We start from the raw sequence: 72089 nt of genomic DNA, 5'->3' as shown, positions 1-72089 counted from the left end.
ACTTTGATCTGAAAGTTTAAAGCCCAGACCTTGTCACCTTTTTTCCTAGACTCTCCAGCACAGTCAGAAATCGCCATCACACCCACGCTCCATGTCACAGGTGTGGATTCTAGTGGTCGAGTACAGTGGCTACCTGGTCTGCTAAAGTCTTGCCTTCAACTGACGTCTCATCCCAGGCAAACGCGGTTGGTAATTTAGGTAAGTGTGATGTCCCTGCATACCATGGACCACCAGCGTCTCATTTCCCCCTGTCAGTGAGGTCATGGCTATGAATCAGCTATTTATCCCAGCCCTAATTCCACCTTTGAGGGTTTATCTCTCAGGAACAGCCCTGGTGCTCCATGCTGCACCCTTTGGGGTCCATTTAGGAAGCCAAACTACAACATGATCACATCCAGAGGAGGGCTAATGTAGACACTGGCCATGGAAGGGTAGAAAGGGCTGATGGAGCTGAAAGGGAAGGAATGGCAGCCCCGGAATGAGCAACTTGGGGATGGCTGCCACCCAGGGCTGTCAGTACACTGCTGTTGACTCTGGTGGAGAGGGGGGCTGCCACGGCTGTTGCTGAGATGGCAGAAATTCTTGCTGCTGCCTGAATCACAAGCCACAGGAGCCGCTACCACCAGGAGCAAAGAGAAAGGAGCCGCTACCACCAGGAGCAAAGAGAAAGGAGGAGAGCAGCTTCTCCCACCTCTGGCCTTGCAGTCCTCTGACAGCACCTCCCATCATCTGAAGCTTGGTGGAACTGGTGCTCAAGGGATAGTGAGATTGCAGTGGGCAGGGCTTCAGCCTGGCACAGAGGCATGCTCTCCGGTGGGGAGAGAGCAAAGAGATGGCCAGACGCATGAGCAGCACAGTGGGCCGGCCTTGGCCTCTGCACCAGACAACCACTTCCAAACCTGCGCTGTTGCTCCCTAGCTGTGTGACACTCTCAGAATCAGTGTCACTTTTCCCATGAATGAAATGGGACTCATCATTGCCCAAGGATTCAATTAAGCAGAGTTTGTAACAGCGCCCATCACAGTGCCTGGAGGTGGATCTGCCTTCCCTCCGTGCTTTGTGCTTCACCTCTAACTTACTCTCTGACCTTGAACAAGCACCTGGGCCTCTCAGGGCTCTGTTTCCTCATCAGTAAAATGAAGGGGTTTGGCCTGAGGCTCAGTAGTGACGTGCTGTGCAACATCCCTTAAAGGATGGCTGAGACTGGAAGTGGAGACCAGGGAGGCTCTGGCTGCCTCTGAGCGCTCCGAGCTGTGTGCCTCACCGGGGAACACGCTCACACGTCAGACAGCGCACACTTCAGCCGCCTGAACGCTTCCTGCACCTCCAGGCTGCTGTCGCCCCTGACAACACCTACCTGCCCTCTGCTCCCTTTGATGCACTCACACGCAGCACAGCTCAGTTGACAAGAAATTGCCACAGGCTGCGTGATCGGTTCACTGCGGTCTGAGAGAAAAAGAACTTTGAATTAAATCTATCATGATAATTCGGTTTGTAAGCTCTGGGGTCTTCCAGGGACCTGAGTGCCTGAGCTTTGAGAACTGTCCTGTTTGGGCTGCAATTATGAGCTTAAACCTATTGAATTGGAGACCTGGGCTGGCTGGAGGTACTTGCAGACGCCTGCGTCCCTGGGAAGTGCTGTAGCTTAGTGGTTACAGCGAAGGGCTGTGGAGTGTCTGGTCTGCCACACTCTTAACGTGCTAGGGTTGTTTAGATTCTCTGACACTTGGTTTCTTCCTTTGTAAAGTAGAATTAATAATATCTACTGTAATCAGCACAGGCTGTTTTTATTCTCTAGTCATTCATCTAGTCATCTATTCGCCCAGTCAGACCAATCACAGATCAGAGATCCATCGATCACAGATCCATAGAGCTCTGGAAACAGTGAGTGGGCCAAGAAATGGGCATGTGACCCAATCAGGCCAATTGGAATCCCTGTCTGGGGTTTGGTATCCAGCTATTGGGAGATAGCAACTCTTTCTCCTCTCTGGAGTCCCCAGTGGGATAATGCAAGCTTGCAACTCCTGCTTCCCCTCTTTCGCCTGTTCCATAAGGCAGTAAAAGGAGAGAAATAGCCACTCGCAACTCCTCCTCACCTATGCAGGGAAGCACAATAAGAGACGTTGAGAAAGAAGGAGATCTGATGATCTAATTTGAACCCCTGGATCTAGCCATGCCTGAAGCAGGTATATCTCTGCCCTTCCCAGTTTTTGGAAACACTGGACTAATTCCTTCTTTAGTTTGACCACTTTAATTTAGTTTCCAACAAAAGATTCCTAACACATCTACTTCTCTGGGGGGTTGGTGGGAGTAAAAGAGGTAATTGAAGTGAAGGGCTGGGAGGAGTGAGCTCAGTGGACACTGCCTTTTCTTACTGCTCCTGTCACAATCACTGTGTCTGTGTCTCGAACACAGGTTGGGTTCCACTCACCTTTGTGGTCCCAGTTCCTCACACCCATTGCCTAGGAAGACAGTAGAAGATGTTCCAGGAGAGAGGACCAGCCTGAGCAAACAGTGGCTGTGGGTAAGCAGAGACAGACTTCCAGGCACTTGAAGCCACTGTCCCTCTGCCTCCCCTTCCTGAGGGAGCTGTCAGATCCCCCACATGCTGAGCTTCTTCTGAAGGAGACTGGAGTAACTATTTCCTCTGGGGTGTGTGTGGGGGGGGTGAGTGTGAGAACTGTACTGACAATTTGTCAGCCTGTCCTCCCTGGGTGACCTGCTGCTCACGCTGGGCACCCTCACACCTGTTCCATTCTGGTGCAGGTGGATGTACCCCCTCAAATCCTGGATGTAGCCCAGGCTGATGGCTGCACCTGTGCGGGACCCAACAGCAGTGCCTCAGCCCTTCTTCCTGCCCAACATGGAAGAGCTTAGAATGGGTGAGTTGCCATGACCCTTCAGGATCACTTGTTTTACAGAGCGGGAAACTGAGGCCCAGAGAAGACAAGAGGCTTGTCCAACATCACACAGGGACACTAATATTTAAGGTGTTAGCTTTTCTGTGCTTCCTTCTCTTGTCTTGTTAGGATTTATCAATGCCACCATCCATTCATTTGTTAACTTACAAACAGGATGATGAAACCCCAGCTTTTACTGAGGTGATGGAAAAGAAAGGGCCCTGCTCTCCTGGGGCTCGTGGCTGGTCCTTGGGCCCCACTGCTTTCTATGCTTCTATGGCTGTCTCCTCACCTGGCTGGGAGCTCCTCCCGACCACACCCACATCATCTGTCATACGTTTATGTCTCCAAGGCTCAAGCCCAGGACTCAGCTGCCAATAAGCAATGGTGATCCAGAACTCAAATGGGGTCAGGCGCGGTGGCGCACGCCTGTAATCCTAGCACTTTGGGAGGCTGAGGCAGGTGGATCACTTGAGGTCAGGAGTTTGAGACCAGCCTGGGCAACATGGGGACACCCCATCTCTATAAATAAATAAAAACGAAATAAGTAAAATAAATAGAAGAACCCAAATGGGAGCCAGTTTTGGAGTGGAGTCATGGAGTTTGGCATCAGAAGGCATAAGCCTTGATTTCTCCACCTGTCAGAAAGAAACCGTACCTCTCTTCCATAAAATCATTCAATAAAATCAAATGTGCAAACCGCCTGGGACCCAGGGGGAGTCACTGCATGTCCTGCTGCGGAGCTTATCATCCCACTTCCAGGAGTCGGGGGGAGCTTTCTGGGGCAGGGGCAGGGGCAGGGCCTGATACACGGGGTTGCTCAGGAGGCATCTGAGGCACAGAGGAGAGCGAGTGAGAGAGCGAGGGTGTATCTGAGTCCCCTTCCACCATGTATGTCCACCTCAGTCCCCGTCCTCCCTGCTGCCTCCTGCATCCTGACCATGGCCACCCCGTGACCAAAGCTCAGTACGTGCTGCCCTTTCTCCCTGTCATGCCCCTCTGGTGCCCGGGAGATCCTTGTGTCCATTCATGTGTTATATTGCAGACATTTAATGTGTGTCTGCGATGTCCCAGGCTCTGGTCAAAGCACTGTGGATAATGAAGCAAGCAAAATTGCCCAGCCCCTGCCCTGCCTTCTGGCACTTACAGCCTAAAGGGGTAAGAGGATGAGAAACAAGGAAAGAGACTAGCTCGAGAGGCTGGCGCTGAGGAATGCAAAGAACATAGTCCCAGCAGGGGCAGGGCAGGGAGGGTGGCTCACTGCTTCCTTCGCCATGGATCCCTGCCCCTTGCACAAACTGCATTGGGAGGCCTGGCAGTGAAAAGGAGAGCTCCAGGGGAAGTGGAGGTGAGGGCAGAACAGCTGGGGAGACAGCAGCACCCCACTGTTAGAGCCAGGGCCCAGGCTGGCAGGGCCAGGGTTCAAGAGCAAGGACGCAGGAGCCAGTCCATGTTGCAAGCAGGGCCCAGGCAACATCCAGGGTTCAGGTGACATTCAGGTTGCCAGCCAAGTAGCCCAGGCTTCTGGGGAACTGACCTGGTCCCTACACCTGTCCCTAAACCTCGGTGTCCAGGAGGTTTCACCGTGGGAGCCCACAGCCTGCAGAAAGTCCAAAGGGAAAGTCTTGGAGAGTATATTCACACACTTTTTTTTTCAGCTATTCACTGCCAGCTCTGAGCCAGACACTGCCAGGCAGCTTGGGAGGAGGCAGCCATGATGTCCTGTAATGGGGTCCAAGGGGTCCAGCCAGAGGATGCTGAGCAGGGGCAGAAGCAGAGGGTGGAAGGGCTGACTTGGGGGGATAGGGGGGCTTTACCTGGCCCTTCCAGCCGAAAAAGCCCAATTCTTGTTTCCACCAGATCCTACCCTGCCCGAGTTCCCAGGTTGCTCCACATTCCCTGACTCCCCTATTCTCTGCCACAGATTTCAAGACCTTTAATCTGTGGCAGGTCTGTCAATAAGTGATGGTGAACCCAGATGGGAGCAGTCCCAGGATGGCGGGGCCCTTCCTGTCCTCTTAACCATGTCAGTAGAAGCTGGGTATATTAGTCTGTTTTCACACTGCTAATAAAGACATACCCGAGACTGGGTAGTTTGTAGAGAGACAGAGAGAGAGAGAGAGAGAGAGAGAGAGAGAGAGAGAGAGAGAGAGCGAGACAGAGAGAGAGATTGAGAGAGATTTAGCTGGCTCACAGTTCAGCATGGCTGGGAAGGCCTCACAATCATGGCAGAAGGTGAAGGAGGAGCGAAAGCACGTCTCACATGGCGGTAGGCAGGAGAGCCTCTGCAGGGGAGCTGCCCTTTATAAAGCCATCAGATCTCGTGAGACTTACTCACTGTCATGAGAACAGCCGTCTTTATGATTCCATTAGCTTCCACTGGGTCCCTCCCATGGCACGTGGGGATTACGAGAGCTACAATTCCAGATGAGATTTGGGTAGAGACACAGCCAAACCATATCACTGGGGTTTAATCATTCTGGTTATAATCAAACTATAATCCAGTGAACAAACAAACAAACAAATGAATGGTGGATTGTACATTCTGACTTGGAGAAGGGGAAGGGAGCACAGAAAAACACAGTCCCCGTGCCCAGGGAGCTGCCTGAAGGCCCAGGTTGTAGCCGGCTGGCCCACTGGTCCACTGCAGGAAAGTTAATTAACTAGTTGCCATGTGGGGCCTGTTGGCCTTGTACCCCACCAATCCAGCTCACCCTGAGGACACACATGGTCAGGTTGCAGACAGGCCTGAGTCTGTCACATGGAATCCACCAGGCCAGGGAGTCACCAGCCCCACTGGTGACAATAGCAGAGGAAAAATGGTGCAGGACACAGAGCAAGCACGAGCTCAGGCATCACTCAGATTGGGCTTCAGATCCTGGCCTGGCCACTTACTGGGTGACCCTGAGATTAGATGCTCCACCTGAGCCTCTGTTTGTGCATCTGTAACGTGTGGGTAATAATTTGACTTCCCTCATGGACTTGTCCTGAGGATGCTACTGAACCATTTACTCTGAGTTAATTCATGCTGAGGCTTTTTTGATCATTTCCTTCTTTTGACCACTTTCTTGTCCACCTAATGAACTCCTATACATCCTTCAGAACCCAACAGAGCTACCCCCTCCTTTAATGGCAACTATTGTTTCAGCTTGTAGCATCCATTCCTCTTCTTGGAGCAACAGGACCTTGGTTTCTCCTGGGAAATCACTCTTGCCCCACAGTCCATCATGTGTCTGGGGAGAGGCTGATGCTGCCCTTTAGTTCTATGCGAGGCCCATGTGGCTAACACTGATTGAGTCTTCCCATGAGCCAGGCTCTGTTCTAAGTACTTTTCGTGGGTTGCCATGTTTAAATGCCACGAATAGAGAGTGAAGGTGATATTTATTAGCCTGGAAAGAGGTTCAGTGCAATCCCATTTGGGTCAACTGCAGCAATGAATATTTATAAAAGGAGGGCTGAAGTATCAGCTGGAACCTTCGTAGGAAATAAAATTCATCCTGGATGGTTGAGACAGAGACTCTTACGCAGGGACTGCTTGTGGAGGTGACAGCAGGGCTCAGAGACCAGGAAGGGATGTGAGGGGGGATGTGAGGCACCCAGAGAGCAGCAATACCTGGAAGCCATTGCCACCCCTTTGGCTGGAGGGATGAGGAGAGGGAACAGCAGTTCTGGAGCCAGGTAAGGTCTGGAGCCATGTGGGAGGCGCCACCCTAGGAGCTGTGGTCCCAGCCAGGGAACAGCAGCTGCCTGAGACTTGTAGTTGAGGTGGGAAGGAGCAAGAAAGGAAGACCCTGGCCCTCCTCTCCTCCCACCCTTGCCCTTGGATCTCCTGCTGGAGCCTCCCCTGGGTCACACTGGTGAAAGCCAGACTGCAAGGAGCTCCCTGGTATAGTCCATGCAGACTGGCCTGGGGCCAGATCAGGGCAGAGCCGAGGAAGATGGGGCAGGCAGGGAGTGGTAGAGGGAAACCCCAGCCGTAAAATATTCCTAACAGTGTTAAAAATGCTGCCTCTGGTGTGTTTGGGGTTTTAGATTCTTTGTATTTTGGTGTCATTTTAATTTTTCACAACAAGCATAAGCCATTTTAAAACATTAAAGTTATTTATTTATTTTAAATAATGAGAATGAAGGACATGGAGGAGCCATACAGAAACACTGAGATGTCTCCACCCTCAAGGGCAGAATGTGGGTGAGAAACAGGTGAACCTCACTCATGACTCCATTGGGAAATGGTGTCATAGGCTACTTGAGGCTGGGCAGGTGCAGTAGTTGCTGTGGTGACATCGTGGGCCAGGAGCCCAGAGACCATTCAGGCTCTGCCTCAGCTGCTGACCTGCTGTGTGACTTTGAGCAGATCCTGCTGCTTTGGGCCTCAGTTTCCCCATTCTGTACAGGGGGTTGTACCCCGGGGACATCCTTGTTTCTGGAAACAATGGGTCAGGAGCCCCTGAGAAGTGAGCAGGCACTGGTGCTGTCAGGACGTGGCATTTCCTGGTTATCAGAGATACATGGCTCCAAACTCATTCATCTGAAGAAAAATAATAGAGAAAAATGTGTCCTGGAAAGTGTTCAGGGAACTTCCAGGATAATTAAAATCCAGTGATGAACACTCATAGTTAAAGTCTGCTTGGACAGGTGAGAAGCCAAAAGCTAGGTGCTGCTGCAGCAGCCTGGGAGGAAAGAGAAGAATCTGTGGCAGCCCGAGCAGGGCAGAGACCAGGACGGGGCTGGGGCAGGATCCTGAGTCTGCTCCCACTTGGAAGTGTGATGTTGGACATACCTCTGTGCCTCTCCAAGGCTATATCCCCAGCTCTAAAATGGAGGGGTTAAACAGATAATCCCTGTGGTCCTGCCCAGCTTTGTGTTCATATCAACTGGAGAATCTGACAGGAGGTAAGACTTTGAGGGCAGAGATTTCCATCATCATCATCATCATCATCATCATCATCAATCTCATTATTATCACTATCATCACGATCTTCACTTTCATTACCACTACAATCTTCACTGTTATCACCATTGTCATCACTACAAACATTACCATCTTCATTATTAACATCACTGTCTTCACTATTATCATCATCTTCACGAACAACATCACCATCATCATCACCACCATGTTCACCAAAATCATTACCATCATCACCACCATGCTCACCATTATTGTCACCATCATCACTACCATGCTCACCATCATCATCTTCACCACCATCACCATCATCATCACCATCTTCACTAACAACATTACCATCATCACCACCATGCTCACCATCATCATCACCACCATCACCATCATCATCACCACCGACATCACCATTATCATCTTCACTATCACCATCATCATCTTCATTATCAGCATCTCCATCATCACCACCATGTTCACCAACATCATCACCATCATCACCACCATGCTCACCATCATCATCACCATCTTCACCACCAACATCACCATTATCATCATCACCATCACCGTCACCATCTTCACTATCAGCATCTCCATCATCACCACCATGTTGACTGTCATCACCACCATCATCCTCACCATCATCATCATCCCCATCATTATCACTAGGTAGAGCCACCTACTGGGTACTTCCTGTCTATTAGACACAGCCTGAGGAGCTTTACTTGCTTTGCTCACTGAATCTCCACTGTCATCGTACTAACTTATAGCTAAGGTAAGAGGTTCAGATAAACCAGTGACTTGAAGGGGCCAAATAGACAGGAACGAGAACCAGTGCTGAATGAGCCTAGAGTTCATAGTTTAATATTACATGATACTTGCCTCTGTCTGTGTGAATTGAGTCAGATCTCAGGAAACTCTTGGACCCACCAACATCATTGACCATCTTCTTTAATCCTGTAATGGTCCATATGGGGAAACTGAGGCCAGGGAAGGGAAGGAACTTGCCAAAAGCTGTGTTTTGAACCAGAGGCAGAGCTGAGCACAGAAACCAGATCTGTCTTTTCTTTCTTCCCTTCTCTCACACGTTGCTAACAAGAGAATGATTCCATTCATTTCACAAAGTCTTATGGACACAGGATGCCTGTGCTGGGCTGGGCACCATGAGGAGGGTGTGATGAGGGACCCAACCCAGATTACCCCCAAGGTGTTTATTGTCCAGAGGTAACCACTCACAGGCTCATTGATCCAGGCTCCAGGCTTGCTATGGAATGAGCTGTCATAGAGAAACATCCAGCAAGCAGCGGTGTAGTCAGGGAGTCATGGCTTGGTCAGATTTGAGGGCCCTGGCCCAAGGTTCAGTGCCTCTCCAGAAGCAGATGGCAGAGTAGAGATACAGCCACCCCCTGAAGCCGAAAACAGACCCAGGATAGATAAACTCAGAGAATCCCAGACCTGGGAGGCGTTGGAGGTCAACCCACCATGTAGAATCCGGGAGGTCAGTTCATCCAGGTACATGGAGGTGCCAGGATTGGGCAGCCCTACCACAAAGTGTCCGGGGAGGTGGGAACAGCTCCAGGGCCAGCATCCAGGCCCCTGACATTCCTTGAGGTGCTATTGATGACCTGAGGAGGAGCTGCTCTCTGCCATGGTTTCAGCTTTCTCTGAGTGAACAGCTGAGCTCATATTACTGAAGCCAGGAGCTCCCAGCAGCTGACCCGAGGAGCCAGGTGCCACCCATAGATGCACTGGGCCATTCAGCTGGGCTTTGGGCTTCACATCCCCTGTTAAAGTCCCAGCATCTCATCTCACTACAAACTGCGCTCTGGGTTCTACTGTTTACCTCCCTGACAATCAGTTTCCCTATATGCCAGACTGGAGCTAAGGAGACCTGCCTCCCAGGCTGCCTTGAGGACCATACAAGAAGGTGTCATTTTTCCATTTCCAGATCCACCATTTCTTGACCATGGTGCTGATGATCCCTGTGCTCTTGCTCAGAATCCCCCAAATGAGCTGGACAGTGCCATTGTCCCCCTTTGCCAGTGGGGAAACGGAGACTCTGCCAGGTCAGTTCCATAGCCAGGTCTCCAGCTATGAGTGGCAAGGCCAAGACACACTGCCAAGCCCCAGCAGTCCTGTGCTTCTGTCCACTGCCTGTGTGCCTCCCCGCTTCCTCCTTCCACAGCCCAGCCCTGCAAAGACAAAACAATTTGCCCGCTGTGAAGGGAGCTGGGACTGGCATAGTGGAAGGCAGAGCTTTTGGACAAGCATTGAACCAGACCAGGGCCGGTTGCATGCAGCTTTTATGACCACCCTTGCTGGGAGCAGAGACCAGAGGGCCAGGCAATCTGGTTATATGTGTTGAAATATTGCTTCATGGTCCCTCTGTGAGGGGACAGATTGGCTTAACATATTGGACTGGGGGAAGGGAGAAAGAAGCAGAGAGAGGGAGAGAATGTGCACAGATTTGCATGTCAGGACATGGTGAGTGTTGAAGTCAGCTGCTTTTGTGGGGGTGGAGTGTCCAAGGGCATTTTGAAAAACAAGATCCTTTTCCAAGAAGACACAGAGGGCACTAGCAGGTGTGAGACTGGTATAACCCAGGGTCTCCTGCAGAGCGCATGGGCAGGGAGGCCCCATGGGGCCAGATCTACACTCAACAGCAGCCCAGATACATCAGCACTGACCTGTTATCCAGGTTAATCGGCACTGCCCTGTGGCCCAAGTAAACGGGCACTGCCCTGTGGCCCAGGTAAATCAGCACTGCCCTATGTCCCTGGGAAATAAACGTAAACCTATGTCCCAGGAAAATCAGCTCTGCTCCGTGACCAAGGTAAATCAGCAGCGCCCTGTGGCCAGGTAAGTCAGCTCATCCCTGTGGCCCAGGTAAATGAGCACTGATGGCCCTGTGGCCCAGGTAAATCAGCCCTGCCGTGTTGCAGGTAAATGAGCACTGCTCTGTGTCCCAGGTAAATCAGCACTGCTGTGTTCCAGGTAAATGAGCTCTGACCTGTGTCCCAGGTAAGTCATCACTGCCCTGTGTCCCAGGTAAATGAACACTGCCCTGTGGTCCTGGTAAACAAGCTGTGTGCAGAGGCAGGCACTGAACTGAGGATGAGATGGTGGTGACTTTCTCCTCTTCCATGTGAGGAGCTTCAAGATTTTCTTTCATCTATGAAAGAACAGATTGTATTAGCTGGCCAATAGGTGACCCCTATCTGCCTCTGGGTGTGAGGGACAGGACTCGGGCCATCCCTTGGCCTCAGAGGCCATCTCTGGTCCCCTGACACACACCTTAACCTCTTCTTCATGCATCCACTTAGTAAACATTTGCTAACTCCAGCTCCCTGCTCAGCCTGTCCTGGTCTCTGCGGACAAGGAGGTGAGTGGATGTGGTCCCTGCCCTGGAGGTGCTCAGACAAAGCAGGGGCAGTTGGAGGATGAGGCACACACAGGACAACATCATGAAAGCCTCCCAGCCACCAGCATTTTCTGAGCATGTGCCACATGCAGGCCCGGCAAAGAGCCTTCCACACCTCCCTCCCCAGTTCTCCAGACACCCCAGGACCACTGCTGCTTCCTGCCTCATGGCAGTGGGAAAACAGAAGTTAGCACGGCTGTGACTTGTCTTAAGGACCCACAGCCAGCCAGGAACTTCCTTTTTTTGACTATGGCTGTGTAAGAAGTCATCCCAAAATGTATGGCTTACAAAACAACACCCTGCAATTCATCAGGGCTTGGCAGGCATGGCTCAACTGTGTTCCCTGGGGATGGCAGATCATTTTTTAGATAGCTCACGCACACAGCTAACAGGTTGGTGCTGCTGTCAGCTGTGAGTTCTGTGGTGTTTGCTTCCTCTTCACCTGGGCCAGTATGTGGGCTGCTTGGGCTTCCTCACAGCATGGAGGTTGATGCTAAGCACAAACATCCCAAGAGAGCAAGGCGGAAGGTATATTGTCTTTTATGATATAGCCTCGGAAGCCACATAGCATCATTGCCACTGTGATCATGAGCCTGCCTAGATTCAAGGGGAGGGTGCATAGACTCAACTGTTGCATGGTAAGGGTGTCAAAGTCACATTGCAAGAAGAGCATGCACATGGGAGTTACTGTAATGTAGAGGTCACAGGTGATGTGGAAGTCATAGCTGATGTGGAGGTCACAGGTGACATGGAGGTCACAGGTGACACAGAGGCCATAGAGTGATGTGGAGGTCATAGGTGATGCAGAGGTCACAGGTGAAGCGGAGGTGACAGGAGATGTGGAGGTCATAGGTGATGCAGAGGTCATAGGTAATATTAGGGTCATAGGTGATGTACAGCCATTGGTGGAATGGTAGGAGTTAGAGCTCGAGGGGAGAGGAGTAGGAGCCAGGGATAGCAGACAGCTCCTCGGAAGCATTTTCTTGGGGAAGTGTTACAGAATTTGGCAGAAAGGGTGGCAATGTCAAGACAAGAGCCAGCCACATGCTCTGCACATTGACCAGCAGCTTGGATGTTGAGCTCCTCGAGGGCAGGAAGGTCATCTGTTTTATCCCCATGTGTCCATCACCCAGGAAAGGGCTGAGTGGTGTGGTTGGGCAACGTTGGCAAGAGGGAGAGAGGAATGGAGGGAGGCTGGACTTACGTGCAAAGCTGACCAGGGCCTTGTGTGGCTTCTCGGAGGAGCTGGGGAGGTGGGTTGTGTATTAGGAAGAGCACCAGCTCCAGAACCCACAGACCAAGGTCCTGCCCCCAGCTGCACACCCCGCCAGCAGGGTAACCTTGCACAATCCCTTAAGCACCCACAATAAGCATAACAGGACTCACCTGCAAGATTGGTTGTGAGGTCTAGGGATGAAATACTTAAAAGGAGCCAGCATGGTCCCTGGGGACATAATTGGCTCTCATGAAAGGGCGTCTCACGCCGTAATACTGAAGCCCCTGGATAATGAAAATGGTGACGCCACCTTTCATTTAGTGCCTATTCCTGTGTTACGAGCCCTCCACCCTTAGTCTCTTCCTTAATCCACACCGCAGCTCTTTACAGTGGGGATTCCTTCCACACTGCAGCTCTTTACAGTGGGGATTCCTTCCACACCGCAGCTCTTTACAGTGGGGATTCCTACCCCTTCATTTCGGAGATGAGACATGGAGGCTCAGGGCAGTGAGTTTACTCACCCAAGGTCACCTGACCAATATATGGCAGAGCGGGGACTTGAACCCATCTTCAGGCTGACTCCCGCACCTGGGCCTTTAACTGCTCTGCTCTGTGGCCTCCCTGAGGTCAGTAGCCTGAGGACCCCTCAGTGCCACATCAGATGGGTAATTTGTGGCCTAAGCACTGCTTCCCAAGTGCTGTGAGATGTGTCAGAGGTGGCGGCCTCTCGGACAAGGTGGCCAGGAGCACAGGAAGATGAATGGCCCAGCCGGGTTCTGCCCAGGGCCTCAGGCTGAGCAGGTGTGGGTAGAAACCTCTACCCACCGAGGCTCTAGCAAACAGGATTTCTACAAGTATACATGGGCCGGCTGCCTGTTACCAGCAGGAGCTAGGTTGTTTATGCCCTAATAAATCTGGCTGTAGGAGCCAGTGAAAGCAATGATTACTTCTATGATCTCTCTGCTGGCCCCCGATTGGGACGCATTATATATCCCAGGCACCCAGGAGATGGAGCCGTGACACTGATGGATGCCAAGGCCACTTGCAAGGCTCTCACTGGGAGCGGGGCCTGGCCATTCTCTCTCCCCGGGCTCCGTGGACCTCCCTCCGCTGACCTCTGATGGACGGGAGCGTAATGAGCTTTGGTCTCAACAGCCCCATGGCTAAGGGCAGTGCAGAAATAATGGAGTCATTGCATAGGCAGGAGTAACAGGTTCAAGTCAGGCGGTGGAGGGTGGGGGCTTTGGACGCAGGGATGTGAGACAGCAAAGCTTTATTTGGCACTGAAATGCATGAGCCACATTGCTAAGTGCTTTCCAGATTGCCACATGTCAGCCTCCAGTGATGCCTGTGAGGTGGGTACTGTGATTATCCCCATTTTACGGACGAGGATACTGAGGCTCAGAGAGCTTAAACAACTTGCCCCAGATCAGAGAGCCAACAAGGTCACACAAACAGCAGCAACCAGCACGATCCTTTGAAAAAACAGGCCAGACCCTGTCACTCGCCTGCTCCAACCCTCCAGTGCTGCCTCTTTGCATGAGCACTGCGATCCTGACGATCCTGACAATCCTGACCGTGACCTCTGAGGCCCCCTGCCCTGGCTCCGCCCTCTCTGGCCACGTCCCTCCTGCATGCTCCTGCACACTCCAGCCTCTTTCCCCCCATCATTCCGAGCCCTTTGCATGGACGCCCTTCTCCAGTCCCGCATACCTGGCTCCTGCCTGTATGTGTCCCAACTCAGATGTCCCCTCCCGGAGGAGCCCTCCCTGAATTCCCTGAGTGGCCCTTCAGGCCTAAACACCTGCCTTCTTTGTGCCTCAGTCTCCTGCCCTGTCTGTCCCTCACTGCTTTCTCGCAGTGGGTGATGAGCTTGTCCATTCATGGGGTGTTTGTTCCCGCCAGACTGTGAGCAGCGAGAGGCCAGGGCCATGTAGGTCTTGTCCTCCTGTGTCCCTTGCACTGGGATGTGCCTGGCACGTGACAGGAACTCAATGAGTATTTGTTGAATGAATGAAAGTTGCAGAGCTGGGACTGGAGCTCAGGTTGGCCCGGCTCCAAAGCCTACACTCTTGAGCACATCATTTTTAGTCCTCGGATGACCACATGACCTGGGTTCCAATGCTGGCTTGGCTGCCACCATGCTGTGTGTGTCGCTGGGCAAACATCTGGGGCTCAGTCTCCTGATCTGTCCATGGGGAGGTGGGACTAGGTGCTTTCTATGAGTGTATTCTAAGTAGGACAGCATCGGGTTCAACATCCCTCAGACAATGGGGCTGACGTTGCTCAGGGGCCTCTGGGCTGACTGCAGTCTGACGGGCCCGCACCCTGACCCTGGCCGGTCCTGGTGATCACAGTAGTGACTGCTGTGCATGGTCCCTAGTACATTGTTCCTAATCTTTTCAGCATCCTGAGAGGTGGGTATCACCAAGCCCACCTGACAGATGAGAAAGCCAAGGCTCAGGGAACTGAGGATAGAGCTCTTCATGTCAGAGCTAGAAAAGAATCAGTCTCGGGACTAGAACTTGAGACTGGCTCCAAAGCCAGTGCTCATGCAAACTCAGCAACAGCAGCCGAAGCCTGCGCCACAGCCGCTTCTTGAGGCCGCTCCCGACCCTGCGCCAGGCCGCCCTCGACCCTGCGCCAGGCCGCCCTCGACCCTGCGCCAGGCCGCCCTCCCGACCCTGCTCTGGCTGCTCACCTCCACCGAGTCCCACCATCAACAGCCTCTCCAGGCGGCGGGCTGGCAGGCGGCGGGCTGGTGTGAAACACTGCCCGGTCATCCCAGTCTGCCGAATTCTCACCGTGAGGGTGGCCTGAGTCAGCGGGAGCGCAGGAGCTGAGAGCTCCTTTCAAGAAAAAGGAAACTCGACTAAGCTCACCTCCTACTCTCTCCCTGGGGTGGGAAGAGGGAGCCTGACAAGAAATGTCATTTTCTGCTCATTTTAAAGTGAACAATGTGGCTCTCTTGAGCTGTGTTTATTTTCTTGGTTTAATGCATTCTCTGAAAAGAGCTGGAGGCAGAGACCCCTCCCTGGGTGTCTTTCCTTGCTGAGCTCCCGGCTCCCTTCCCCTTCCTCTTCCTCCCTAATGCTCACCCTGTCCTCTGGTCAAGGCTGAGCACTGCTCCTTCTCAAGGTCCTTTAAAGATCCAGGTCCCCGGCCGGGCGCGGTGTCTCACGCCACCCAGCACTTTGGGAGGTCGAGGCGGGTGGATCACAAGGTCAAGAGATCGAGACCATCCTGGTCAACATGGTGAAACCCTGTCTGTACCAAAAATACAAAAAATTAGCTGGGCATGGTGGGGCGCAGCTGTAGTCCCAGCTACTCAGGAGGCTGAGGCAGGAGAATTGCCTGAACCCAGGAGGCGGAGGTTGCGGTGAGTCGAGATCGCGCCAGCCTGGGCAACAAGAGTGAAACTCCGTCTCAAAAAAAAAAAAAAAAAAAAAAAAAAATAATAAGATCCAGGTCCCCTTGTGCTCCTGTCATCTTGGCCTCTTTCCTTACCTCTGCCTCTTTCGGACCCATCCAGAGAACATCTGCATCCTTGTGCAGAGTTGAGGATGAGGCTGAGTATTGAAGAACCATGGAACCTCTGATTTAACCACACTTTCAGAGGAAACCTCGCAAAATGTCAAAATGTCACAAGGCTGGTGGCATGGAAAGAGCCAGGATCTTTCCTGGGCCTTGGAATCAGGTGACTGTGGTCCATGCTCAGCTCAGCTTCCAACCTACACATTTTACAGATGGGAAAACAGGAGGGGGAGAATTTGTGATAAACAGCTGCTCACTTCTGCACTGCTAGAACCAACCTCCGAAAGATTTCTCCATCTCCAAAGACCTTAATTATTTTATGTCACCTTCATGGGAACCCCTGTGCAACTGGCTGGGCAAGTCATCATTGTTCCAAAGAATAGACATGGAAACAGGCCCAGAGAGGGAAAGTCACTTGTCCAAGATTATTAAGCAAGAGAGCGGCAGGGCCGTTTCAAGAGCCAGTCCCCTAATGCCCAGTGGGATCTTTTTCGTGCCTTCTACTCCCTACTTCTCCCAGGACCAAAAGGTAGGAGGGGAGGAGGTAGGGAGGCGGCGAGGTCCTGCCCCAGGACCATGGCATCTATACTGTCTGGTGTCCTTCCTCTTTGTGCCACCAATGTCCTGCCAAGCTCAGCAGGGGACGAAAGTGACCATTGACTTTCCCTACTCTGATCCGAGATGGGGAGGGCTGCTGTAATGACCAGTTCTGCCAAGCTGTGTGCTGAGTCTGGCCCCAGCACCCTCCATCCCTCCCCTGACCTTCCTGTGGTCCATACCCACTGCCCTGCGCTTCAAAGGCTGATTCAGGCCTGGGCCTTCTTCGTGGCCCCTGCACAGTCACCAGTCGCTATTTGCTGGGAGCTGAGCTGACTTTCTCCCTGTTTGGGAAGTAGAGGCCATGAGCCACACAGTCCTTCTCTTCCTTCTGTGGAAGAGCACATCTACCCGTTCTCAGCCATTTAGTAGCAGAGTCCACCCTCCCCCGGTGGAAGGCACCTTCCCACCCAGATCCATTTCCTCTGCCTCTGCAGGGGTCCATCCACGGCCACATCTCTGAAGTTCTGGCTCCATGTGTGGGTTAAAACAATGTGTGCTCAGTTCTCTCCTATTGCGTGAGCTCACCCGAGTCCACCAACCAAGGCTTCTCTGCATCCAACCCCCTCAGATTTCCCCCAGGTAATTCCCCTAGTCCCTGGGACCATTTCTGTTTCCTCCCTTCCCATCCATATGCTGTTCCTGGAAGTGCAAGGGCAGGCACGGGTCAGGAGGAGTTAATGCCTCTGGAGGTGGCGGTCAGTGCCCACACAGGAAGGTGGCTGGGAGGCATCATCCACGCAGGCTTCAGAGGCTCCCCAGCAGGACAGCCCCGCGGCTGCCGTTGCCATAACCCACTCCTGATACACGCTTTGCTGACTTTTCTCCCTGCCTCCCCTCAGTCACTCAGTTTCCTCATGTGTGCTCCTGGGGTCCCCTCTCAGATAAACCGCCAGCACTGGGGACCTTGACTCAGGGCCTGCTTTTGGGGCAGCCACCCTGAGACACACGCCTGGCCCCTAACCCTGGAGGGAGTTAACTGCCCCCTCCTCCTGCTCTCTGATGCCTGTTATTGTCTCTTGCTACAGAGTTTCTGTCTCTTGTTCGAGACTGTGAGTCCCCAAGGTAAAGGCAAGCTCTTTCCCATCCCTGTGTCCCTTTTACCTGGCATGTCACCGTGGCACATCAGTGGCCAGAAATATTTGCTGAATGAGGAAGGGAATGGGTGAAGGGGACAGGAGTCTCCAGGGCCACCCACGCTGGGTGACCGGCCCTGCGAAGCGAATTGTCCCATGGTGTGGTCCTCTCAACCCACCTTCTCCTCTCCATCAGGGCACCCACCCCTGCCTGGGCCAGAGCCCCTCACCCTGCCATTGATCCCCATCCTACCTGCTATGATGCAATCTGCCTGGTGTAGCCCAGGAAAAGTCCCCGGACAGGGAAGTGGGCCCCTTGGCAAGAGATTCTGGCTCTGGCTAAATAAAGGTCACAGGAACCGAGTGAAATGCTGTTGTAATGCAACATAATTCAGTGCCGCCTTCCAGCAGATGTCGCTTTGGAGGGATGGATTTGTCCCAGCTGGACTCTGGGGCTCTTTCTGAAGCACATGGAAGAACCACCTGCTGCTTCCAATGTGAGCAGCCCCAGGAAATGCTAATTTTGACAAATCACCTTATTCAGGCCAAACACATGGACCGGTTTCCAGCAGGAGGAATTAAACTCCTTGCTGGGGAAGTGAAGCGGCTGCTGTGGAGACATGTGGCCACGTCCAGCCCTGAAGCCCCTGGGGATGCTCTGAGCACACATTACCGGGGAGTTAAACTCAGCACGCTGGTCCCATGAAAGACCGTTTTACGGATGAGAAAACAGGCCTGTCGAGGCAAAAGAGCACTAGCCCAAGGTCATGCACACTGAGCCAGTGGCAGACCTGGGGCCTTGAGCTGAATCCAGACAGCTCTGCCCCGCCCTCCCCCACGGCTCTGAAGAGCAGGCAGGAGCAACTCAGGCTGAAAGAAAAACTAAAACGACCAACCTCCTGATGGACCCACAGGTTGGGCCTGCCTTTTTGTTACAGACGCTGGCCTGGGAATGAGAGACTCTGGGATCTGATGCTGGTACTGCCCCTACCTTCCTGTGTGACATAATGCTCCACTTCCCAGGATGCCGTGAGATCACATGAGGTCCAGGAGAAACTCCTTGGCACACTGTGTGAAAGTAAACCTGGGAACAGCATGGTCTTTACTCACACACCTGCAGCGACGGGATGATGAGGATGGAGACGGTCCCTCGGGTGAACTGCTAGAAGTGGAGGAGAAACCAACGTGTCTTTTCCAGGCACGCAGCTCCGAGCCAGGGGAGGGGCCTCAGAGTGGATTGTAAGTCTGGAGGCCTTGCCTTTCTCCCATAATGTAGAAGTGTGTCTGAAGGCACACCCCCATTGCTGTCGCAGAAGGTGATATGGAATCTCAGATCTCAAGACGCTTGTCCACAGAAACTTGGTGGTACTGGGCTGTGGGGAAAAGATTAGGGAGAAAGATGAAGAAAAGGAGGAAGAAAGGAGAGAGAGAGGAGGAGTTCTGGCTCCACGTGTTAGTAGAAAAATGTGTGCTTAGCTAGCTTATCACTCGGTATTTGCAGGACTTTGGTCAAGTCTAACACTGCTTACCCTGGTTTTCACATCTGTGGAATGGGGATGAGAATGGCACCTTTTTCTAAGAGTAAGGCTGGCAAGGTACTTAGCACCACACTAGGTTCCGTTTAAGTTCTCAAAACTTGGCAGCCAGCAGTGCAGGATAAATCCCTGGATGGCCCTGGTGACCCAGCTCTCCCCACTTTTCTCACTTGAAGGTCTCAGAATAGCTAGACAGTGTGCTGAGAATGGAGCACATTCTGGAGATTAGGAGGAACCGGCAGGAGCAGCCCAGGCTCTGTTCCTGTCCCTCCTAGAGCAGGATATCCTACAGTGCTGTGGTCCAGTGAGTCCTATTCTCCCTGGGGTACAAAACCCAGAGCAAACTGCTTTCAGGATCTCTTGGTTGCAGCGCAAGCGAAGCACCTGCTGACAAGACTCTGCCTACCTCGGGCAGTTTTCCTGAGCCTTGGAGGACTCTCCATTAATCAAAGACTTCTTTTGTCCTTTGCTGCCTTTCTATGAATAATAAAGTTGCTTTACTTATATGTGAGTGTCCTGTCTCACCAGACTCATGAAATGGATTGATACTGGTGCATAGTATTGGCCAAATGTTTAGAGTCTTCCTCTGAGATTGATAAGGGCACATGCTAAGCCTGTTTCACAAGCAGTGCAGTGGCAAAGCCAGAGTAGTCACTGCAGATCTATAGTGATGTGTTCCTCAGGGAGGGGCTACCCACTTCACCCTGCTGACCGTGAATGAATGAGCTTGATCATGGAGAGGAGCAGAGGGGCTCGACCAAGCCGACAATGACCTGAAGAATAGATTCCCAGACTATACAGGTGACAGATTGCATTTACCTACTTTTGTCATGTTAATGGGACTAGGAATTATTTATATCTGTCTAACTGCAATTATATTAGTGGAGATTACAGTCATGACTTCATTGACTAGTGGTGATCATAATAATTATTGTAATAAAAAGCTGAAGGCATGCCAGTGGATCAATCAAAAAGAAATGTGAATGGAGAGCTGTATTAATCTGTTTTCATGCTGCTGAGAGAGGCATACACAAGATTGGGAAGACAAAGAGGTTTAATTGGACTTACAGTTCCACATGGCTGGGGAAGCCTCAGAATCATGGTGGGAGATGAAAAGCACTCCCTATATGGTAGTGGCAAGAGAAAATGAGAAAGAAGCAAAAGTGGAAGTCCCCGATAAACCCATCAGATCTTGTGAGACTTATTCACTATCATGAGAATAGCATGGGGATGACCCATGATTCAATTACCTCTCCCTGGGTTCCACCCACAACACATGAGAATTCTGGGAGATAGAATTCAATTTGAGATTTGGATGGGGACACAGCCAAACCATATCATTCAGCCCTGACCCCTCCAAATCTCATATCCTCACACTTAAAAACCAATCATGCCTTCTCGACAGTCCCCCGAATTCTTAACTCATTTCAGTATTAACCCAGAAGTTCACAGTTCAAAATCTCATCTGAGACAAGGCAAGTCCCTTCTGCCTGTGAGCCTGTAAAATCAAAAGGAAGCTAGTTACTTCCTAGATGCAATGGGGGTATAAGTATTAGGTAAATACGGCCGTTCCAAATGGGAGAAACTGGCCCAAACCAAGGGGTTACAGGGCCCATGCCAGTCCAAAATCCAGTCGGGCAGTCAATTTTTAAAACTCCAAAATGATCTCCTTTGACTACATGTCTCACATCCAGGTCACACTGATGCAAGAGGTGGGTTCCCATGGTCTTGAGCAGCTCCAACCTTGTGACTTAATCTCTCCTGGCTGCTTTCATGGGCTGGTGTTGAGTGTCTGCAGCTTTCCATGTGCACAATGCAAGCTGCTGGTGGATCTAACATTCTGGGTTCTGGAGGACGGTGGCCCTCTTCTCACAGTTCCACTCAGTGATGCCCCAGTTGGGACTCTGTTTGGGGGCTCAGACCCCACATTTCCCTTCTGCACTGCTCTTGCTCCATAAGGGCTCCACCTCTGCAGCAAACTTTTGCCTGGGCATCCAGGTATGTCCATATATCTTCTGAAATCTAAGCAGAGGTTCTCAAACCTTAATTCTTGACTTCTGTGCACCCGCAGGCTCAACACCATGTGGAAGCTGCCAAGACTTGGGGTTCCCACCCTCTGAAGCCACAGACTGAACTGTACATTGGCCCCTTTCAGGCACAGCTGGAGCTGCTGGGACACAGGGCACCAAGTTCCTAGGCTACACACTGCATGGGGACCCTGGGCCTGGTCCACAAAATCAGTTTTTCCTCCTGGGCCTCCAGGCCTGTGATGGGAGGGGCTGCTGGGAAGCTCTCTGACATGGCCTGGAGACATTATCCCTATGGTTTTGGAGATTAACATTGGGCTCCTTGCTGCTTATGCAAATTTCTGCAGCCGGCTTGAATTTCTCACCAGAAAACTAGTTTTTTTTTTCTTTTTTATTTTAATAGGCTTCATTTTTTAGAGCAATTTTAGATTCACAGCAAATGTACACCGTTCCCATATATTATCTATCCCACACATGCACAGCCTCCTCCATTATTCACATCCTCCATTGGAGTAGTATGTTTGTTACAATTGATGAGATTACATTGACACATCATAATTACTCAGAGTCCATAGTTGACATTAGGGTTCACTCTTGGTGTTGTACATTATTTGGGGTTGTACAAACTTATGATATGTATCCACCATCATAGAATCACACAGAGTAGTTGCCCTACTACAAAAATCCTTTGTGCTCTGCCTATTCATCCCTCCCTTCCCATAAGTTTTAGTAAACACTTATTTTTTAAAAAGTGTTTTTAAAATTAACGTTTTAATTGAGAAATTTTAACTGTATACATTTATGAGCTACAATGTGATGTTTTGATAAATGTATGCAATGTGGAATCATTAAGTCAAGTTAATTAACATATCTACCACCTTGCTTACATATCATTTTTTGATGAGACATTTGAAATTTACTCTGTTATTTTGAAATATATAGTACATTGTTACTGCTGTAACTACCCTGCTGTCAATAGATCTAAAAACTTATTTCTTCTGTAAATCTGAAACTTTGTATCCTTTTACCAACTCCTTATGCCCTCCCTTCCCCCTTATCATCCTCTAGTAACCATTATTCTGCTCTCTACATCTGGTGGTTCATCTCTTTTAGAGTCTACATTTAAGTGAAGTCATGAAGTATTTGTCTTTCTGTGCTTGGCTTATTTCTGGTTTTTCTTTTCTATTGCATAGTCAGGCTGCAAATATTCTAAACTTTTATGCTCTGCTTCCCTTATAAGATGGAATGCCTTTACCAGCACCTAAATTTCCTTTTGAATGCTGTGCTGCTTAGAACTTTCTTCTCCCAGGTACCCTAAATCGTCTCTCTCAAGTTCAAAGTTCCATACATCTCTAAGGCAGGGGAAAACTGCCATCAGTCTCTTTGCTATAACTTAACAAGAGTCACCTTTGTTTCAGTTCCTAACAAGTTTTTCATCTTCATCTGAGACCATCTCAGCCTGAATTTTATTGTCCTTGTCACTACCAGCATTTTGGGCAAAGTCATTTGACAAGTCTCTAGGAAGTTCCAAATTTTCCCATGTTTTCCTGCCTTTTTCTGAGCCTTTCAAACTGTTCTAATCTCTTCCTGTTAACCAGTTCCAAAGCTACTGCCACGTTTTTGGATATCTCTTCAGCAACAATGCACTGTACTGGTACCAATTTACTGTATTAGTTTGTTTTCACACTGCTGATAAAGACATATCTGAGACTGGAAGGAAAAAGAGGTTTAATTGGACTTAAAGTTCCACATGGCTGGGGAGGCCTCAGAATCATGGCGGGAAGCAAAAATCACTTCTTACATGGTGGCAGCAAGAGAAAATGAGAAAGAAGCAAAACCAGAAACCCCTGATAAACCCATCAGATCTCATGAGACTTATTCACTATCATGAGAATAGCATGGGAAAGACTGATTCCCATGATTCAATTACCTTCCCATGGGTCCCTCCCACAACACGTGAGAATTCTGGGAGACGCAAGTCAAGTTGAGATTTCACATGGGACACAGCCAAATCATGTCAAAAGCCATGATCAAATGACTGTCATGTCTCCACCAGGTCAGGTTGTCTCACTCCAAACTGCCAGAGCTTATCCCTCCCTGAAGTAGCTAAGGCTACAGGGCTGTGGGAAGACAGGGAACTCAGAGATGTTTTTAATAATTTTTAATTGGGATAAAATGCCAACTGAATATTTGTTTCAGACATTGCCTCATGAACTACTGAGCTATGAGATGGTAGTCTTATATGAGGGCTGTATCATCACATGCTATGGCTTATTATGTATATAGTTAGCAATTCACATGCACAAGGAAGTAGACACACACACACACACACACACACACACACACACACACACACACACCCTGCACACAGAAACCCTAAGAGGCCCTTTGGAGTATTAAAGTTCTAAACTCATGAAAAATCCTTTTCCTGGTACCCTGAGACCCACACTGGAATAATCATTCCATTTTTGTTCTTCCAACTCTCCTCTCCCTTCAGCCCAACTTTTTCTGTGGACTGGGGCTCCTGAATGGAAGGGAAGTTTCTGTTTCTCCTGGGCATATCCTGAGGAGTGAGTTGTTGGGCCATGTGGTAACTCTGTTTAACTTTTTGAGGAACTGCTAAACTGTCTTTCACAGTGGTTGCGCCATTTGTATTCTGGTCAACAGTGTATGAGAGTTTTAATTTCTCCACATCCTCACCAACAATTGTTGCCATCTACCTTTTTGCTTATAGTCATCCTTGCAGGGATGAAGTGATTTGTATTGCTTTAATGATTAATGATGTGGAGTATCTTTTCATGTACTTATTAGCCATTTGTGTATATTATTTGGACAAATGCCTATTCAAATCTTTTGCCCATTTTTAGATTGGGTGGCTTGTCTTTTTATTGTTGAGTTATAAGATTTCTTTGTAGATTCTATATTTTAAGTTACTTATCAGATATATGATTTGCACAAATTTTATCCCATTCTGTGGGTTGCATTTTCACTTTTTTGATGATGTTCTTTGAGGCACACATGTTCTTAATTTTGATGAAGCTCAATTTATCTACTTTTTCATTTTTTGCTATGCTTTGGTGTGACATCTAAAAAACTATTGCCTAATCCAAGGTCATGATAATTTATGCCTATGTTTACTTATAGGAGTTTTATAGCTTTAACTTTTACATGGAAGCCTATGATCTATTTTGGGTATTTTTGTTTGTGTGTATGGTGTGAAATAGGGGCATAACTTCATCCTTTTGTGTATGGATACCTAATTGTTCCAGCACTCTTTGATGAAAAGACTATTATTTCTTTCGTTGTATTGTCTTGGCATCCTTGTTGAAAATTTATTGAACATAAAGGTAATGGTTTGTCTTCTGACTGTCAGTTCTATTCCATTGATCTATATCTTTATCCTTGTGCCAATAACCACGTTATTTTGATTTCTGTACCTCTGTAGTATGAGTCTTTCAACTTCAGTCTTCTTTTTTGAGATTATTTTAGGTATTCTGGATATTTTGCATTTCCTTGTGAATTTCAGGATAAGCTTGTCAATTTCTGTAAAAAAATGGCAGCTGGATTGTGATAGGATTCTGTTGAATCTGTAGATCAACTTATGGTACAGTGTATTGCCATCTTAGCAATATTAAGGCTTCTGATCCATAAACTTTTCCTTTATTTAGATCTTCCTCAATTTATTTCAAAATGTTTTGTAGGTTTCAGAATATAGATTTTTCACTGCTTTTGTTAAATTTATTCTTAAGTATTTTATTCTGTTTGATGCTATTGAAAATGGAATTCTTTCTAATTTCATTTCAGATTTTTCATTGCTAGTGTATAGCCAGATATAGGTGATGGGGAGGAAGGCAGCAAATCACACTGCCATGTGTGTACCTATGCAACAATCTTGCATGTTCTTCATTTGTACCCCCAAACCTAAAATATAATTAAAAAAAATAGTGCATGACACACCAAAAAAAAAAAAAAAAAAAAAGGAAATACACTTGATTGTTGTGTATTGATCTTGTATTGCATTAACCTTGCAGAATTTGCTTGTTAGAGCCAATGATTTTTGATAGATTTCTTAGGATCTTCTATACAAAAATTATCTAATCTGCAAATAGAGATAGTTTTTTTTTTTTTTTTCCATTTCCATTTGGATCCTTTTTATTTCTTTTTCTTGCCTAATTGCCCTTCCTATAACCTTCAGTACAATGCTGAAAAGAAGTAGCAAGGGTAGGTTCCTAGGCTTGCTTCTGATCTCAAGGGAAGGCATTCATTCTTTCATGACTACATATTATGTTAACTGAGGTTTGTGTAGATGACCTTTGTCAGGTTGAGGAAATTTCCTTCAATTCATTGTCTATTGTTTTTTTTGTTATGAAAGGGTGGTAGATTTTGTCAAATGCTCTTTGTGCATTTATTGAGATGATAATGCAGTTTTTGCCCTTTATTCTACTAATTGATATATCCTATTGATTGATTTTTACAATATTATCTGTCCATTTTATTTTTATAATTTTAAAAATTGTAATGAATTTTATTGGTGGAACAGTTTTGGACTTACAGGAAAAAATTTCAAAATTGGTATAGAGAGTTCCCATTAAACCCTATACCCATTTACTTCTATTATTAACATTTTAAAATAATGTGATACATTTCTTATCCTTAATGGAACACTACTGATACATTATTATTAATCAATTCATACTTTTTTGAGATTTCCTTAGTTTTTACCTAATGTCTTTGGATCTCATTCAGGATACCACAATAAAATTAGTGGTGATCTATACTTAGGTTTCTCTTGGACACACACACACACATGCACACACACACACACACATTGTATATACATTTTATTGATACATAATAGTTATACATATTTTGGGGATATATGTGGTATTTTGATACATACATACAATGTGTAATGACTGAGCCAGAGCAATGGGGACATTCATCACCCCAAACATTCAACCCTTCTTTGTGTTAGGAACATTCTAATTTCTCTTCTTTAGCAATTTTGAACTATACAACAAATTATTGCTAACTATAGTTGCCCCAGTATACTACAGAACACTAAACCTTATTCCTTCTATTGAACGCCATTTTCATATCCATTAACCAATCCCCTCTTTTTTCTCTTCACCCCACTTACCCTTCCCAGCCATTGGTAACCACCAATCAACTCTCTACCTCCATGAAAACCACTTATTTGCTCTCACATGCTCTCAGTGCATGTGAGTGAGAACATGCAGTATTTGTCTTTGCACCTGGCTCATTTCACTTAACATTAGTGGTCTCCAGTTCCATCCATGTTGCTGAAAATGACAGGATTTCATTCTTTTTATAGCTGAATAGTATTCCATTGTGTATGTACACCACATTTTCCTTATTCATTCATCCATTGATAGATATGTAGGTTGATTTCATATCTTGACTATGGCGAATAATGCTTTAGTAAACACAAGAGAGCAGGTATCTCTTTGATATATCAATTTTCTTTCCTCTGGATAAATACCTAGCAGTGGGATTATGTGTGTTACAAAGTAGTTCTATTTTCAGTTTTTAGAGGAATTTCTATGCTGTTTTCCTTAGTGGCTGTACTAATTTATAGCCTCAGCAATAGTGTACAAACATTCTCCTTTCTCTGAATCCTCACCAGCATCTATTACTTGTCTTTTTGATAAAAATCATTTTCGATGGGGTGAGATGCTATTTTACTGTGGTTTTGATTTGCATTTCCCTGACAACTAGCAATATTGACCATTTTTTTTTCTTATACCTGTTGACCATTTGTATGTCTTCTTCTGAGAAATCTTTATTTACATCTTTTGCCCATTTTAAAATCGGATTATTTTATTTTATTTTATTTTTTATTGCTGTTGAGTTGTTTGAGCTCCTTATGTCTTCTGGTTATTAACCCCTTGTTGGCTGGACAGTTTGCAAATATTTTCTCCTACTCTGTGGGTTGTCTCTTCACTTTGCTGATTATTCCCTTTGCTGTATATAAGCTTTTTGGCCTGATGGAATCTCATTTGTCTATTTTTGCTTTTGTTGCCTGTGTTTTTAAAGTCTTATCCAAAAGAGTCTTTGCCCAAATTGTCCTAAAGCATTTCCCCAATGTTTTCTTCTTGTAGTTTCATAGTTTCAGGTCTTAGATTTAAGTCTTTAATCCATTTTGAGCTGATTTTTGCATGTGGTGAGAGGTAGGCATCTAGATTCATTCTTCTGCATATCTAGTTTTCCTAACACCATATATTGAAGAGACTGTCCTTGCCTCAATGTACATTCTTGATGTTTTTGTCAAAAATGAGTTGGCCATAAATGCATATATTTATTTCTGAGTTCTCTATTTTGTTCCATCAGACGTATGTGTCTGTTTTTATGCCAGTACCATGCTGTTTAGGTTACTATGGTTTTGTAGTATATTTGGAAGTCAGGTAGGTGATGCTTCCAGCTTTGTTCTTTTTGCTTAGGATTGCTTTGGTTATTTAGAGTCTTTTGTGGTTCTATACATACATTAGTAATTTTTTCTATTTCTGTGAAGAATGTTACTGGTATTTTGGTAGTGATTGCATTGAATTTGTAGATCACTTTGGGTAGTATTGACATTTTAACAATTAATTCTTTCAATCCATGAGCATGGGATATATTTCATGTTTTTCATCCTCTATAATGAATTTCTTTTATCAGTGTTTTTTAGTTTTCCTTGTAAAGATCTTTCGTTTCTTTGTTAAATTTATTTCTAGGTATTTTATTTTTTTTCTAGCTGCTGTAAATGAAATTGCTTTTATTGTTTCTTTTTCAGATTGTTTGCTGTTGGCATACATAAAAGCTACTAATTTTTATCTTGTAACTTTACTTGATTTATCAGTTCTAACAGTTTTTTGGTGGAATCTTTAGGATTTTACTAAATATAATATCATGTCTTCTGTGAACAAGGATAAGTTGACTTCTTCCTTTCCAATTTGGATGCCCTTTATTTCTTTCTCTTGCCTACCTGATCTGCCTAGGACTTCCAATACTATGTTGAGTAAAATTAGTAGAAGTGTTCATCATTGTCTTGTTCCAGATCTTAGAGGGAAGGCTTTCAATTTTTCCCTGTTCCCTGTGATGTTAGCTGTGGGCTAGCCTTTATTATTTGGAGGCATGTTCCTTATATATTCAGTTTGTTGAGAGTTTTTGTCATAAAGGGATGTTGAATTTTGTCAATTGCTTTCTCAGCATCTATTGAAATAATTGTGTGATTTGTGTCCTTTATTCTATTAAGATGATGTATCACATTTATTGATTTGCATATGTTGAACCATACTTACATCCCTGGGATGAATTCCCTTGAGCATGGTAAATAATCTTTTTCATGAGTTGTTGAATTCAGTTTGCTAATATTTGTTGAGGACTTTTCATCTCTGCTCATCAGATGTTTTGGCCTGTTGTTTTCTTTTTTGTTGTATCCTTGCCCAGTTTTATCAACAGGATAATGTTAGCCTTGTAGAATGATTTTCGAAGTATTCCATCCTCTTCAGTTTTTTGGAATGGTTTGAGTAGAATTGGTATTAGCTCTTCATCAAACATTTGGTGGAATTCAGCAGTGAGCCATCAGGTCCTGGGCTTTCTTTGATGAGAGACATTTTACTATTGTTTTGATCTTGTTACTCATTATTGGTCTGTTCAGGTTTAATCTTGGTAGGTTGTGTGTGTCCAGAAATTTATTCATTTCTTCCAGGTTTTCCAATTTTTTGACTTACACGTGTCCATTTAGTCACCAATGATCCCTTGTATTTCTATAGTATCAGTTGGTTTGCCTTTTCATTTCTGATTTTGTTTATTTGTGTCTTCTCTTTTCTTAGTCTAGCTAAATGTTTTTATTTCCAAATATATTTTATTTTTTCTAAAAAAGATAAAATATTTTTGTGTTTTTTGTCTCAATTTTTTTTTTACTTCTGCTTGGATCTTTATTACTTCTTTTCTTCTATTAATTTTGGGTTTGGCTTATTCTCACTTTTCTAGTTTCTTGAAGTGCATCATTAGGTTGTTTACTTGAAATCATCCTGCTTTTTTATTTCTTTTTTCTTTTTAATTGCTGTAAACTTCCTGCTTAGTACTGCTGTTGCTATGTCACATAGATTTTGGGATGTTGTGTTTCCATTTTCATTTGTTTCAAAAAATTTTAAATTTTCTTCTTTATTTCTTCATTGACCTATTTATCATTCAGGACCATGTTGTTTAATTTTCCTGTATTTGTGTAGTTTCCGAGTTTCTTTTGCTTTTGATTTCTTGTTTAATTTCATTATAGTCAGAAAAGATACTTGATATGATTTCTACTTTGGTGAGTTTGTTCAGACTTGTTTTGTGGTCTGACATATGGTCTGTCCCGGAAAATGTGCTGTGTGTTGATGAGAAGAATGTATATTCTGTATCAGTCAGATAAAATGTTCTGTAAATGTCAGTTAGGTCCATTTGGTCTAGAGTGTAGTTTAACTCTGATGTTCCGTTGTTGATTTTCTGTTTGGATGATCTGTCCAGTATTGAGACTGAGGTGTTGAATAATAGTAGGTATACCCCTACTATTATTGTATTGAAATCTATCTCTCCCTTAGGTTTATTAATGTTTACTCCATGTGTTTGAGTACTTTGGTATTGGGTACATTTATATTTACAATTGTTACATCCTCTTTGTAAATGAACACATTTATCATTTTATAGTGACTTGGTCCCTTTTTATAGCCATTGACTTGAAGTCTATTTCATCTTATGTAAGTGAAGCTATACCTGGTCTTTCTTGGTTTCTGTTGCAAAAATTTCTTCTCCATCCCTTCATTTTCAGTCTACATGTGTCTTTATAAGTGAAGTGAGTTTTTTGAAGGTAGCATATAGTTGGGTCTTTTTCTTTTTTATTCATTAAGCTGCTCTATGTCTTTTAATTGAAGAATTTAGTCTATTTGCATTCATTGTTATTATTGATAGGTAAGGACTTGTTATTGCCATTTTGTTACTTATTTTTTTTTGGTTGTTTTGTATAATAACTCCTGTCTTTGTGGTTAAGTAATTTTTTCCCCTGGTAGTATGTTTTAATTCATTGCTTTTTATTTTTAGTATATTTATTATAAGTTTATGCTTTGTGGTTACCATAGGGCTTACAAAAAACATCTTATAGATAAGACAAGTTACTTTAAACAGGTGATAACTTAGCTTTGATTACAAAGTTAAGAAACAAAAAAAGGAAAAACTAAAAAACTCTACATGTTAACTCTATCTTCCCACATTCTGATTTTTTGTTGTTTCCATTTACAACTTTTTATATTGCCTATCTCTTAACAAGTTGTTGTAGTTATAGTTATTTTTGATACATTTATCTTTTAGTCTTCATACTAGAGATATGAGTAGATTATACACCACAATTACAGTATTAGATTATTCTGAATTTGTCTCTGTATTTACTTTTCCCAGTGAATTTTATACCTTCAGATATTTTCTTCTTGCACATTAGTGTCTTTTTCTTTCAGTTTGAAGAACTCCCTTTAGAATTATTGTAAAATTAGTCTAGTGGTAATGAATTCCCTGAGTTTTTATTTATCTGAGAAATACTTATTTCTTTTTCACGTATAAAGGAAAGCTTTGCTGGGCACAATATTTTCAGTTGACAGTTTTTTTTCTTTTTTCCTTCAGTGCATTAAATATATTATCCCACTCCTTTCTGACATGTATGGTTTCTCCTGAAAAGTCTGTTGACAGACAAAACCGAGCTCATGTCCTTTATGTTATTTGCTTCTTTTCTCTTGCTGGTTTTAGAATCTTCTCTTTGTCCCGGACCTTTGAGAGTTTAATTGTTATGTGCCTTGGGGTGGTCTTATTTGGATTAAATGAATTTGGTAATCTCTGACCTCTATATACCTGGATATTTATGTCTTTTTCTAGGTTTGGAAAATTTTTTAAATTATTTCTTTGAATAAGGTCTCTACTCCTTGCTCTTCTTCAATTCCCTCTGTCATGCTAATTACTCTTAAATTTGCTCTTTTGAGGTTATTGTCTATATTTTGTAGGCATTCTTAGTGATTTTTAAATGTAGTTTTATCTCTTTTCTTTTTTATTAGTCTGGCTAGTGGTCTATCTATTTTGCTGATCTTTTTTTTTTAAAAAAAAAAAACAGCCCCTGAATGTATTGATTTTTTGAAGGATTTTCTTGTATCTCTATCTCCTTCAGTTCTACTCTGATCTTAGTTATTTCTTGTCTTCTGCTAGCTTTTGAATTTGTTTGATTTTTCTCATTTAGTTCTTTTAATTGTGACATTAGGGTGTTAGGGTGCCAATTTTAGATCTTTCCTAGCTTCTCGTGTGGGTATTTACTGTTATAAATTTCCCCCTAGACACTGCTTTAAAAGTGTCCCAGAAGTTCTGGTACAATGTGTCTTCATCTTCATTGGTTTCGAAGAATATTTTTATTTCTGCCTTCATTTCATTATTTATTCAGTAGTCATTCAGGAGCAGGTTTTTCAGTTTACATGTAGTTGTGTGGTTTTGAGTGAGTTTCTTAATCCTGAGTTCTAACTTGATTGCACTGTGGTCTGAGATACTGTTTGTTATGATTTCCATTCTTTTGCAATTTGCTAAAGAGTGATTTACTTCCAATTAAGCGGTCAATTTTAGAGTAAGTGTGATGTGGTGCTGAGAAGAATGTATAGTCTGTGGATCTGGGGTAGAGAATTCTGTAGATGTCTATTAGGTCTGCTTGGTCCAGATCTGAGTTCAAGTCCTGGGTATCCTTGTTAATTTTCTGGCTCATTGATCTGTCTTGCAATAAAAAATGATAAAGGGGATATCATCACCAATCCCACAGAAATACAAACTACCATAAGAGATTGCTACAAATACCTCTATGCAGATAAACCAGTAAATATAGAAGAAATGGACAAATTCCTGGACACTTACACCCTCCCAAGACTAAACCAGGAAGAAGTTGAATCTCTGAATAGACCATTAACAAGGTCTGAAATTGAGGCAGCAATTAATAGCTTACCAACCAAAAAAGTCCAGGACCAGACGGGTTCACAGCCAAATTCTACCAGAGGTACAAAGAGGAGTTGGTACCACTTCTTCTGAAACTATTACAAACAATACAAAAAGAGAGAATCTTTCCTAACTCATTTTATGAGACCAACATCATCCTGATACCAAAAACCTGGCAGAGACACAACTAAAAAGGAAATTTCAAGCCAATATCCATGATGAACATTGATGCAAAAATCCTTAATAAAATACTGGCAAACCAAATCCAACAGCACATCAAAAAGCTTATCCATCACAATCAAGTCGGCTTCATCCCTAGGATGCAAGGCTTGTTCAACATACCCAACTATAAATGTAATCCATCACATAAACAGAACCAATGACAAAAACCACGATTCTATCAATAGATGCAGGGAGGGACTTTGACAAAACTCAAAAGCCCTTCATGCTAAAAACTCTCAATAAACTAGGTATCGATGGAACGTATCTCAAAATAATTAGAGGTATTTATGACAAACACATACCCAATATCATACTGAATGGGCAAAAACTGGAAGCATTCCCTTTGAAAACTGGCACAAGACAAGGATGCCTTCTCCCACCACTCCTGTTCAGCATAGCATTGGAACTTCTGGCCAGGGCAATCAGGCAAGAAAAAGAACTAAAGCGTATTCAATTAGGAAAAGAGGACATCAAATTGTCTCTATTTGTAGATGACATGATTGTATATTTAGAAGACCCCATCGTCTCAGCCCAAAATCTCCTTAAGCTGATATGCAACTTCAGCAAAGTCTCAGGATACAAAATTAATGTGCAAAAATCACAAGCACTCCTGTACACCAATAACAGACAAACAGAGAGCTAAATCATGAGTGAACTCCCATTCACAATTGCTACAAAGAGAATAAAATACCTAGAAATACAATTAGTAAGGGATGTGAAGAACTTCTTCAAGGAGAAATACAGACCACTGCTCAAGGAAATGAGAGAGGACACAAACAGTTGGAAAAACATTCCATACTCATGGTTAGGAAGAATCAATATCGTGAAAATGGCTGTACTGCCCAAAGTAATTTATAGGTTCAATGCTATCTCCATCAAGCTACCATTGCCTTTGTTCACAGAATTGGAAAAAACTACCTTAAACTTCGTATGGAACCAAAAAACAGCCCACACAGCCAAGACAAACCTAAGCAAACAAAACAAAACAAAACAAACAAAACAAAACAAAACAAAAAAAACAAAGCTGGAGACATCATGCTACCTGACTTCAAACTATACTACAAGGCTACAGTAATCAAAACAGAATGGTACTGGTACCAAAGCAGCGATATAGACCAATGGAACAGAACAGAGGTCTCAGAAGTAATGCCACACATCTACAACCATCTGATCTTTGACAAACGTGCCAGAAACAAGCAATGGGGAAAGGATTCCCTATTTAATAAATCATGTTGGGAAAACTGTGGCTACCTAGATTATTGAGAGTTTTTAGCATGAAGAGCTGTTGAATTTTGTTGAAGGCCTTCTCTGCATCTATTGAGATAATCATGTGGTTTTTGCCTTTGGTTTTGTTTATGTGGTGGATTACGTTTATAGACTTGCATATGTTGAATGAGCCTTGCATCCCTGGATGAAGCCTACTTGATTATGATGGATAAGCTTTTTGATGTGCTGTTGTAATCAGTTTGCCAGTATAGGCTCAAAATAAAGGGATGGAGGAGGATTTACCAAGCAAATGGAGAGAAAAAAAAAGCAGGAGTTGCAATTCTAGTCTCTGATAAAATAGACTTTAAACCAACAAGGATCAAAAGAGACAAAGAAGGGCATTTCATGACAGTAAAAGGATCAATGAAATAAGAAGAGCTAACGATCCTAAATATATACACACCCAATATAGGAGCACCCAGATACATAAAGCAAGTTCTTAATGACCTACAAAGAGACTTAGACTTCCACACAAGAATAATAGTGGGATACTTTAACACTCCACTGTCAATATTAGACAGATCAATGAGACAGAAAATTAGCGAAGATATCCAGGACTTGAACTCAGATCTGGACCAAGCAAACCTAATAGACATATATAGAACTCTCCACCCCAAATCCACACAATATACATTCTTCTCAGCACCACATCACACCTATTCTAAAACTGACCACATAATTGAAAGTAAATCACTCCTCAGCAAATACGAAAGAATGAAAATCATAACAAACAGTCTCTCAGACCACAGTGCAATCAAATTAGGACTCAGGATTAAGAAACTAACTCAGAACTGTATAACTTCATGGAAACTGAACAACTGGCTCTTGAATGTTGACTAGATAGACAGAAGGCAGAAATAAAGATGTTCTTCAAATCCAATAAGAACGAAGTCACAACGTACCAGAATTGCTGGGACATATTTAAAGCAGAGTCTAGTGGAAAATTTACAGTAATAAATGCCCACATGAGAAGCAATGAAAGATCTAAAATTGACACCCTATCATCAAAATGGAAAGAGCTAGAGGAGGAAGATTAAAAAAATACAAAAGCTAGCAGAAGACATGAAGTAACTAAGATCAGAACAGAATTGAAGGAGATAGAGGCACAAAAAACCCTTCAAAAAATCAATCAATCTAGGAGATGGTTTTTTGAAAAGATCAACAAAATAGACCACTAGCCAGAATAATAAAAAAAAAAAGAGAAGAATCAAATAGATACAATATAAAATGGTAAAGGGGATATCACCACAGATTCCACAGAAATACAAACTACCATCAGAGATTACTACAAACAACTCTATGCACATAATCCAGTAAACTTGGAAGAAATGGATAAAAATTCATTAAAGGCTCTCAACAGCAGAATTGATCTTTGCGTGTGAGATGGGTTTCCTGGATACAGCACACAGATGGTTTTTGACTTTTTATCCAATTTGCCACTCTGTGTCTTTTGACTGGGGCATTTAGCCCCTTTACATTTAAGGTTAATATTGTTATGGGTGAATTTGATCCTGCCATTTTGATGCTAGCTGGTTGTTTTGCCCATTAGTTGATGCAGTTTCTTCACTGTGTCGATGCCTTTTTATCATTTGGTGTGTTTTTGGAGTGGCTGGTACTGGTTGTTCCTTTCTGTGTTTAGTGCTTCTTTCAGTAGGTCTTGGAATGCAGGCCTGGTGGTGACAAAATCTCTCAGTAATTGGTTGTTCATAAAGGATTTTCTTTCTCCTTTGCTTATGAAGTTTGGCTGGATATGAAATTCTAGGTTGAAAGTTCTTTTCTTTAAGGATGTTGAATGTTGGCCCCCACTCTCTTCTGGCTTGTAGGGTTTCTGCTGAGAGATTCACTGTGAGTCTGATGGGCTTCCCTTTGTGGGTAACTTGACCTTTCTCTCTGGCTGCCCTTAGCATTTTTTCCTTCATTTCCACCCTGGTGAATCTGACAATTATGTGCCTTGGGGTTGCTCTTCTTGAGGAATGTCTCTGTGGTGTTCTCTGTATTTCCTGGACTTGAATATTGGCGTCCCTTACTAGGTTGGGGAAGTTTTCCTGGATAATATCCTGAAGAGTGTTTTCCAGCTTGGATTCATTCTCTCCATCACATTCAGGTATACCTATCAAATGCAGATTAGGTCTTTTCACATAATCCCATATTTCTTGGAGGCTTTGTTCATGTCTTTTCATTCTTTTTTCTCTATTCTTGCATTCTTGTTTTATTTCATTGAGTCGATCTTCAATCTCTGATATCCTTTCTTCTGATTGGTTCATTCAGCTATTGAAACTTGTGTAGGCTTTGCAAAGTTCTCATGTATTTTTCAGCTCCATTAAGTCATTTATATTATTCTCTAAGCTGTTTATTCTCATTAGCATTTTGTCAAACCTTTTTTCAATGTTCTTAGTTTCTTTGCATTGGGTTAGAACATGTTCTTTTAGCTCAGAGAAGTTTGTTATTACAAACTGATCACCTGTGGTGGCTGCAGAACACTAAGGGTTGCTGCCAGTTTCTTCTGTTATCTTTGTCCCAGAAGGATACCTGCCATATGTCAGCCTGAGCTCTCCTTTATGAGATGACTCTTTGGATATGTAGGGGTCAGGGAGCTGCTTGAGGAGACAATCTGTCCCTTATAGGAGCTCAAGTGCTGAGCTGTGAGCTCTGTTGTTCTGTTCAGAGCTGCTGGGCAGTTACGTTTAAGTCTGCTGCAGGGAAATTCATAACTGCCTTTTCCCCCAGGTGCTCTGTCCTGGGAAGGTGGGGCTTTTATTATAAGTTCCTGACATGCTGCTGCCTTTTTTCAGAGCTGCCCTTTCCAGTGAGGAGGTAGCCTAGTCACAGTCTGCCAGCAGAGGTGTTGCTGAGCTGCTGTGGACCCTGCCCAGCTGCTGTGTGAATTTCTTTATGGTTTTGTTTATAGAGGGATAGTTGGAACTGCCTTGGTAATTATGGTCTGCCTCTGTAATGGTGGACTGCCTCAGTAATGGTGGATTGCCTCAGTAATGGTGGACTGGGACTGCCCTGATAATGGCAGACTGCCTTAGTAATGGCAGAGACCCTTACCCCAACAGAGCTGGACCGTCCCAGGTCCAGCTCCGCTTGCTGTGAATCTCTCGATTCAGAGCGTTTCAGATTGTTCATCTTTGTGGGGGTGGGGCCTGCCAAGCCAGATCACCTGGCTCCCGGATTCAGCTCCCCCCCTTTTTCAATTGAATGGACAGGTCTGTCTCCCAGGCCTTCCAGGCTCCAGTTGAAATGGCCACCCAGATTTATATGAGTTTTTGTGTGGAGACCTGCTGTGCCAGCTGAAACAGCCATGCTGGAAACTCGTGGTGCTTTTCAGCCCAGGAGTCTCCTGGTCTGTGGGCAGTAATAACTCATTTGGAAATGTGGTGTTCTCTCATCCTCTGCATTGTTCTTGCTAGGAACTGCACTCCAGAGCTGTTCCAATTTGGCCATCTTGGATCCACTCCCAAAACCTTACAATGTATTTTCAAATAACCCGTCTTTGAGCTCACCGATTCTATCTTCTACTTGATCAATTCTGGTGTTGAGAGCCTTTAATGAATTTTTCAGGTCAGCAAATGTATTTCTCAGTTGTTCTAGGATTTCTAGTTTTTTTTTTTTAATATTATTTCAATCTCTTTATTAAATTTCTCTGATAAATTCCTGAGCTACTTTTCTGTGTTATCTTGAAGCTCACTGAGTTTCTTTAAACTGTATTTTGAATTCTCAATCTGAGACCTCACACATTACTATCTTGTTAGGATTGGTTACTGGTTCCCTGCTTTGTCCATTTGGGGAGGTCGGAGTTCCGTGTTTGCTGTTGTTTCTTGTGGACCATGCCTATGACTGCATTGAAGAATTATTTATTCCAGTCTTTGCTGTCTGGCTTGTTTTTGTCTTTCTAGGGTATAGGGCATTGTGGACTATGCCTATGACTGCATTGAAGAATTATTTATTCCAGTCTTTGCTGTTTGGCTTGTTTTTGTCTTTCTAGGGTATAGGGCATGTTTGCCTAGATGCTCTCTGCAATTGCCTATTGAGGCCCCTTAATCTTTGATCTCTTCCTCCTTTTTGGCACTAGATGGTGCCTTACACACAGGATTGCCTCAGCTCTTGCAAATATTTAGAGCACTGCTGATCCCAAATGGGGGAAAGCGTGTCTCAAAGGAGATATCCAGCTGTTTGGGAAGGATGGTTCCAAAGGGGATGCCCCAGCTATGTGGGAAAGTCAGTTTATACCAAGAAGACCCATGAAACCTGTCTCCTACGATGTAGTGCTGTTGAACAACCACTATGATTTGACTTTTCCTTTGGCTAAGATAAAGAGCAGAGCTTTTCAGGTGAGGTTGCTGGTTTTGCCTCCTGCCTTTGTCTCTGGCTGCGCTCCGTGGTTTTTTCTCCCTATAGGCACTTCTGATTGCTTCCCATGGATTGTGGCAAGAAATGGCTTTCCTGAAAGGGAACCCAAGATGGTGAGAAAGCTGGCTATTGATCTTAATCTCTCTTTTTCCAGTGTAAAATCTGTGAGTACAGGAGGAATTTTCCATATATGATGCCTGGCAGATTGAGGAGAGGTGTTGTGGATAGAGAAGTCCATTTCTTTTACCATCTGCTCAGATTTTTTAATGTTTCTGTGGCCCAAGGGATTGTCTCAGTCTCGTATTTGAGTTTTGGAATATGGTTGTAATCTTGGCACGGAAGGCTTGTTTTGGTTTTCTGTGGAGGAGAATGAAGCCAGATTGCTTCTACTCTGCCATTTTGGTGACATCACTCTGCTTTTCATATATTAAGCCAAATTTGCATTCTTGGGATAAAAATCTTACTTGCTTATGGTATATCATCTTATTCACATTCAGTTTGTTTGTGTTTTGTTGAGGATTTTTGCATCTATATTTGTAAAGAATATTATTCTACAGTTTTATTTACATATTAGCTCTTTTTCTAGTTTTTGTATCAGAAAAATACTGGCACCACAGAATGAATTGCATAGTGTTTCCCTTTCTATTTCATCAACGTAGTTGTCCTAGTTGAATAAAGAATTGGTGGCTTACAACAGTTGGGGCCTTCCACCCTTTTGTTACCCCCACCTGCAGAATGGACACTTGCCCATCTTCCTGCGATTCTGAGGCCACCCAAGTGAGAATCGAGGATTAAATCCCCAGTCAGACTGAATTCCTCCCTCCCCATGTCCCACATTTTTCCCCTCCCAAGTCCAGAGTCCAAGAGCAGTTTCCCCACATATCTGTCCATCCAACCCCCTCTCTTCTGTTCCCTTTGCTCTGCGCTGCTTCAAGGCTCTGCTCACCCCTCACCTGTATTATCGCAAAGGTTCCTTGCAGACCTCCAGGTTCCCCCACTTCTAGTTGCATGGACAGTTTTCTAAAACCCCAATGAGAGCAAATTGTGGCCCTTCTCCATGTCCTTCTCTGATACTCATTTCCTGAAATCCAAGGATTCCAGAAGGAATCCAGTATGCACCTCTTATATCAAGGCGGGGCTTCTCTATCCCCAGGGTGCCTGGAGCAGGAGCTGAAGCAGCCAGCCACTGGCACACTTCTTTTTGGGGCGTTTCAATTTAGTACTTCAAATCTATGCACGTTTCTCCCTGCATGATTTATCCATGGTGTTTTAAATATTAAGTAATGGGCATTTCTATCATCTTGGAGAAAGATGACACCTGGGAAGATGATCCGTGTCTGCTCCATGGCTCGCTGCTATGTATGCCCCAGGGGGACAAGGAATCAAAGTGTCAGATGGGGACATCTTCTTGGATGTTAACTTTACTACAAGTTCAGGAAAAAATGCCCTTTATTTCATATTAAAACAATCACGGCTAAGATCTCCCCAGGGATTGCACAGCACCCAGTCTTCTCTGAGTAGACCTCGGACTAACTTCCCCATATCACCATCCACCACTTCATCTCTTTGCTCCAAGTCTCATCCTCAGATCTCGAACACAACATATGCATACACAGCATAAACACTCATGCACACACCCCCTCCCCTACAGCACGTGCTGGGGCTCAGAACATGACACTCCAAAGTATGGTGCTTTGGCATGCTGAGGGCTTTGAATTAAAGGAGATAGAGGTCTCAAAAGCAGAGTCTTTCTGACCTCCTATATTCCTAGCTCCTGCCCCTCTTCTGCAGAGTGAATCTAAGTGATAGACACCAGAATTCCTCTTCCCCAAGGAGGGTCATTAAAACGAGAACTCCTCTCCCGCAGAGCTACAGAGCTAGCCATAACATGTAGATGGGCCACTCTTTGTTCTCCCTTGAAGAGGGTCCTGCCTCATACCCAGGTTATGGGGGAAGCCAACCTACACGGAGAGGCCAAGAGGAATCTCTCTCTCTCTCTCTCTCTCTCTCTCTCTCTCTCTCTCTTTTGAGATACAGTCCTTTGTCTCTCAGGCTAGGGTGCAGTGGCATGACCTTGGCTCACTGCAATCTCTGCCTCCCGGGTTCAAGCGATTCTTCTGTCTCAGCCTCCTGAGTAGCTAGGATACAGGCCTGGCTAATTTTTTTTTTTGTGTGTGTGTGTATATATATATATATATTTTAAGTAGAGATGGGGGTTTCACCATGTAGGCCAGGCTGGTCTCAAAATCCTGACCTCAGGTGATCCACCCACCTCAGACGCCTTGCCCCAAGAGGAATCTGAGCAGACAGGACTTGCTGGGTTCCTTTCTCAGTCTATTCCCATTGCCTCACACCCTTTTGTTCAATCATGTTTCTACACAGCTGCCCATTTCAGCTATCTTAGGCATAAAAATAGACCATTTCCCCTGGGTGGGGGGTCTTCATTTCCAAAGGCTCCTGTGTTATGCAAGACTTTGATTAAATAAATATGCTATGCTTTTCTCTTGTTAACCTGTCTTTTGTTATAGGGGTATAACTGTATCATACCTTTCCACCCCTACACACATTCTCTCTCTCACACACAGATTAATGTACACTCACACACATACACACACATGCACACTCACATGCACTCACACATATGTTACATACCCCCTGGTCAAGCAACCCTACATTAGTCACCATTCCACAGACAAGGCATAAATGTCTACACAGTCCCCTCAGGCTGGTAGAAAGGAACTCACATTTATTGAGCACCTACTATGTGCCAGACACCATCCTGCACCCTTTATATGTGCTGCCTCCCTCTGTCTTCTCACCAATCCTTGTTTACTTTAAAAAGAAGTGAACCTGAGGCCCAGTGAGGTGCCTTGCTCCAAGTCACTCGTCACATAATTCTTGGGGTGCTGGAATGGGTGGTTCCAAATTCTATGGCTTGTTCCTTGCCCCACCCCATTTCCTCGATGAGGAGAAATTACCAACTTCTCCTTATTAGTCTGGACTAATGGAGGGAACTGCCTGTGGAGTAATGATGATTTCACTGCTAGAGGCGTGTAAGTGGAAGGGGTCTAGACCCCAGCCAGATGGAGAGGGGAGGCCTGGGCACCTTGCAAGGCCCCGTGCCCAGAGGATACCTGGCCAGCATCTCCTGTGTGTCTTCTATTCAGCCGGAGCTTTTGTGTTTATTTCAGGCCTGACAGAATTTCTTATAAATCTCTTCTGCTCCCTCAGCCATGCTTACACTAACCTTGAGGAAAAGCCGCTTCTTCATGTACAAATCTTCTTCTAGGCTATTAGGTCTTTCTGAAAGTTAAATTCCCACTTGGGAATGAACAGAAAAGCTGAGGCAAAGGCTCTTTCCTGAGTTTTGGCAGACAATTATCTGGGTGGAAGCCCCCCACAGGGGCCAGCTCCCCCCGCTCCCACCAGCCCCACTGCCTTCCTCATCCTCTGTCTTCTGAGCCTCCTACAGAGAGGGATGGAGGGAGAAACCTGAGCCAGGCTCAGTGTGAATCCCGGTGGCTGCACTCACCAGCTGGGTGACTCGGGATCTCAGTTTTCTCATCTATAAAATGGGATTGTTAAGAGTCTCTTCATTTAAGGAGCATTGTGAGGGCTGAGAAGAGGAGACACACAGGAGAGCAGGCCAAATTCTGGGCTGGGGAACTGTGTTGCTGTGATCAATTGTCTCCATTACCTTTAGTGTCTGAAACCTCAGACCGTCCAAGTCGGACTTTGGATACTGGTTCCCAGAGGACAGCTAGTGTTTTAGTTCACTTTCACGCTGCTGATAAAGACATACCTGAGACTGGTAATTTATAGGGAAAAACAGGTTGACTGGACTCACAGTTCTACATGGCTGGGGAGGCCTCATGATCACAGCAGAAGGTGAAAGGCACAGCTCACATGGTGGCAGGCAAGAGAAGAGTGAGAGCCGAGAGAAAGGGGAAACCCCTTATAAAACCATCATAGCAGCCAGGTGCAGTGGCTCATGCCTGTAATCTCAGCACTTTGGGAGGCTGAGGCGGGTGGACCAAGAGGTCAGGAATTCGAGACCAACCTGCCCAAGATGGTGAAACCCCATCTGTACTAAAAATACAAAAATTACCTGGTGGTGGTGGGTGCCTGTAATGCCAGCTACTTGGGAAGCTGAGGCAGGAGAATTGCTTGGACCTGGAAGATGGAGGTTGCAGTAAGCCAAGATGGCACCACTGCACTCTAGCCTGGAGCCTCAGTGACAGAGCAAGACTCTGTTCCTCCACCCCTCACAAAAAAAAAAAGAAAAAGAAAAAGAAAAAAACCCCATCAGATCTTGTGAGACCTAGTCACTACCACGAGAACAGTATGGGAGAAACTGACCTCATGATTCAATTATCACCCACCCAGTCCCTCCCACAATACAAAGGAATTATGGGAGGTACTACTGAAGATGAGATTTGGGTGGGGACACAGCCAAACCATATCAGCTGGGGTCTGATTCTTTCTTCAGAATTACCCGCAGGGCTTTCCAAAACAAAAATTCCTGACCCCCACCTCAGGAGAAACTAATTCCTTGCTCTCGTATGAGTCTGTATTATTATTATTTTTTGAGATGGAGTCTCACTCTGTTGCTCAGGCTGCAGTGCAGTGGAGCCATCTCAGCTCCCTGAAACCTCTGCCGCCTGGGTTCAAGTGATTCTCCTGCCTCAGCCCCCCGAGTAGTTGGGATTATGGCACCTGCCACTGTACCTGGCTAATTTTGTAGTTTCAGTAGAGACAGCATTTCACCATCTTGGCCAGGCTGGTCTTGAACTCCTGACCTTGTGATCCACTTGCCTTGACCTTCCAAAGTGCTGGGATTACAGGCATGAGCCACCATGCCTGGCCTGAATCTGTATTTTTACAAGGCACTAGGAAGATTCTGGCCCCACTGACTGCAGCCCAGTGTCTGTGTAAGGTCACATTCTCAGCAGATGCAGGCATGGTCTCTGCCCTGGGGGTGCTGGAGGACCAGCTCTGGGTGCAGGCCTCTCCTTTAGGCCTCCTCTGCAGCAGATCCTCCTCTCAAGTCTGAGTGGAGTTTGAAGAATTGTCAACTACAGCCCATTCAGCCCTAGCTGGTGCCCTGGCCTGAGTCTCTGGCCAAGGGTAGTGGACAGGGCGTGAGCTCTAGAACCAGGCTGCCTGAGGCTTGGTTCCTGCTCTGTCATTTATCAGCTTGTGAGGCAGCTGCAGCCCCAGGTTACAGCATAGGCTTTGGCATTAGATGGCCTCGGATTGATTCTTGGCTCTGCAATTGACAAGCTCTGTGACCTTGGCAAGTCGATTAACCTCTCTGTGCTTGTGTTTCCTCCTCTGTAAAGTGGGAATCACTGTTGTCCCTCCCTCATCAGGTGGTTGTGAGGTCTGAGCTTAGCACACACAAATCACACTTGGAAGAGAGCCTGGCTGCAGGTGAGCACCCAAGCAGTCTGAGGCATGGTTATCAGCGCTGTGTAACCTTAAGTATTCACGCCTAAACGCCTTGAGCCTCAGTTTCCTAACCTGCAAAATGGAGAGAACGATGTCCCCTTTTGGAGACTGATTGAACATTGATGAGATGAGATCTGGAAAGTCCCTGAGCTCCTGACATCCTGTCCATTAAGACACGTGGTGGGACCATAAGCTTTGTCTCCAGACCCCACTTCTATGCCAGTGACTCATTATCCACCTCCCATCGCAGACCTCTGTCTCCAGTTTCACCTGATGATAATAATACAATCTTCCTGCGGAGTTAGTAGAGGATCACATAAGCAAATGCTCACAAAATGTCCAGTGCAAGGCTGAGCACGTAGAAAGCACTCAGAAATGGGAGTTCCTCATCATCAGCTGGGATATGGGCCCACCCCAAGGAGGGTGCAGTGATCAGGGAGGAAATACAGCCTCTGCTGTCAGTTCTGCCGACAGGGAGCTGGTTGTGGTAAGGTCTCTTTTCCCAGTGGGCCTCAGTGTCCCCGTCCTTAAGGTGGGCATGGAGCTGGAATGGAAGGCCTGTCTCCTCTGACTGTCTCAACACAAGCCTCAGCCATCACCCTAAGTTGATGCCTTCCTTGTATGGGCCTTGTCCTGTCTCCCCACCTCTGCTATAGACTCAAAGAATGAAATAAACTTCCTGTGGTGAGTTCCACACCAAGGAGGTCATTTGGATCCTCTGGTCCACACTGAGAGTGAGCCTGTCATCTCTCTAAGAGCATCCAGGAGGGTTCCCAGGACAACCAGTTACTTGCTCATCACCATGGAAACCCTCACCACGCTCCAGCTGGCTTCATTTCATCTGGATTCAGCTCACTGCTGTGACTAGCCATGGGGGGGGGGTTTCTAGGAGATCACAATGGCGGGGCAGAGATGGGAAAACCACACTCTATGGGCTCTAGCTGACAGTAAAAGAGAAAGGAAATCCACATATGTTGAGTGTAGGCTCTGTATGTTATTATGAGTAAATCTATTTTACATCCGAAAATATACAGGCTCCCAAAGTCATTTGCCTGAGATCACACAGCCAGTAAGAGACAGAGGCAGGACACAAACACACTCGCGTTCTCTTCCTTGAAAGCCATTCTGGGATTTGGCCGTGTGAGGCTCAGCCTGTTCTTGGGCGAAGGAGATCCCTGACTTTCCTACCTCCGTGGACAGGTCTCTGACTGTTCGAAGTCAGAAAGCAGAGTTCGCCCTGACATGCCCATCTTCTGAAACTTTGGGGCTGCTGAGCTGGAAATATTCTTCTAGAAACTAAATCCAGCTCCAGACTGGTCCTTGTGTGGAATAACACCCCTGGACCAAGCTGGTCAGTTTCTCCAGGTCTGGTCCTGTGGGGATGCTGTGCTGACTGCTCCATGGTAGCCTTGCCTTCTCCCTCCCCTCTCCTCGGGAGGAACTCCTGCATGGTTCCAGGGGCACTGGCTCTGGGGACAGACCTAGCTTGTCCAGGATCTCAACACTACCCCTTGTGAGATGCAGAGTTGCCAGCCTTCTCTGAGGTTCAGCTTCCTCTGATAGCACCTGCCTTGCTGACTGGTTGTAAGGGTTAAGATGTATGTAGAGTGTCAATTACTCTCTTTCTCTCACTAACATCTTTTAATCATCTGAAACTGGCTTTTCTTCATGGCTGTCATTACAATTGGGCTGTAAAATATTTTGTGTAATTCCCCGTTTATTATCTACCTTCCTCAAGAACAACTGTAACCCCCTTTGCTTGTGATCCTAGGGAAGGAATAAATGAAGGCATGAGTGATAGAATCTCTCTTCCTAACCCTGAACCCTCCCAAGGCTACTGTACCCTACTCCAGGCTCCTGCCTTCTGCATACTATCTGCTCTACGAGAGGCACCTGAGTTCTATAAGAATCAAGTGTGGGCCTGAGATCACCAGCTCAGACTTCGGGCCCCTCACCCCTCTCCAGTGCTCTCCCAAGGGGAGAAGGCGGATGCTCCCACCTCTGTCTTCCCTGCTCCTGCCTGTGAATACAGGCACGCATCCCTACCCTCTGAGCACTCAGAGGTGCAGGCCACACCACACTCACTGCAGGGCGGGAAACTGGCTCTGCTGGTTTTAAGGACTAAACTGGGCTGAATGCCATGGGTTTATTTTATTCTTTGAGTCTTGGCCCTATGTGTGCCCCCCCCCCCCCCATCATTGCCTGCAATGAGAAAACTGAGGAGAGTTCCTGACCTTGGCTGCCCAGGTCAGCTGAAGCTGGAGAGTAAAGGGTTGAGCTTTTGGGGGGAATTTTTCTCACCCTACAGTCTGTGGCTCAGCGAGCCTTCAACAGAGATAGATGCTGTGTTCGAACTGAGGCCTCTGCAGTGCAGCCTGCATAGGAGATTTCTTCCTGCAAGATTTCCTCCTGCTCTGTCCTGGGGTTGAGGTCTCCAGGAGACTCTCAGGGTGGATAGAGGAAACTGCAGCTGTCATGTCAGTGTCACACATGACCCTGATACTAGGAGGTTAGAGCAGGAAGTTACAGCTCCCACACGGATTGGCCAACAGCCCTATTCACACCTGCTCTGTGGCAGGACTGCTCCAGCTTTGGGGGTCACACGAATGGGTTGGAGATTGCCTCTTCCCTCAGAGACCTCACAGTCTATGGCTGATGGGTGAATCACAAATCTAGGCTCAGAGAGTGGGTGTAACTCAGCCCAGGCCTCACAGCTAGGCAGGAGGCAGGGTTGGGACAGAAGCCAGCGCTCCCAACACCTGGGCTGCCCGACCGGGACTTGCTCTGTAGATGCCAGGCCAACATCAGGGATCAGGAGACATTTTCCAGGGCAAGATCTTTTCTCTTGATAAGAAATGTAGATGGAGACAGAATCGAAAGGAAAGGGGTGTGACCAACCCTTGCACATGGAGGTTCCAGGTACCTACTCACTGCTCCGTTTCCAGCTGTATCTAACTCTGTCCTCTAGAAATGCCCTGGACCCCTTAGGGACTTTCAGGTGAAAGTTGACAACAGATCAGCTTAAAGAAAGGTAGGAATTTACTGGCTCAGCTGCCCCAGGCCTGCAGAGGTAGGTCTGCCCAGGTGTCACTTGGCCCAGGGCTTCAGGCTCTGGCCCAGGCCGCGAGCCCTCATGCTGCATGACTCCGTTCATTATTCTTATGGCGCCGTCCACCTGGGATTCTCAGCCCCGCCCGGCTCCCCATCCGCCATCCTCCAGATCCTCGCCTTCTGCAAGTGTGAAATGAGTCACTTCTGCTGGGGGTCCCCCTGGCACCTTATTCCCACCACCATTTTGCAACACCATATGGTCAAGTTTTCTTACGGCACCCCCTCCACCCCCAAAACACGCAGAGCTTGCCAGTTCCTTGAAGGCTTCGTTCTGGACAAGTCTTAATTAATTTCTCTGTTCTCAGCCTCCAGGTACTGCCTAATTTAGAGCAAGAGCTCAATAAATATTTGTTGAATTAATGAAAATGTTTGTGTTGAAGACATGACTTCAGTGACGTTGTTTGCATTTTAACAAATGACAAAGCCTCAAGCCATAGGACGGGGGCTCCCGTGGTGGAACTCCAGTCACCGGGAAGCTGGAGACAGAAGCTTGCTTTATCCTGTAGTGCCTGGGGGAGGAACTGGCTGTCTTGGCAGGTGGAATTTTCCATTCATGACTTTCCAGCGCAAAAGCAATCACATTGTCTCCTGGAAAACACTAATGGGTCATGGAAACAAATGTGTTTCCCCTTCGGCTTGCTGATGGGAGGAAACTTCTGAGCCCTGTTGGATTTCTCTGTGTTGGTTGACAGAATGTTTCTTTCTCACATGCCTATGGTAATGTCTTGGCTGACTCGCCCTCCATGCCAGCTTCCGGACCCCACAGCCTCTGGGCCCCACCTGCCAAACCACCTCTGCCTGGCTGCGGAGACCCCCATGTTAATGGGGGGTTGGAAGGAGGCTTGTTCTGCAGTTCAGACATTTCCACATCTAACCCACTGGCCTGGCTGCTTCTCCCCACCTGACCTGGGGCCCATCCTGACCATTCATTACCTCCCTGGTCCTTCAGCCGAGCCCACCTCGTGCCCCAGCTCTGCACGCCGAGCACCCTGTCTGCCCTCCAGCTCACCCTCCAGTCCACCGCAGAATGCCCCTCAGCAGCACAAAGCTGGCTGGGTTTCTCCCAACTGGAAACCCTTCGCAGGCTCCCAGTGCCCTCAGCTCCCAGCCCATGCAGAAGTACAGACATCTGCCAGGTGCAAATCAGCCACACAGAGGGAAGAGCATGTGCAAAGCCCCTGAGGCTGCAGCAGGCTTCACTTCTTTGAGGAACAGCAGGAAATCAGCATGGCTGTAGCTTGGTGGGTAGGGAAGAGGGAGGGGGACAGCTCAGAGGGGACAGATGGGGAAGGGGCTTGCGGGCTGTGTCAGCAGATTTGGATTTTCCCTTGAGTAAGACTGGAAGCTGTGGAGGGCCGGGAGCTGAGCAGAATGGGATGTGCTTTACCTATTTACAGATTTCCTCTGGTCTCTGGGAGGACCGTGACTGGGGAGGGCGGGCACACGTGGAAGCTGGAGGCTGGTCGGGAGCCTGGACTTAGCTACTTCTGCCTGTGAACCGCTCCCTGACCTCGCCTCCTCTGGGTCTGGGGACCTGCCTGGTTCTGTGGACCTGCTTCACGAGATCCAGCCCCTGCTCCCGAGCCCATCCTGCGGCCAGGACCCTGCACCCTCCCCAGCTGTGAGCCAACTCTCCCAAGCCTCACGTCTCCCCTGTCTTCTTGCTGCCCAGTCCTGAGCTCTCCCTTCCTGACCACGGTCACAGGGCTCCTGAGGCCACCCCCTTCGCCCAGCTTTCTGAAGTCTCTTATTTGCCTGTGGGCCTGAGAATGCATAGCCAGCAGCCAGAGCTATCCTCAAATCTCTGCCCCAGCATCTACCCCAACCACGTGGGGGTGCCAGGCCCTGAAGTAGCCTGCGAGGGGTAGAGAGATTCAGAGGGACCTGTGTTTGAATCTGGCCCTGCCACACACTTGCGATGTGACGTCAGTCATCCCTAAGCCTATCTGGGTGGCAGTTTCCTTGTCTGTAAAATGGAGAGAACGTAACTACTCCAGGGGAGGTCCTGAGGATGCAATCTTACGCACGAGGCCCCCTGGCAGCTCCTGGCCCCTCGCACTCCCTTCGGTTCTTGTTTTCCTACTTCCCTCCTGGAAGATGAGAAGGTGAAGCTCCTTCCCTAAGGTGACCCAGGAAGTTAAGGGGCCAGTCTTCTCCCCTCTCTGAGCCTGTCTCCTCATCTGGGGGATGGTGATCACCACTGACCCGACGGTCACCTGACCCTCGCAAAGGCGCTCCGTCAGTGTGAAGTCAATCGTCCCTGTAGGGCGGTTGCTTATCTGTTACTTGGGTGCCCACGATGTTTCTGGCACAGGGACGCGTGTGAACCCACCCCAGCCCTTTTGAAGCCACACAGAACAGGGCAACTGGCTGCCAGGGCAGCCTCAGGAGGCCCTGTTTCAACACGGTGGACAGTGGGAAGAAATAGTCCAGCAGCCCGAAATAACCTGGGGCGGGGGGGAATTTCAGCTTTTATTAAGGAAAATTAAGGGCTTATAGGCTTTAATGTCTGCCTTATCGCCCTGTGGTGTCTCCTGAAGCCTCCACGCTCTCCGTGGAAAGCTGTAGAGCACTTCATGAAGCCACATCTGCAAACTGTCCACTGACGAGGCGCTTGCCCGCTCTTTCCTCTGCCTCCCCCAACTTCGCAGCGTCCCCTGCTCCCTCCCCATCTTCATTATACAGATGAATTTATCTTTCCAGATCCTCTCCACTCTCGCCTCTCCTGATCCCGCAGCCCCCACAACTTTGGAGACGTCTCACAAAGATAACGTTCCCCTCGAGGACCGGAGAAGGGAGGAAGCGAGGTGGGCAGAGATAACATTCTCTTGGGGTAGCGCACAGGGCTGGCTGCAGCCATGCATGCCACACGTGGGCCTGCCACAGCAGGCTCACGGTCGGAGCCGAGATAAAGGGCCCTATGGATGAGGTGATTCCGTGAATTTTGAAGTGAAACACTTGGTGCTTGTCAAACTCCAAGCAGGACCGGGTGGGGAGCTGAAGCCTCTGTGTGGCTGGAGGCAGTGAGGGCGTCTGGGACCTAGAGAGACTGGCTGAGGAGGAGGGGCCTCCCTTTCCCCACCCATGCCCCTTCAGCAGGTGCACACGGCAAAGCATCCCTGTTGTCTGTGCCAAGATCTGTGCTGGACACTAGAGGGCTGAGTGGAGTGACTAGGACCTTGCCCCGCTCACCCAGCACCTGCCAGCTCCTGCCTCAGCCCCTGCACATAGCATGGGCTCCTGCGGCTCCGCTGAGCTCTGGAGGCTCCCTGGTGTGGGAGCCGGAGATGGGGTGCACACGCAGAAGCCGTGCTTGGAGACAGAGCTACAGTTCAATTCAGAGCAGAACGATGCCACCACACTGTGACGACTGGTATGAGTCACTGTGATGCCTCTGCTCTGAGCCTGTGTTGTCACCTGACACTGGCTGTGAAGAGTAAATGAGACCATGCAGAAAGAGGACAGAGCCCCACGCACCCAGCTGGGAGGCTTTGTCACCTTTGCCAGTCACACCTCCCTAAAGAGCCCGGCTCTTCTCCTGTGCACGTCTGTGAACACAGCACCATGCTGGCCCCTCAGGGCAGGGCATGGTGGCCTTGCCTGCCTCTTCTCACAGGTCGTGGCTCACTGGTGATAATGTCAGGAGCTCCAAGGAATAGGGTGACCAAGCCCCCCTCGTGGCTTGGGATTTCCCTGGTTTCAGTGCTGGAAGTGCCTCATACTAGGAATGCCCTCGGTCCCTGCCAGCTAGAAATGGTTGGTCACCTTACTAAGGACAGAGCTGGCCAGATTAGGGTTTGGGTTCAAGCAGACGAGGAATTAGGAGTGCATTCAGAATTGAGGCCTCCCCAGTCTCCCCTCTGTCCAGGTGAGAGGGCACAGGTGGAAGTTGACCTGATTACTCTACAGGTCCAAGGCAGGTCTGACAGACCCAGCCAGGTCTGCACACTTCTCTGAGTATCATGGCTTGAAACAGACAGGAACAGGTACTTAGAGACAGAGCCACAATTCAATTCAAAGCAATGCAATTCCACCACATTGTAATGACTCCATGGTTTACACACTCACTCGGAGATTTCATGCTGCAAATGAATTCCCTTTAAAGAGCTGTGTCTTTCCAGGAGTTCATGACTTTTCTCGATTTATCTCCCTTAACAGATCTTCCACAAGAATGAACAAGAGATGCTCTCATTTAAAAGAAAAGAAACAGAAAAGGTTATCAGCTAGTAGAGAAGAAATTCTGCTTTTAAAATAATGTGGTTTGAAAGGACGTGCCACATTTTGTCAGAGTCGGCGATGAGCTCTTATCACAGATTTGCTCATAAAGGCAGAAGGGAAGAGTGCGAGCATGCCGGAGTCCCATCCTTAACAGGTGGAGGAGAAGAACGTGTTCTACGGGATTCTCAGAATAAATGAGCAGTTTTCATGTATATGGAGAATCTATTTCTCCAGATTGAGTTCAGGCCAGACCAGCTCTGTCAAAGCCCGACAGAGAGGCCCAGGATGGCGAGGGCGGGCGGACAGCAGACAGTGCTGTGGCTTGTGTGTGTTTCCCAGAGTTTCTTGTGTTGGAAACTTAATCCCTCATGCAATGATGTGGAGAAGGGGGACCTTTAAGTGATTCATGGATCAATGTGACTGAGTTCATGTTGTTATGGTAGGAGTAGGTTTGCTATAAAAACCAGGCAAGCCCCTTCTTGCCCTCTCTCGTGCACTCTCTCACCATGCGATGCCCTATGCCATGTTATGACACAGCAAAAAGACCCTCACCTAGTGCGGCCCCTCGGTCTTGGATTCTCCAGCCTCCAGAACCATGAACCAAATAAACCTCTAATGTGGATAAATTACTCAGCCTGCTACGCGTTCTGTTTTAGCCACAGGAAATGGACTGGGACGGATCCCCATGTGGGACTCTGGAAGGGACATGCGGAGTGAATGAGAGTGGCGGGGATGATGACCACCCCTCCTATGGGTCCAGACTTCACTGTCTAAAGGGTCCCTCCAGATCCCCAGCTTGGGCTGGTGCTGGCTGCCTCTGAGCAGGTGAGTCTTCTGTGCCTGTGTCGGATAAATCACAAGGTATAACCAAGACTCGGTGGGAGGTGCTATTGTGATCCTCATTTCATAGAAGAAACTGAGGGTCAGGGAAGGAGAGGGACTTGCCCTGGGTCACACAGGCAGAGGCAGTGAAGCAGGACACAATTCCCAGATGTGGGACTGGGGAGCCCACAATCCTGATCCCTGGGGTGTCCTGGCTGGGGGTTGGGGAGGGAGCCTGTCTATCAGGAGCTGGGCTAAGCATGTTACCTGGTTAAGGTTATCTCACTGCCCACTGCAGTCCTGGGAGGGGGCATTCTTATCCCCATCCCTGGCTCAGAGCAGTGAGGTCACTGGCCACCTGGGGCCATGAAATCATGTGCATGGAGCAGGGTCCAATTCCCTCCACTCACTCCATACCAGGGGCTCTTCCCTGCAGAGAATGGCCCTTGGGACACAGCACCTCCCAGCCACTCTGACCCTCTCTGTCCTTCCTGTGGCCGCCAGCATTCGGGCTTCCGCCCCTCACCCTGGTGCTGCTGCCCAGCCCCCTCCTGGGCTTGCTCTGCTTCCACGCCCCCTGCTGGGCTCACCCTCTGCCACTGCAGTGTCTCTGCCTGGTCTGAGAGGGGTCCCTGCTGCTGGGTTGATGGGAGAGGGGCTGGCTCACTCCTTCCAGGCAGCGTGGGCTTTAACTGGTGCCTCTGGAGACAGCGTGCTCAGCTGCAGTGGCCACACACAGCTTCTTCAGAGTTGGACCTGGGCTACCGTGTTGTCCAGAGGTGCGATGCCCTGGTCAGGGAAGAGGTGGTGGGAGGGAAAGACTTTGTTTGTTCTTTGCAGGCTGCCTGGGGTTGTGCCCAGCTTACACCCTGACTTACTTCGTGAGCTTGGACAGTAACTCCCCCGACCCTTCGTCCCTTGCTGCCCCAGACCTCAGTGTCTCTGACTACAAGGTTAGATGGCTGTGTTAACTCAAGGGGCCTTCCTATTCTCTCTCAGCCCCGGAGCCCTGGCTGAGAGGTTCCACTACATTTCCATAACCCAGGACGGCCTGGATCCCTGGGAGTTCAGGAGCCCACGAGAGAGCCCGAGAGAGGCCTGAGGTTAGGGCTCCCCCGGCTTGCAGCTGCCGCTTCTCCCCTCCTGCCATTGACTGCGACTCAGTCCTGCCCTCTCCACTCCATCCTCAGCCCCAAGAGTCTTCACACCAATTCTCACCCCAGCTCCAAGCACGAGGCATTACGGGAAGGTCCAGTGGTTCCTACTTCAGATCACGAAACAAATGAAATGAAAACCCAGCCCACCGAGGCTCGGTTCCCGTGGGGATTTCCTTCCCCTGCCGCATCAGCCAGGCAAGGCACCTGCATTGTGGGTCCTTCATTCCGTGTGAATGGAAACCGCGTCCCTGGCAGATGTGTTCGTGCTTTGGTTGCATTTAAATTGCTCTTCCCTGGGCCAGTTTCAACCCCTTCTTTTCCAGCCTCCAGCCTCCCATTGCTGGGGCTCCCGGCCCTCCCTCTCTAATGCACCCTTTTGTGTCACTGCAAATTGCCTTCAGTTCCAGCAAAGCAGGCTGCCAGCTTCCCATAAAGTCCACATTTCCTGGCCCTGAAGGAGCGGCTGGCTCTCCACCTTCTTCCCCTCCCTCCCAGCCATGCACCAAGCCCTCACTGTCTCAGCCACAAAGGAGGAAGGCAGAGCACCTGGGACATGACAGGAAGGTCTCCCATGTCGCCGTAAGTGCAACTCTCATGAAGTGCATGAACCAGCCCAGTGCGCCCACCTTTCACGTGCACCCAGGAAGGAGAATTTACGCGATCATGAATTGACATGGATCATCACTCATGATCGTGGAGCCCTTCCCGTGGGCCGGGTGCTGAGCTGGGTTCCTTCAGGTATTCTCTTGGTCCTCACTGGAGCTCTGTAAAGTGGGTCCTATGACTCTCTTTACTCTACTGACAAAGCAAATGGGGCTTAGAGAAGTAATAACCTCCTCGCAGCTCACACAGCTAGTAAGCATCGGAGCTTGTCAGGGCCCCGCACGTGCTGATGGATGAGCCCTGTGTGTATCTAGGTGTCCCCACACCAACAAGCCCTGCCCATGGGCATCGAGAATGCGCTCCTGTTTCACCAATGACACAAATTCCCATGTTCAGTGAGGCACGTGCCCTCGTGGACACAGCTAATCCCGGTGCCCAGGTATTCCTGATCCATCCTGTCCAGGTGTTCTTTGGATTTAATGATGGACCCCAAAACACCCTCCACCTACACCGCACTCCAGTCCAGGGGGCTGCTTGGGGAAATGATCATGAATGAGTGCTGAGCGTTCATGAATGAATGATCTGAGAGTTCCCCCCCACATCCTGGTGGCCATGGATATACGAAGGACCCACAGATCTCTGCTGCTTCCTCCCCTTAAACTCATTTGCCCATTTATAAGCCTCTCATGCCCACTGCCCGGCCGGGGAAGACAGCCTTCCTCAGCGACAGACAATAAACCGAGGCTGTTCTGGTTTAATCAGCTCCAACGTGGGCTATCAGGCATGTGAATTATGGGCTCCCGGCACTTCATCACCCTAAGTCACTGTCTTATCTTTATTCATTCTTGCAAATTAAATTAGCGCTGCCTTTCCAATCTTTTCTCCAGTGCCACTATAGTGGTGAAGAGAGAACTGGCCTTCGGAGGGATGTCTGATGTACTTTTGACCTCGGCTTCCTGCCTCCGAGAAGCCCACTGCCTTGTAAAATGCCAGGCAGGCAGACCTCCCAGGGGTGAGGTCTGGGGCCTTCCAAGAGATGAGACCATTTTCTTTTCTTCATTTCCTTTCACCCTTGAAGAGGAGCTGGCAACTGTCCTACAACTCAGCTTACCCGCTGCAGGAACATGAGGATCTCATTTCACAGAGGTGAACGTGGAGGCTTGGAGAGGTCCGCGGACCCATCACAGGCAGGAGACAGCAAGGGACATGTGGACCCAGGACTGTCTGCCTCCTGTGTGGGGGTCCCTAGTGCAGGGGCTGCATCTTGTCCCTGGTGGGCATCCTTTGGGCATTTGAGGGGCTACGGGTTGTACCCATCTCCAGCCCCTCATGGCTCAGAGATAGCTGCTCAAGTGGCTCTGGGCGTGGGCTTGATGATCAAACGCTGGGCGGGTCTGTCTCTTTCCATCAGTGCATCTGGTTCAAAGCTAAGACAAGAGGAGAAGAAACTCGTGCTAGGTGCAGGTGCACCCCCCTCCGCCTCTGCGTCACTAAGGGCACGCTGGTGGAATGCAGAGCGCGTCTTGGCCGTTGGCCTTGGGAGAATTAACTTCTCCACTTGGGGCTTCCATTTCAGGCTGCTGTGAGCAGAATCAGGCGGTGGTGGACGGAGCGGGAGGGGAAGGGAGGAGGGGAAGGTGCCAGCTCAGCTCCGGCCCTCGGGCGTCTGCGGCTCCTCCGCCGCCTCTCCCCATCGAAAACTGTGTGTGTTCATCTCTCCCTATCTCTTTTCTGTCTTGCTGTGTCTTTTTCCCCTCTCTGCCCTGCACTCCATCTTCCCCTCTGTCCAGTCTGACTTGTGTCTGTCTCCCTCCTTCTCTGTCAGGGTTTGCGTCGGGGCTGTGGTGTGTGTGTGTGTGTGTGAGTGTGTGTGTGTGTGTGTGTGTGTTCTCACTCCCTGGGTGGGTGCCTCCATCACACTCTCGCTTTTAGAGCCTTTCCCAGAGGTTCTCTTTCTCGTCCATGCGTGTTCGCATGCACACACGGGTATGTGTTTTGGGTCGTGTGTGTTCGCATGCGTGCTCGGGTATGTGTTTTGGGTCGTGCGTGTTCGCAGGCACACACGGGTGTGCTTTGGGTCTCTTTTCAATGTCTTTGCTGCCTCTGTTGTTCTCCTTGGTTTTTGCTCCCCCGTCTCTGGGTGACTCTCTCCTCTCTCCCCACTTCTCTCTCTGCAGCCGGCCTCTCGTACCCCACCCCTCCTGCGTTTGCTCCCTCTCTCCATGCTGCGTTGGCTTTTCTCTCTGCCCCGCCTCATATTTGCTGCTGATATAAAGGGGGAAGACCGAGAACCTCTGATTGGCTGGCCCCAGTTCCAAAGGAGAGTCGGTCTTGGTTTGGGGCAGGCAGGGAGGGGAGTCTCGGCAGACATTCTGGAAAGAACACCTTGCCAACCCAAGGCAGGGCCGACTCACCTTGTCCAGTGCAGTGGGAAGAAACATCTAAGCACAAGTCCTGTCCTGTCCACTTCCAGTGTAACCTTGGCCAAGTCACTAAACCTCTCTGAACAATTAATAAAACAGGCTGTTGTAAGAAAAGATGAGACAATAGGTATGAAACAGGAAGCCTAGAGCACAGTGCGGGGTGCAAGAAATAAAGGGGTGAGTCGAGACTCAGAGGCAGCCCTGGCATGATCAAAGGCCTGTGGACTCTGCGTAGGGGGATGGGGGAAGCTCCCCTGTCTGTTGAAGGAGAGGTGAACTCAGCGCTCCCCAGTCAGGAGTACCTGCTGATGGCTGTGTGTCCTTGGGCAGGTCCCCTAACCTCTCTGAACCTTTGCTTTCTCATATAGAAAATGGAGCTACAGCAGCCACTCTCCTAACCACAGGGTCATTCCGGACACCAAGGCATATCTGTGAATACAATGTCCTTCATTCATTCAACAAATATTTGTTGTGTACCTACTATGTGCTTTGAAAAGCCTGCACTGTTATTCCCATCCATTGACTGTGTGTGTTTGTATATACTGAGGTGACTCGACTTCACCTCCCTGTGCAGTACGTCCCTCCCGCTCTGTGACCTACGGGATGGGGATGGGGACTCCTCCTCCGAGGGCAGACGCGACCTCCTGGGAGCCACATGCTTGGAGCTGTTGAGGGACCACAGGCCCAGCTCTCATTAAATCCTGTACTCCAGTCTCTGTACTGCAGGAGGCCTCAGGAAAGGCAAGTTTCATGAATGAAACCTCAAAATGTTTACCAAGCAGTAAACACCTGACAGCAGTCCTGGTTTCCTGGAGGCGACAGAGGCACCTGGTGGCCCTGGTTCCTCTGGGTGCTCCCTTGGGACCCTCTGGGCACAGACTCATGGCCGGGGAGCCCCCCACCCCACCTGTCCCTGAGCATGGGGACCCGTGGGAGCCCTGTACTAAGCACCCCTGTGTGGGGACTCACTGAGCATGGGACAGGGCTGTGGTCACCTCAGATAGAGAAGAGGAGCCACTGGGTCATAGGGGCCAACCAGGGCCCAGGGCCCCAGCAGGCAGATAGTAGGGCCAAGCCAGGGCTGAGTCAGGCTGGTTCAGCCCGCTGCAGGCCTCAGCTCTGCTGGTGGGTGGGGGTAAGGACAATGCCAGGTGGAAACTTCCAGGCAGGAAGGCAAAACTGCCCTCTTGGGGTTGGGCACCAGACAGGCCCTCGACACCCTCATCTCCAGCCTCCCACCTTCTCTGTGACATGGCATCATCCTATTCCCCACATGAGGAAGCTGGGACTCTGAAGGTGCCCAAGGCCACCTGGGAGGGGGAAAGGACAGGAAACACGCAGAAGGGTGGACAGGCCAGGCCAACCTCTGAGGTCCCTTCTAGGGACAGGGCCAGTTCAGCTCTGCCCTGCCTGATCCTCAGAGGGGTGAAGATGGAAGAGAAAGGGAGTCAGGAGCAGTGAGGGCCTGGCAGTGGTTACAGGCAAAACGGGAGGTAGAGATATATGCACAACACTCACACTGCATGCACAGACTAGCACTGGCACACACCACTTGTGCCCCACTGGCATGCCCACAGCAGACACTCGCAAAGCACACTCATTCAGGCGCCCACACGGCTGGACACACCCACAGCACACACTCACAAGTGCATACCCTTAATCTGCAGGCAGAGGCTGGGCCAGAGGAGGGTTGGGTCCCGCAGTGGAAGGCTGGTGGGCTGGAGGTAGGGATGGGCTGAGGCCAGGAGTGCTGGCTCCTTTGGAGCCATGCCATCTCTCTCTGCACTCCCTCTTTCCCCCACCAACCACTGTCTACTCTCCAGCCCTGACCCATGAGTTCCTGAAGAACAGAGCAAATAACTGCCTGCCTCTGCTCAGCGTCACCGAGGTCACCAAGGCCCAGGGCTCAGCCTGGGTGACGGAAAAGTGTGGCCTCCATGGAAGAAAGATTCCTGGACTGCACACAAGGCGATCTGATTCTGGCCTGGATTCAGCTCCCCCTTTCTGGGAGACTTTGGGCAGGTCACCTTCCCTCTCTGGGCCTCAGTTTTCCCGTCTGTAAACTGGAGGTGTGTCTTAGTCTGTTCTGTGTTGCTATAACAAAATGCTATTAATACTGGGTAATTTGTAAAGAAAAGAAATTTATTTCTCACAGTTCTGGAGGCTGGGAAGTCCAATATCAAGGTGCTAGCATCTGGTGAGGACCTTCATGCTGTGTCATCCCGTGGTGGAAGGAGGAAGGGCAAGATGGTGTAAGAGCAAGAGGGCAAGTGGGGGCTGAGCTCACTTTTCTAACAAGCCCACTCTGTTGATAACTAACCCACTCCCAAGATAATGACAATAATATGTTCTTGTGGGAAGACCTCACGACCTGCTCTATTCTATTATTTTTATTTGACCCTACCTCCCAACACTGCTGCATTAGGGATTAAGTTTTCAACACATGAACTTTGGGGGACGCATGGAAACTACAGCAAGATGTCAGAGTCCAGGATAATTTCCTGTTCTTTGCACCTGTTGCTCGCAGATGACATCCCAGACACTCCCTCTTCGCCTTAAGCCTGATTCTCCTGAGCCTCTAACAGCAAGTCCTTGGGCCTTACTCTGCTCCGGGCACATCCTCCCCCGATCCACAGACAGTGTGGTATATACCTCGGGGACCATCATCCTGGGGCTGGCTCCCCACCAGGGGTCTGCACCTGAGAGTACATGAAGCTACAGAATAAGCAGGTTTTTTTTTTTTTCCTTCTTTTGGTCTCTGGAGGCAAGGGATGTTCTTGGATTAGAATCAAGACAGAGATATGATGGCGAAGATTGCAAATGTCACATGAACTTTAAACACAAGTCTTCAAGGGTTCTTCCCCAGGAGAGGTTAAGAGGCGTTGGTAGAAACAGATCTTTGGAAGCATAAGGACACATGCTCGCCCCATCCCTACCCTTGAGCTGCTGTGCAAACTTGGGCAACTTGGGTCAACTCCCTGAGCCTGTTCCTTCATCTGTAAAACAGGCAGAGGTGTTTTGAATGACCAGGAACTAGGGCCCAGGTTCCTGTGGCACATAGTATAAGGTGTCATTCCTTCCATAAGTATCTATTTGCATGAGTTAAATGGAATGCATTAAAGGAGAAGACAAGGCTTTATTTTAGAAAAGAGGTGCCTGGGGGTAAAGACAAAGACGATGCTGAGGAAGGGGACGCATGCACCAGGCTCCTTCCATCTCCCACCTCAGGGCGGGGTTTCCAGTTTCCATCAGGGAAGGGTGCAGGCCAGAAGCAGAGCCATATTCAGGAGGCTCTGTGTGAGACTCAGGACTCAGGCAGTGCTGCTTAGGGGCCCAGGTAGAACCCAGGGTCAAGAGATGGGGCATTCTCCCCAGAGCAGGCCACAGATCTAGCACGGCCTGGGCCTTCAGGGGTTTAGGAGGAGCACAGTGCAGAAATTTCACGGCCAGCCCTGAGCAGAGGTGCAGGATCCGGGACACCAGCACTGGTGGCAGACAGGAGGCCCCACTGACGGCCTGTTGGGGTGGGCAGTCGACAGACAGGGAGGATGGCTGAGGGTGGGTGGCACCTGAGCATGTGGGTGCCTGCCATGTGTGCTTGGAGGTAACTAGGGAGCTGGAGCAGGAGATGAGGATCTGCAGAGTCTGGGTGGACAGAGGTCTGTCGTCTCTTGCCAGTGTGGTCCCTTTCTTTCTTTCAGGCTGGGAAGGAGGATAATCTGCACTGCCCAGAGAAGCAGGCTCTGAGGATGCCGTGTTCTCAGAGATGCTGCAGGTGTTTCCTGAAAAAGGATTCCGTCCTGACATCTGCTTGGGTGACTGTGTTCGATTTTCATTTTTCTTTTTGACTATTCTCAGTAACGAGCTGAACTTCTCAGGGGCATTTAGCAGCAAATTTGTCTCTTTCTTTCTCAAGAGTCCATGGCCCAACATGGTGAAACCCCGTCTCTACTAAAAATACAAAATTAGCCGGGCGTGGTGGCATGCGCCTGTGGTCCCAGCTACTTGGGAGGCTGAGGTGGAAGAATCGTTTGAACCCGGGAGGCGGAGGTTGCAGTGAGCCGAGATTGCGCCACTGCACTCCAGCCTAGGCAACAAGACCTGGGATGGGGGCCTCTGCTTCAGGCTCCTGTGGGTTCCGGGGCTGCTCTTAGCCCTGTTCTGAGCCAGCGGCTCCGTGGTCTTCTCATGTCCTCTCCCAGCCAAATGTAAAGGTCGCACAAGGGGAAGCGGAGGAACCGTCTTTGGGCCCCAGTGCACAACCGGCAGCTCTGCTCGTGTTCCATAGGCCAGCATGAGACACGTCACAGCACCCAGCATCAGACGGGCAGGGAAAGGCGTTTTGCTCCACACCGTGCTCTTCAAGGTCACATGACAGGGAGGGAGGAAGGAACTGGGAACAGAATCCCACCTGCCACCTTAACATCGCTGACTCGGCGTCCTCCTGCAGAATCACCAGGCACCCAGGCCCCAGTGTCGCCAGCATGGGACCCCAAGTTCTCCAAACTCCTTACCTTTAACAGCATGTAAACTAGCCTGGGCCCCTGCCCTGTGTGCTGTGGGGTGGCCAGAGGTCTCCTGAGAGTCTGCAGTTCCCTGGGGCTTCAGATCGTCGGATTCTCCTCCCTCTGGTTTCTTGATACTGCTCAATTTTCTCACCCTGCTTCCTTGGGCTGCTCTCTCGCCACACTCAGCTTAGGGCCCGAGCTTGTGGAGCCAGGCCTTTCCTCTGGCTCGCTGAGCAAAGGGCCATCTATGTTGAGTTTCTACCCCTTAGTATTATGTTGAAAGTGGATGACGAGGACTGTGACTGCTGTTGTTTTTTCCATACATGATACAATTCTTTCCCTACCCCACTGGTAAGCGAAAGAGAACACTGAAGATTTCCCTCCTGTTTGCTCCTCCTGTGGGGCTGGCCCAGGCACTGCGGAGAGTTCTCTTTCATCCTGCTGCGCACATTATCACTTGAAAGGTGGATTTGGACAAGGCCACAGCTCTTTCCCTGCCCTCTGACCTTGGATGCGCAAGAAGAGGCATCTAGGATTTAGGGTTGTTGTGAGGCTTAAAGGAGGGAAATTGTGTTGGGGCCCTGGGCATTGGTAGAAATGCAGTCGGTGTTAGTGCCCCCTTCTTTAGAGAATATCCTCACCTCACCCTGTAATGAATGCCCAAAGCAGGACAGCTAGGAGTGCGAGGGGACACTGTTGTCAACCACACTGAGGCTACAGGCAGAAACCGGGACTGCCCCAGGCCAAGTGGGACTTAGGGCTGCCCTGCCCCGTCCAGACCCCAGCACAGACGCCAACTCCTGTGTTCGCTCCCTCCCACCTCCGGGCGGATGGCCCATAGCTGCTGCACCGGGATTGCTCACGGGCTGCCTGCTGCCCTTGGGACTTGACCGTCAATGTGTCTTAGACCTCTCCAGGGTAGAGTCTGGATCAGGACTTACATGCAGGCGTGGCACTAACTCCAGCCTTGTGCTTCTCTGCCGGGAGCTGGTCCTCAGGTCATCTTCCTTGACCCTTTATGACAGTACAAGTGAGGCTCCTGGCAGAGGTCCCATCTGTTCGGGTGTCCAGTCCCACACAGCAGCTGCCTCCTCGTCTCTGCAGAGCGGGCACTGGACTTCCCTGGACCAGCTGGGGTGAGGGTGGGCAGTGTGGGGACTGGGAAGAGCTGGAGAGACCCGGGTGAGATCCTGCTCTCCACTGTGTGACTGAGGGCAGATGGCCCCACCTCTCTGGGCATCAGTTCTCTCATCTGTATGGTGGATCTGGTTGGTTATCCCTCTCAGGATGGTCATGAGAACCTAGTGGGTCCCTGGAAACCACCCAGTCTCATTTCTGTCTCCATAAGGTCAACAGCACCAGTTCCTAAAACACATACTATGTGCACACGCGCGCACGCGTGCACACACACACACACACACACACACACACTGCATGTAGTTATATTGCACACCCACCCACACGTACCCCTGGAATGTTTTTGCTTTTCTTACTCCTCTCTGATTCACAAATTTCCCCTCCTTCAGGTGCATAGCTCAGAACCCATTTCTCCAGGCAGCCTCCGCAGGAATAGCTGGTGTTTCAGATCCTTGGAGCACCCCACCTCTCCGCAGGCCTCAAACGTGCCTTTTATGACCCGTGGGTCACCTTGTCCCACCGTTGACTGACAGATCTTTTGCCCTCTGGACTGTGGTTCCCTTCCTGGAGAGACCTTATCCAGCCCTTGCAGAGAAGCCAGTGGGGGCGGAGGCAGAAAGAGAGTCACAGAATGAATTAAATGGGACTCCTAGGAGGGAACAGAGTGAGGACGACTCCAGATGCCTCTCCTCCTTCCACATCCGTGATCTGCACCACATATTCAGATGGAATCACTGAGGGTCACTCTTCAATTCTCTCACCTGCCAGAGGATGCCTATTGCTCTGTCCATCCAGGCTGTCCCTCAGTTCTGGGAATAGCCACTTGCTTGAGGCAATGTCCGCCCCTCTCCCGACCCCACACACTCCATCTATGTGATCCTAGTGGTAGCTGTCATTCACCTTCTAGGGCAGGCTCATGAGAGGCCTTCCCTGGGAGCTTCCACATCAGAACCCAGGGTGGAGGGTTCCCATCTCCTAATGTGACTTCAGAAAGGGGGACCCTGAGGCATGACCCATAGCTCACGACCCAGGGCTCTCAGCTTGAGCTGTGGAAGAGGCTGGAGGAGGCATTTGACACAAAGGAGGCAGTTTGTTTCCAAAGGAGGAAGCAAGGAAACGTGAGGGAGGGAGGGCAGGATAGAGGGACGAGGGGAGCGAGACGGCGGGGAGGGAGGGGGAGAAAGAGAGGGGGGGAGACCCAATGTTCCAGCCTGATATGGTTTTGCTGTGTCCCCACCCAAATCCCACCTTGAATTGTAGTAATCCCCACATGTCAAGAGGCCAGATGGAGATGACTGAGTCCTGGGGATGGTTTCCTTGAGGAAACTGTTCTCATGGTTGTGAATAAGTCTCATGAGATCAGATGGTTTTATACATGGGGTTCCCCTGCACAAGCCCTTTTGTCTGCTGCCGTGTAAGACACGCCTTTCACCACGATTGTGAGGTCTCCCCAGCCATGTGGAGTTGTGAGTGCATTAAACCTTTTTCTTTATAAATTACCCAGTCTTGGGTATGTCTTTATTAGCAGCGTGAGAACAGACGAATAGCCCTTCCCCGGACTGGTCACAGGAGACAGTGCATTTCTTACTTTGCTTACATCATGTTCTGTCACTTGCAGTCAAAAAATCCTGGCTATCGCACGTTGTGTGCACAGCTCTTGGGTCAATTTCCAGGCGGTGTTTGGTGTGGGAGGACGAACAGGCAGTCCGTGGTGAGAAGACTTAGGTTTCTCTCCTGACTCTGCCCATCCCCAGCTGTGCATCTTGGGCATGTGACCATCAAAGCAATTCACGGTTGACAGAAGCGTCAGAGAACCTCAGATTGAACCAATTCACTGGTGGCTACTCCAAGATCAGACTGCAAAAGAACAACAAATTCTTAGTAAAACTCAGTTTTCCTAACTATAAAATGAGGCCATGATTTCTAAGGGCCTCTCAGATCAAATATATATATATATATATTCTCTCTATATAAAATAAACCCCTATGATGAGCCAGTACTGCCCTTGGCCGTGAGACCCAACAGTGAATTAGACTTGATCCCTGCCCTCCACTCTATGCAGAAGGGGAGGCATCTGCTTTCTTGTGACCTTTAAGCCTCAGTCTGTGAGCAAAGATTGGTCTGGAAGGGCCTTTTCTTGGTGGATTCTGGCTGTAACAGCAGGAGGATCCCACAGCACCAAGCGGCCTCACCCCACCTGCACTGGTTCAAACAACCTCAGACCAAAGTCCTAGGGAGTTGGTGGGCACGAGGCCACTTCTTCTCCAGTTGGGAGCTCTATTCATGACTCACCTGCTGCTCTGGGGAATACCTGTCAGGGCTCATTTGGAGTCGTGAGACTCCCACAGACTCCCTGCTTCCCACCAGATAGTCCTGGTGGTAGCTGATGGGAAGTGAGGGGACACTGCTTCTCCCCCCACCTCTTTGATGGATCTCAGTCCTGCTGGGCCTGATTGTGGAGCTGTCACGGTCAGACTGGCTCCAGCAGGTGAGCAGGGAGGAGTCCAGGAAATTGTGGAGCTTGCCCACAACACGGCCACCTCAGATGAGATTGCCACCGTGAGTGATTTCAGACCCTGCAAGTTGCATCTCGAGCTCCTCTTTCCCTGACCCTCAACAGGGCCTGTCACTGCACCTCTCTCAGCCTCCAACTCCTAAAGCTCTCTGCAAGGCCATTATTATTAGAGACAGCTGGATCTGGGCTGGAATCCCTGGGCAGTAACTATGGGCAAGTTACTTCTCGGTAGTGTGGAGGAAAGGGGTATAATAATTATTTTAATTGGGTCCATTTCTCTGACAAAGGACAGAAACTCAAATTGGCTTAAGCCAGAACAGGGAATTTATAGATTCATGTAACTGAGAAGTTGAAGGGAATTCAGGTGTGGCTGGATTCAAGTGCTCAGATGAGGCTGTCAGGCTATCACACCCCATCTCGTGGCTCTGCTTTCCTCTGACTGGACATCACTTCCAGGCAGCTCCTCTCCTGCTGGAGGCCCCAGCAGCTTCAGCAGAAGAAAAGCACCTCGCTTGCCCCATAATTCCAACAAAAACCCCAGGATAAAGTCTCATTGACCAGGACAGGTTATGTGCCCACTCTGGAAATGGAAGGGGGACCAATCACACTGAAATAAACATTGGTCTGGGAAAGGATGGTAGTGGGTCTCTGTAAAAGTGGGAGGAGCTGTTACCCATGGAGGAGGGAGCAAGTGGAGGCTGCATTTTTTGATAATCATAGTGCATCAGGTGCAGTGCTAATCTCGTTTATTTAATCCATCTATCCTCCAGCAATGTGATCAGGTAGGAGGTATTACTGCCTCCATTTTATAGATCAGGAAGCTGAGGCCAGAGAGTTTTGATACCTTTCTCAGGCTTGTCAGTGAGGGCCTGAGATTTGAACTAGGGCTTTGGACTTGAGAGTGAGTGCTCCAACCCCAGAGTGCTCAAGAGGATCAAGAGACAACAGGGTGGTGAAATGCAAATGCCTGGCAGGGTCAGGGCTCTGTTAATTACGATTGACTGCCTGCGGGTGCACTGAAGCCTCACTGAGCGCCTGCTGTACCACAGTGGGCTGGGGCTTGTTGCAGAAATGAGCAAGCAGAATTCATTATCCTTGGGAGGACACCATCTGGTGGAAATGAGGAGCTACGTGGACAAATAACCACGATGTCACATGAGGATGCTAGGAAAGGTTCACGGTGCTGGGTTCAGAGGTGGCTGGAGAGCCCCACTAGGTGAAAAGTCAAGGCGGGCTCCAGGAGGCTGCAGCAGCTGCGATGGGCCCTGAAAGTCGGGGTGGGAAGTCACGGTCAGTGGAGCTCCCTTTGTGCCAGGCCTTAGAGATCCGCTCTAGCTAATGTACACCAGAGTGGGACCTGGGACACGGGCGGCCCCACCAAATCAAGGGAAGGACTGCAGGATCTCAGAACAGAGAAGGCTACAGCGTGAGCCGCGCTGGGGTCCTCTCACAGCGGGATTCCACTCTCTTTGCCTCTCCCACTGCCCTTTCCCATCCCCTCTCTCTCTGCAGACCCGAATTCTCCTTCTGCCCAGGCACAAGGGCGAGCTCTACCATAGGATGCTACCTGCTAAACATCCAATTCCAAACTCCAGCCTGTGGCTGGGATGCAGGGACATGTTCAGAATAGCTGTGGTGCCCAATGTAAAAGGGGGCACGTGGGAGAGGGAAGGCAACCCAAGAGACCCCAATAAGAAGAGAGTCAGGAATCCTGGCACATAGGGAGGACGCTCTGAAGACGGGAGGGTGGAAGACCCGGTCAGGAGCAGCAAATGCAGCTCTCGGGTGCAACCGTGAGAATCTGTGATTTGGGGCTTGAGAGATGGTCCCAAAAACTGTCCTGTCCTTTCCACCTCAGGAGACCTTACTCCACAGTCAAACCTCAGGCCACCTCACTCCAAGACAAAGATACAGACCACTTTAGTGCCTTTCCATCCTCGGGCTAACTAACGCTCCATTCAACACTCAGGTCACCTCCCTCCCCTGAACACTCAGGTCACCTCCCTCCCCTGAACCCTCAGGTCACCTCCCTCCCCTGAACACTCAGGTCACCTCCCTCCCCTCAACACTCAGGTCACCTCGCTTTCTTTCAAGGCCCCTCCTGAGGCCTCTGAGGCCTTTACCTGATCTGCCTGCCATCTCTGGGACTTTCTATGTCCCCTGTCCTGCTGCAGCCTGAGGAACCGTCTGGGTGTTTGGCGATCATGCCCAGTACTTTCCCACTGCAGATCGCCCAGCTCTGGGTTCTCACCTTCTGCCTGCAGTGTTTTGTCTCGTGGCATGGATTCATTTTCTGTGTGTCATTTCACTGCAAATGACATAAATCCACGTCAGGACCTTCAGTGCTGTCCACCCCGGCCTCAGCACCAGCCATGGGCCCTGGTACCCAGCCGGTGCTGGGCAAGTGCTTGCTGAAGGTGGGAATGGTGGGTGGCTGGCGAGGAGGCTCAGACTCCAGTTCAGAAGGGAGGCAATAAGGGCCTAAGCAGGGCAGTGGTTGTGGGGAGGTGAAAGGGCCCGACCTGAGACACATTTGGCAGGAGCGCCGGGGCCCTTGAGGACTGGAGAGGTGTCTCCACCTCCCTCCACCTTGAATTCACCCGACTGCCTTCAGGAGCCAATGAGGTATCAGCCTCTAAACTGACCTAAACTTCCTCTTAACCTCTGGAAGAGGAGAACAGACCCCTTCCTCATGGGGAAGAAAGCCCTGGCAGGGATCAATGCGCCTCCAGGGCCTTGGAGGAGCCCACAGCTCTGCTGATTCTCTCTGAGAGGGACGGTGACCACCTGGAAGCCAGAGACCTGGTAACACAGTCCGCTCCTCCACTTACGGCTGCGTGGACTTAGGCAGACATTTCCCACCCGTGACTCAGTTTACCCTTCTAACGACTGGGGACAAAATGACCCTGTCATAGTTTTCTAGGGCTGAGGTAGCAAAATACCACAAATGGAGTGGCTTAAAACCAAGCAGCGCGTTGTCGCGCAGTTCTGGAGGTCGGAAGTCCAAAGTCGAGGCATTGTTAGGGCCATGCTCTGAGTGCTCCAGGGGAGGACCCTCTCTTGCCTCTTCCAGCTTCCGGCACTCCTGGGCATTCTCTAGCATTGCAGATGCATCCCTCCATTTTCTGCTTCCTTCTTCACATGGCATTCTGCCAGTGCGTCTCTTTGTCAAAATGTCCCTCTTCTTGCAAGGACACTGGTTTTATTGGATTAGGGCTCACGCTAATGACCTTGTGTAAACCTGATGATACCTGCAAAGACCCAATTTCCAAATAAGGTCACATTCACGAATCCCAGGGATCACGGCTTCAACACGTCTTTTTGGAGGGTTTCCACCAATATCGCAGCGTCTGGATCAACTTAGCTGCACGCAGTAGGCCTGCATGTCAGATAGAGTGATTCCTCCCATTTTCGTTTTGTCAAGATTGGTTTAATTATTCCAGAGCCTGCGTTTTTCAATACAACCCATTTCACTCCCCACTTGGACTTTTCTTTTTTTTTTTGCGACAGGGTCTCTGTCTCACTGCACCCAGGCTGGAGTGCAGTGGCTCCATCATAGGGAGCTCTGCAGGAGCACGAGCCAGTGTTAAATGGTGGAAAGTGCTCTGGGGTCTTTTCCAGGCTTATGACTCTGTAACCTTTGATTTCCTGGCTCCTGGAGCCTCCTGGGAAGCTGATGCTGGTAACCTAGAGATGTAAACATCCCTCGGGCAAGGAGAGGTGATGGATTGGCCGTGTCTCCTGGTTTGCTTGCTGTCACATTTAATGCAAGTTCCAAGCCTGGCCACTCAGTCACTGCCATCCAACACTTCATTCAGAGCTAACGCCCGCTCTTTCCCATTCATGAGGCTCCAATTGGAGACTCTAGACTTTACCCCAATCTTGTTTCTCCTTTCTCTTCCTGTCACATCCAGGAGAAAGGTGGTGTTCTGTCACCCAGAGGAAAAGTTAAATCTTGTGAGGCAAAATTACCCAAGGAGTTGTTTTTCTGATTTGACTCTCTGAGAAAATCTTGAGTGTGATTACCATGTGGTCCTTCCCCCATCCATATAGCTGTATGTAGTGTTACCTGCAGTGGTTTCTTGACTTGTGGATTTATGAAATTGTTTGAAGAATTTTTTGAGAAACATGAAGTCAACCTGTGAGAAGAAAACTAGACAATTAGACAATTTCCCATAAGGGCGATTCAGTGTGACACACTTTGAATAATATCCAGTGGAACTTGTGCCCCAACATAGTATACACCAAATATCCTATAATTCCCAGCATGCTTTGCAGGGAAGTTGTCATCATGTGACTAGTAATGGACAATGAACTGTGAGCTGAAGTAACATGAATCATTTCTGGCCTAAGGCAGTTATGAGTAGATGTGACAACTCCGTTCTTCTCTTCCACTGCCTTGGGGACCACAGGGACCACATGTCCCATATGGAACAAACAGGTTTTGTCCATCTTGCCCATTTCTGGTCCCAACACATAGGAACATATAAAGTACATAGAGGCATCTAATAAATGCATGAGGCGTGAACAGATGAATGAATGAATGAGATGATGAAGTTTCTACACTCATCTCCAATGTTTCTTTGTTAAGCAACTGAAAGGAAACCCTTGTCCAGGTGTGGCTTGGGAGAAGGTTTCAGTCTTCTTCTTCCTTCTTGCTTGGATCAAGTTCCATGAGTCCTTTCCTGGAGAGTCCTGCTGTCCCTGCTTGGGAGATGATTTGTGTCTCTCAAGTCTGCTTTCTCATGACAAAGGCCGTTTTTACACGGTCAAAGGAATCCTCCTCACACAGGCTTTCACAAAAGCAAAGTTTTAAACTCCGATGAGGTCTACTTTATCAATTTATTTTCTGCTGTGGATCACACTTTTGGTGTTTAAGAACTCTGGCTGGGAGCAGTGGTTCAGGCCTATAATCCCAGCACTTTGGGAGGCCGAGGCAGGCAGATCATTTGAGGTCAGGAGATTGAGAGCAGCCTGGCCAACATGGCGAAACCCCGTTTCTACTAAAAATGCAAAAATTAGCCAGGTGTGGTAGTGGGTGCCTGTAATCCAAGCTACTCGGGAGGGTGAGGCAGGAGGATCACCTGAACATGGGAGGCCAAAGTTGCAGTGAGCTGCTATAGTACCACTGTCCTCCAGCCTGGGTGAAAGAGTAAGACTTCATCTCAGAAAAAACAAAAACAAAAACAAAAACAACAACAAAAACTTTTTCTCTAGGTCATGAAGATTTTTTCCTATATTTTCTTCTAAAAGTTTTATAGTTTTGTGCTTTACATTTATGTATATTATTCATTTTTAGTTATATAGAAAATGTGTCGAAATTTCTCTTTTGTTTATGGATGTGTAATTATTCTAGCACTATTTGGTGAATAAAATAATCTTCCTCCATTGAATAGCTTTTGTACCTTTGTAAAAAATCATTTGAACATGTTTGTGTGGGCCTATTTCTTGGTTTTCCATGGATGTATGTATCCCTCTATCAGTACCATGGTGTCTTGATTAATGTACCTGAATAGGAAGCTTTAATGCCAGCTAGAGTGATTCCTCCCATATTCTTCCTTGTCAAGATTGATTTAACTTTCTAGAGCCTGTATTTTTCCATTTAAATTGATGAATAAATTCAGCTATGGATACAAAAAATCTGCTGGGATTTTGATAGAAATTGCATTAAATCAGCACTTGAATTTGGTGAGAACTGATATCTTTACTAAGTTGAATGCTCAAATCCATGAACATTGTCTTTCAAAATTTCTCTTGTATTTTGTATTTTTCAGTATGTAGATTCTATATGTATTTTGTTAAGTATATTTTTTTTAGTGTGACTGTAAATGGTATTGTGTTTTTAAATCTGGTTTCTCCATGTATTGTTAGCTTGTAGAAATATGATTGATTTTTATGTGTTAGCTTTGTAACCTGAGAACTTATTGAATACATTTACTAGCTCTGGGAGACATTTTCTAGATTCTTTGAGATTTTCTATGTAGACAATTATGTCATCTATAAATAGAGATAGTTTCATTTCTTCTTTTACAAAGTATATACCTTTTATTTCTTTTTCTTACCTTATTGTAGCAGCTATAAATTCCAGTACAATGTCAAATAAGAGAAATGAGATCAAGCATATCCTTGCCTTTTTCCTAATCTTTTGTATTTTTTGTTCCTAATTGCACAGTGTTTTACCACTAAATAGTTTGTCAGCTGTGGTTTTGTATAGATGTTATTTATTTTCCTGAAGAAATTGTATAATATTGATGTCATTCTTTTTAAAAAAATTTGGTAGAATTCTCCAGTGAAACTACTCAGGCTGAAAGACTCCTTTTTCCGAAATTTTAAAAATCATAATCTAATTTGTTTGGTGGCTATTGGGTTACTCAGATTATCCATTTTATCTTGGCTTGCCTGTAGTAGTTTATGGCTTTTGAGGATTTGGTCCAATTCTTCTATTTTATGAGCATAAGGTTGTTCAATCTCTTACTATCCTTTTAATAGCTGCATGACCTACAGTGATATTTCCTATTTCATCCCCAGTATTAGTGATTTATGTCTTCTCTATTTTTCTTTTTCTTGTACCTCCTTATTTGCTAAAGGTTTATCAACCTTATCATTTTTTAAAAGAGTCAACTTTTTGTTTCATTGATTTTACTTATTTTCCTATTTTCAGTTTCACTGATTTTTTTGTTCTTTTCATCATTTTCTTAATTCTGCTTGTATTGGCTTTATTTTACTCTTCTTTTTCTAGTGTCTTGAGGTAAGAACTTAGATTGTTGATTTGAGATCTTTTCTTGCCTCTCATGTAGGCATTTAATACTATAATTTGTTCTTTCAGTGCTATTTTGGCTGTATCTTACTTATACAACTTCAGTATGATGTATTTTTGTTTCCATTCATTTTTATGTATTTAAAAAAAAATTGTCCGTTAAGACCTTCTCTTCGACCCACGGATTTTTAAAGAGATGTGTTGTTTAATTTCCACACATTTAGGGATCTTCCAGTTGTCTTTCCATTATTTATTTCTACTTTGGTTCTGTTACAATCAGAGAATACCCTGTATGATTTCAATTCATTTATATTTGTTGATGTTTGTCTCAAAGCTCAGTAGAAAGTTTATCTTAATGAATGGTCTATGGTTGCTTGAAAGAGTATGTATTCTGATGTTGTTGGCAGAGATTGGCAGAGATTGGCAGAGTGGATTAAAAAACCCACACTTTTCTCCCATAAATGTCAATTCGATTTTGCTGGTTGATTGCGTTGTTCATTGAATTTGAAGTGGGTTTCTTGTAAGCAGCTTATAATTTGTTTGTATTTTTAAATCCACTCTTCCAATCTCTGTCTTTTGATTGCTGTATTTATGCCATGAACATTAAATTTACCCCTTTATTATTATTTACTTCCTATTATATATTTAGTTTTCATTAATCTGTTTTTATTTCATTGACTTTCTGAAGATTACTTGAATATTTGTTAGGATTCCATATTAATTTATTTATAATATTTTAAAATATATCTATTGGTAGAGTTTTTGTGGGAGTTGTTTTGGTTACAATGTACATTTATGAGACTTAGGGGTTTCTACTGGTATCAACATTTTATCTCTTCAAGTGAAGTATGGATACCTACCTTCCTTGGTTTTAGATTCTACCAAAGATTCTTTACCTTCTCCACTTTCAAATATTGTCTTGGGTATCAGATGGTGTTATACTTTTTGTTTCAATAATCAAATATGACATAACATTAATGACAAAAATAATGGTCTATTTATGTTCCCATATTTCCGCTTTTTCTGTTGTTTCTTCTTTCTTAGTAATGCTCTAAGACTCCTTCTTTTATTATTTCCTTTCTGTTTGGAGAACTTCCTCAGCCAGTTTTTAGGTATACAACTGCTAGCAGCAAACTGTAAATTTTTCCTTCGTTTGAGAATGTTTTTATTTCCTTTCCATTTCTTAAGGATGGTTTCATCCAATACAGAATTTGTGATTGATTTTTTTTAGCACTTGAAAAAAATTGTGCCACTTCTTTCTGGCTTTAGTAGCTTCCAAATGGGAAACCTCCTATTATTTGAATAGGCATTCTCTTTTAGGTAATTGGTAATTTGTTTTCTCTTT

This window comes from Saimiri boliviensis, chromosome 11 (genome assembly GCF_048565385.1).
Source record: "Saimiri boliviensis isolate mSaiBol1 chromosome 11, mSaiBol1.pri, whole genome shotgun sequence".
Classification (NCBI taxonomy): domain Eukaryota; kingdom Metazoa; phylum Chordata; class Mammalia; order Primates; family Cebidae; genus Saimiri; species Saimiri boliviensis.
This window is presented reverse-complemented; position numbering follows the sequence as displayed.